This window comes from Helianthus annuus, chromosome 14 (assembly GCF_002127325.2).
Source record: "Helianthus annuus cultivar XRQ/B chromosome 14, HanXRQr2.0-SUNRISE, whole genome shotgun sequence".
NCBI lineage: Eukaryota > Viridiplantae > Streptophyta > Magnoliopsida > Asterales > Asteraceae > Helianthus > Helianthus annuus.
The window spans coordinates 72,667,823-72,739,911 of NC_035446.2; the positions used below are offsets into that span (position 1 = coordinate 72,667,823).

The following is a 72,089-nucleotide window of genomic DNA, read 5'->3' on the forward strand; positions in this document are numbered from 1 at the left end:
AGACAACTTGTTGAAAGCTCGGAGTAGACAGAAAAGTTATGCCGATAGACAACGCAAGCCCCTTAAATTTGACGTTGGCGACTACATACTCCTAAAGGTATCACCTTGGAAGGGTGCGGTCAGATTCGGCAAGAAAGAGAAACTAGCGCCTCGATATGTTGGACCTTTTAAGATCCTGGAAATGATCGGAAAAGTCGCCTACAGACTCGAACTACCGGAGGAACTTAGTAACGTCCACCCAACTTTCCATGTGTCAAACCTCCGAAAGTGCCTGGCTGAGCATAATTTAATTGTACCGCTCGATGATCTCCAAATAAACGAAACACTGCACTTCGTGGAAAAGCCTGTTGAAATCATGGATCGCCAAACCAAGCAACTCAGACGCTCGCGCATTCCTATTGTGAAAGTCCGATGGGAAGGCAAACGAGGCGCGGAGTTCACTTGGGAACTCGAAAGCGACATGAAGGCGAAGTACCCGCAGTTGTTTAAGTGAAAGTCTAGAGAGAGAAAGTTCTCCAAAGTGATTCACGGTATTGTGCAGCTTTCAGCCTAATTTTGGGACAAAATTCCCTAAACAGGGGGAGGCTGTAACACCCCGAGTTTTCGAAAGTCAAAGTCAAAGTCAAGATTGAAGTCAAAGGAGGAAAAGATCGCTAATAGCAATCTGTCTCTCCTTGCTCAATCCTTGTTTGACTTCTTTGACTGTAGTTAGTCTATTTTATGTTTACGTTAGTTGTATTATGTGGAGTAATACGAACCGCTTTACGACTGTGAATAATAGGAAGTAACAATGCGATAACGTTAATCAAACAATAATCGAACTAATCTAATCATTATCGAACTCGAAACTCGAATATCGCAATGTTGATTATTGTTATACGTGTGTGTGTGCCTTATGTGTTACTTGTGCATGTTTACTTTATGTTATGTGTGGTAATCAATCGAATCGCAACCGAAGCTCAATCGAAATCGAATTATGATAATTGGTGGCGAAAAGACAGCGCGAAGTATAGATGCTTGTATGTTAGATATAGTAGTTGGGATTAAAAGTAATTTGAATAGGAAACTCTATCGTATTCTCATCAATCGCAATCGAGATCGAAATATCAAAAATCGTCACACCAAACAATCGAACCAGGCGACTGATCGATCAGGCTACCAGCCGATCGAACAGCTAGCCGATCGGACTGCTGTCCGATCGGACAGGCTGTCCGATCGAGCTGCCTGGCCGATCGGCCGACCTTTACCTCTTTTAGCATCCTATAAATACCCCTGTCATTGTCAAACTTTCTACTTTTGGAAACCTCTATCCAACCAGCACGCTCAGCTCACTTTTCTCAGATTTCTCTCGATTCCGGTAAGATTTCGTCCTAAACCTTGTACTTTCTTGATCTATACGCACTCCTTCATCTTTCTATCTTTCAAATCTTAACTTTTAACCATGAAATCATCAAGGTTCAAGTGTTCTAGAATGATGTCATCATGGGTTCTTGAAGAACTTCATGTTTTGGCCTCAATCCACCAAGAATAGGTTAGATCTAACCGATTTCCACATAAACAAGCAAAGATCCTTCACGGATCTAAACATAATCACGGTAAAAGGGATTGAAAGATGGTTTTTCCAACTTTCTTTCAACTCTTTTACACTCAATACCTCCAAAACCAATAGAAACGGAGCTTGTGCCGACTTACTAACCATTTCGGTGGTTGCGTGACTCAAGATCCGGAATCTATCCTCGAGGTTCACCGATTTCGGGTTAAACGTTAAGCACCGCCTCGAACCGTTCACCAACCGGATTTGGGTGATTCCTGTCCGAACAGGAGAACCAAGTAAAGACGAGGTTTCTGTTGTTTGACTCGTTTTCAAAATACCTCGATAAAACGACAAACAATCAGAACAACCAAGTGTTAGACGAACAGGTCGACCAGGTCAGGGTGCTGACCGATCGGACTGATGTCCGAACGGACAGCCAGCCGATCAGACAGTCAGCCGATCGGCTAGCACATGGTCCCACACACTTAATCAATTTATTTGAAGTTGGGTATTGAACGAACTGTTATTCGATCGGACTGCCGTCCGATTGGATTACTCTTCAGATCATGAGATACTTGACTTCAACACTTAATCGAATTTTTCAACATGTTCGATGCACTAGGAGGGCCACCCGATCGAACAGTCGTCCGATCAGGTGACACCCTGCTGAGAACTTGTTTTTCCAAGGTACCTAGCCGAACGGGTCGCCATTCGATCGACTGACCGTTCGATCGACCGACTTGAAAGGTAAAGATACTTCAATGTTTTCAAATGCTACAACGAAAACTTCAAAATTCAAACCATCATACACAAACACATCCTACTAAAAGGAAGAAACAATCCACTCGAACAGCCATCCAATCGGACTCCCGTCCGACCGGACAACTGTCCGAACGGACTGTCAGTCGAATGGTCAGCAGTCCGATCGACCAGCTGTCCGATCCATCAACACTTATTTCCGTTTTACGCGTTGCTTATCATTATGCTCTCGAACTATTCAGGCTAACCCTACTCTCAAGCGCTCCCTTCAATCCATCAACTGCTGTGAGTATACTCGATCCCTTTTTGCTTTCGCACTTTTGGGTGTTACATACGTTACCTATTCTAAATCACAATCGAACACACTACGCAATACTTTAAACGCTAACCGTTATCGCATGTATTACATGACTAAATGAATACTTGTTGTTATGTTTACACGTGGAATGTTCTCTACCTGCCTTAACGACGATAATACCATAGTTTGGACTCAGCACCCGTTCACACGGGGGTTGTTAAGGACAATTACTTGCATGGATTACGGTGGTAATCATGTATTGCGAACTGCCTCGGGCAGTCAACCCACAGTCATTGGTATCGATAGATCCATGTCGATAATTAACATGCATCGTTTTCCTCTGTGTACGTGCTGGTTATGCGTAAACTATTTCGAACTCTATATGCTATTATCAAACTTGTATGCTCACCTTTACATTTTATGTATTGACTTTAATTTTAACGTATGTGACAGGTGTTTAAGATGCTTATCTGCTAGGAAAGCGAGGCTAGAATAAAGCTCTAGAGCCCAACAAATAGTTGTCTGTAGTAGTCAAGTTATGGGTCTCTAGAAGCAGATAAACAATTGCTGTATTAAAATCTGAGTTGTCAGAACAGAAACATTTGCCTGGATTTTGTCTGTAATAATTTGTTTACTGTTTGAGATACGGTATGGGATCTATTATTTAAATTGAATAGTAATGATAATTGTTATGGAAACTTCTGGACAATCTGTTTCGCTTAGTGTCGCGCCCCGATGATTCTGCCATTGGTTGGGGTGTGACAATGATGCTGATGATGAAGACGGAGAAAGAGCCACGTTTTGATGAAACGGGTGTCTGCAGATGTTGATTGTTGACCAGGTTAGGGTTTGGGTTTGTTTGAAGAAGATGATGGTCTGCAGATGTTGTTTGTTGTCCAGGTCCAATACTCGTGCAGCATTTGCGATTGCGAAATTGATTAGGTTCAATAAGGATGTGTTCGTAGGTCAGGTTTTGATGAAACGGGGGTCTGCAGATTGAAATTGGGTTCTGGTTAGGGTTTGGGTTTTGATGAAACGGGGGTATGGAGATTGAAATTGGGTTTGTTTGATGAAACGGGGGTCTGCAGATGAAACGTTGGGGAAGATGAAACGGGGGTCTGTAGATGTTGATTGTTGTCCAGGTTAGGGTTTGGGTTTGTTTGAAGAAGATGATGGTTTGTCTGTAGATGTTGATTGTTGTCCTCTGGTATCTAACAAATTCGGATAGTTTTAAGACTAAAGGGTCCGAATTTGTTAATATTAGCTTGTCCGAATTTGTATTTGATGCATAGTATGTAGTCCGGATTTGTTTAGATGGTTTGTCAGTACTTATGTTTGATAAATTTGGACTAGATGTCAAGTGGTATGTCTGAATTTATTTATCAAATTCGGACTAGGTTTTTGTAGTCAGGACTTATGTGTCCGAATATGTCCATTGTATAAATACTCAGTGAATGAATGCAATAGTAAGGCTTTTTGGTGAACATCTTTCTGTGCAAGTTTTCTCTCTGAAGCAAAACCCTAACTGTGTGTTCTTGTGTGCATTGTGAATCTGAGAATACTTTGTGGATTCATAGATTGTCAATCATCATCTGCTCTTCTACACCTTCTACATCGAGTTCTTCGCAACGGTTTGCATCACGTGGTGGATTTCGCACATCGCATGAGTGGGTGTTTCGTGTTCGTGATCTGTTCGGGTGTTCGAGGTTCGGTAGGCGGCCTAACAAGTGGTATCAGAGCAGGCTCTGTATAGGGAGTGCTCTTACCGCTGTAGGCTTCGTGTTGGAGGTTAGATTTTGTTTGTTCTAGACGGTTTTCTATTTTCTAGGGTTTCTCATTCTTTTCTTATGTTTTTCATGGATTCTTCATCTATTTCATGATTTTTCATGATGGATGGTGATTAGGTTTTAGTTTTGAATGGTTGTCCTTGATTGGATTGTTGAGATTGTGTTCAGAGAGTGTCAGATCTAAAAGTTTCTGCAAATTCTCTGGGTTTTTGGTGAAAAGGTAAAGAAGATTGTTGAGGTAAGCAATCATCATTCATTAGATCTATTTTGAGATTATTACACGGTCCGATTTAACATATTTGTTCGTATTTGTTACTTCTAAACTTATTGATGACCTAGTGTGAAGTCACGCTTGGGAAATAAATTCAGAAGCTGGTTATTTGGATTTTGATCCGAATTCGGATATAATTCTGTTAGTATTTGTGGGTTTTTGTCCGAATTTGTTCAACATTCATTGTCAGGGTTTGTGACTTAGAGTTGTGAGGATTTATTCACATCTTTGTCCGAATTTAGTTGTGAGTGCTTGTCCGAGTTTAGGGAATTATGAGTACTTGTCCGAATTTAGGAATTGTCAGGACTTGTTCATTCCTTTTCCGAATTTAATGGTTTGTAAGGGTTTGTTCACTTTCATCCTTGTCCAAACTTGCTTCTTCTAGTCCGAATTTATTGAATCATTTTGTCAGGGTTTATTATTTTTTTGGAAGTCCTAATTTACTTGTCAGGATTTGTGATTTAGTGGTCTGAATTTGTTGGTTTAGGGTTAACTGGTCCAAATTTGTTTTGTTGTTAGGGTTCATCAGTATTTTTTTCATCAGGTTTTTGATCCGGGTTTCCTGTAAGTGTTTGTTTCTCTCCAGACTTGAGAGATTTTTGAACAGTGTTAACTACTTCTGAAACCAAAACCTGGTGAAGATGGCAAACAACTTAACCACTGTTGTTCAAAGTATAAAACACAACAATGAAGTCGGAAGCAACGATAAACCTCCCGTGCTATTAAATGAATTAGATTATCCAGAATGGAAAGGACGTTTCGAGAGGTACATCAAAGCTGAAGACTTAAAAATGTGGTTCTGTGTGACGTCAGGTCATGGTGGAGCACCTGCTCGAACGTTAACAATTACCAGTTACCTAGCTTTAACTGACGATCAAAGAAAGTATTACGAATGTGAAGAAAAGGCAATGTCTTTGATCCAATGTCATTACCACAATCAATTCTACACACATTTAGTAATAAAAACTCATCAAAGGAGATGTGGGACAGTTTGAGCGATAGATATGAAGGAAATGAGCTATTTAAGAAAAGAAGACTCGATCGACTCAAGACTCAGTTTGTAGTGTTTAAAGCCATGAAAAATGATTCGTTAGATGACTTGATCAATAGATTCCATCATTTGTTAAGTGAGTTGGATCATAGTCAACCAGGGTTGTATACTGAATTTGAAAAAGTGGAAAAGTTTCTAAATTGTTTACCGAAGTGATGGATCATGTTTAGTGCTTTAATCAAAGAAAGTGCACAATACGAAAAACTTACTCTTGATCAAGCAATTCAGAAAATGAAAGGCCATGCATGGACCTTGGAAGATCAAGATTCTTATTTTGAGAAGCTCCAAGATCCCGCTTTGTATCGGGTAAAATAAATTGAAAAGGGAAGTAGTACATGTGTTGCTTTTATTTCAGAAGAAACTTCTCAAGGGAATTTTGCAAACCCAAGTGCCTTTGTTATTGGTAACAATAGCAGAAGTGCTGCTAGTGGAACTCATACATCCCATGGAACGTCGTCGTCAAATGCTAAATTGAGTGAACAAAGCATGAATGTTCCTAAATTTGACTCACATTGTCTAAAAATCATAGAAGAAAACATGGGACTTCTAGCATCGTTCATGACGGCATTTGAGAACTCTGCGCTTGGAAAATTAGTTGATCCATCGAGGCTTGATGAAGATCTTGATCAAATTAATCAAGATGAAATGGAAGAACTCAATTTGCAATTAAATATGGCGTTATTGGATTGAAGAGCGAAGAAATATCTCCAGCGAGAGGGAAAGAGTTTCATTGGTGGTAACACAAAGACACGTATGGGGATTGATATGACCAAAGTTAAATGCTATGTAACACCCTTTAAATTAAATCAAGGTTTAACGTATAGTTTGCGAAAAGGATCATGTATTAAGTTTACATATACATCGGAAATACGGGTTTATTAAAACCTTTTACAATTTAAAAGTTTACAACATAATGTAAATAAGTTCGTCATTTAAAAGTAACAACGAGACGTCATGCGGAAGCTTGTTTCTTGATCGTGTTCGGTTCTTCATTGAGCTTGATCGTCCTCCGGTACTAGAAATTTACCTACAACTCATAAAACATGAGTTAGATTAGTCATACGTAGCTTAAAACATATTTAAACGGGTTCGCAATGCATATAATAATAAAATAAAAATTTTTCGAATTTTCGGAACCCGTCGCGTCGCGCGACGGCTCCCTGCTTTTGCCGTCGCGTGGCGCGACGCCCTGCTTTATCCAGAATTGTTCGTTGCTGAACTGCAGATTCCCAGCTTAAAACTCAAACTTATAATTCACAAAAAACGTGCATAACTTTTGTTCTACTTATCCGATTCGCGTGATTCTTTTTCTCACGCAATCGTAATTTAATTCTCCATCTTATGGAGTTAAAACCTGATATTCAACTACTTCAAAATTCAGATTTCAAGCTCTCGGCTTGAAATTCCTTTTGAACACTTTTGACCCGTTTCATGATTCATTAAACCACTTTTGTTTAAATCATTGCAAATTTTTGAGATATTCATTATCTCAAAACCATTAACTCGTGAGTTCAAAACTTTCATACATTATGCAACTAAAGGTTGAGTTATGCGCAAAACTTCATTTTGACCCGTTGGAGGGATTTACCATTAACTTTAAATTTCACTCATCATTTTACCACATTAAGGTATCTACCTATTCTTCGTAATCTTAGTGTGAATTCCTAAACGACCCATATGGGTCGTTTGCCCAATTCACCCATTAAGGGCTTTTTGGTTAATTTTAGTCCTTCATTTTACGACGAAGGACTTTCGCTAATATTTGGCCAAAAATATCGCTTTTAACAATAATTCTAAATATGCGTACCTGGCTCGAGTCATAGGATTGACCCATTTAAATATCTTTCACTATTAATTTCACAATAATTCTAAATATGCGTACAAGCGATCATCAATTAATATTGTCAAATGATCTTGCCAATGTCATTTGACTCGTTTAGTCCGAACGACCATTTTCCATTATGAGATGATATCTAGTTACCATCTCGCCCTTTTACCCATTTCGGTTTACACTATAACGTAATGTTTCAAAATTTCTTATTAGTTCATCGTCACATGACTAATTTACCAATTTACCCTTTTTGCCATTGTTTATGATTTCTCACCATTGCACTTGTTCTGACTCATATTATTCGCGTCGGAACATTATAATTCTATTACTAACTTTTCCTTATTCATTTTCAATACACACAACTGATGTATACTAAAAAGGGGTGTAAGCTTTTACTTACCTTGCATCCATACCACACTTTTCTTTCCATACTCGCTCCGTTTGACCCACTTTATCCACAAGCTTCCACCTAGCTTGTTAAGCGCCAAACTATTATCCAATGTTCACAAGGTGGTTAGATTAACCATAATTTAATATGATCTTCCACCTTACACATTTCTATGCATTCATCCGAACACTTAATATAATCACGTTTTACACACAACCAAATAGACCGCGATTTCATTTAGGCATTTCATATCACTGAAAATGGGTTGTTTTTGGTGACTTGTTTAACCTGTTTACAAGTCTTCAAAAATTATGATTTTTCTATGTGGCATACCTCTCGTAGGGTTAGGCCTTGTGTCAAAATTCTGAGATATAACTCTTTACCAAAAATTCGTAAAAATTCATTTACTAAGCTGCAATCAGATTCGTCACTTCTGACTGCAGCTTACGGATAAATTCATTTAAAATTCCTCGTTTGTCCGATTAACGAAATTCCAATTGGCGATTTTTGAAATCACTTAAAACTATCTACAGTAAAAATTTGAGATCATAACTAAATTGCTAAATTGAGTTATGACATTCGTAATGGGCTGAAAATTCTGCCAGAAAACGCAGCTTGAACCTTCGATACGGAAAAATTCATAAACCACTCAATTTTCGTCGAAAAAATGCGATTCCAGTGGGGTTTTAAAGATATTTCCTGGAATTACATTTAGACTCAAGAAACATATGTTTTTGTAAATTTTTGTCCATGTTACAGCCAATACAAGTCGGCTGTAAATTCTGATCAGGAGCTGTTTGAATTCAGCTTTCAATTAAAGCATGTTCTTGACATCATAACACTATTTTTTAGCAATCAAAACCCTAAAAACATCTCATACATGAATTTAGCAACAACAAAATTTGAATTTACTTGAGCTAAGCATGATTTTAATATATACTTGTCTAGGGTTTACTCCTAAACACTACAATGTTCCTATTTCATCTATATAACAAGCATGCATCAACAATTTTTGAATTCTCTAGGTTTACTCAGAAATTCAACCAGAGATTTCTCATGAAATTTACATACCTTGTGACTCCTTTTTCAGTGGAGATCACTAATTCGTGCTCAGATTTTGATTTGGGATTGATTTGGACCTTCAATTTGAGAAATTTTGTAGATTAGGGTTAGCTTGAAGAACCTTGTTCGTCGCCCCATGTTGTCTGCGACCAGAACACACACTAAGTTTGTGTTTTGGGTTTTTAAGTTTTAATTAATAAAAACCATTTTCAATTTTGTCACTTTTGGCCCCTTAACTTTTCCCAAGTTTCATTTAGAGTGTTTTAACCAAGTTTCCTTATTACTACAACACTTGTGATTAACTAGGTTATTTATTCCTAGTTATTTCATCTCATTTATATCCGACATTAAATTTATAATACAAAGATTTATATTTTCGGGTACGACCCAGTTTATTTTTAGTCCTGTTATCTCGGGCTGTTCATAAACTTTTATTTTTTCAAAAGTTTACTTTTATTTAATATTAGGTTTATTTGTTTAAATCCTAATATTTACCGGGTTAATTTCACCACTGACGGTATTTTACCCGTTCATAAATGTTAACGTGGTTTGATTACCAAACCCGTTTTCGGGGTGTTACATGCTACAACTGTGGCATCTATGGTTATTCCGCAAGAGAATGCTGAAAACCAAAGAGAGAAAGATAGAATAGAGAAGGCAGCAATGGTCAAGGAAGCTCAGCAAGATCCAACAACAATCCAACACCATCCAATACAACTTCTACCACTTCTACAACTACCTCATCTGATAACCTCACTCCTACTCCTCATAACGCTTTAGTTGTTCAACCCCTTCAAGCCATTACTGAACCACACGACTGGGGGATTGTAATGGAAGAAATAACTACTACTATTGTTTCACAAGCGTTCATTGCTGAGATCATTGAAGAAGGGTTTGGAGATTTGTTTGAAGAGGTAAATGTGGAAGAGTTGACTGTTGTGGCGGAAGCTCTAAGTGAAAATCTGGAAATGGATAAAATCAATGAAGCTGAGGAAAACAAGAGAAGAGAGAATGAGGAAGAGGAAAGTAGAAAGAAAGAAGAAAAGAAAGATGAAAGTGATCAGTTTGAGTTCAAGATCGCGACCGAAGAAATGCAACGCTTTGCTGATGAAGAAATGTCAAAGATGAGAGCAGGAAAAGCAGAAAGCTCGGATTAAGCTTTCATGGCTAACATCGAGGTACAATCTAAACCTACTGATAAAAGATGTGCTAGATGCGTAGACTTCGTTGCTAAGTGTGACAGATACTCTCTCCATAACAGTAACTTGATTACTGATCTGGAGAAGTCTAGAGAGTTAATTATCACGCTTTCTAGTGCCGACAAGGAACATAGAAGTAAGGTGATTGCCTTGAAAAATGACATCTCTGAGTTTGAGAGACGACTTGCTCAAGGGACTGTAAAGAATCAAGATTTAAAATCTGAACTTGAAACTTGTCAAAACATTATTTTAGAAAAGAACAAAATAGTTTTAGACAACTTGATTCTAGATCTACGACGAAAACTTGAGAAATTCCAAAGTTCGTCAGATGTGATGAATTTTTGCATAAACAGTCTTCATCTCAAAGACTCAGAAGATGAGCTGTTTGGTGTTGGTTACAAAAAGTTTCCCCCACCTATTAACCACAACTATACATCGACACCCTCGATTGATCCTGAAATTGCAAATTTCATTTCGACTGATCCATTGACTGTTGATCCTTTAAGTGAGCAAGAGTCTGGATCCGAATCTGAATCGGATTCAAAACAAAAGAGTTCGAGTGATGCTAGAGCAAATGAAATTGATTTGAAAAAAAATTGAAAATTTAATTAACTCAAAGATTTTAGAAGCTTTAAATCAAGTTCAAAATGTTCAAAAGTCAAAGCCTAACAACAAAGGTAAAAAGAATGTTAAAAACATTACAAGAACCAACTTTGTGAAAGGCGAAACCTTTAACAATGAAATTGAAAATATTGAAAAAGATTCAAATTCTGACTTTGTGAAACAAAGTGCAAAAGGCTCAAACGAAGCATCCTCATACTTGAGTAGTCAATTTGAGGATGATCAACAAGAAAAGAATGAAAAGATTAATAAACGACGATGTTACAAATTTCGTTTGAAAGGACATTTAGCTGCAGATTGTCCAAACGACAATGGAAAGAGTCGTGTTGATCCTGATCTTGATAAACCTTTTGTCACCAAACCACAAAATGAACCTAAAAAGAATGAAAAGAAAAGTGGTAAAACACAAAAGGTAGAAAAGCCTAAGGTTGTAAAACATGAAAATAAACCAGTTTCTAAACCAAAGGTTAAAAATCAACAAAAAAAGGATCAGGAAATCGACCTTTCGGATAATGGTAGCGGTCATGGTTCAGATCGTGGATTGGAAAGTTATTCTGTAAAACGTGAGAGTCGTCAAAAAACCCCTGCTCGATAACCAACTCATGTAACCTTCCGACCACAAGGGCAAGATCATCAATCTGGAGGTTCTTACAACCACAATGTTAGACCTCATGCTCAAAATCGTAACGTTGATAACCGAAACGTGTCACCGACCAGATTTCATGGTCAAAGACAACATTCGGGATACCAACAATGACATGCTTTTCATGATAATGAGCAACCAAGGTTTGATAGAAGTTTTAGACCTCAACATAGTCAAAACTTCGGATGTCAAAACTCTGGAAATCGTTTTGGTGGAAATTCTGGGTATAACAACCGTTCGCAAACACCGTACAATCCTCGATTTGTGGATGTACATTCTAACAATTACCGAGGTAGAAATGTTAGAAACAACCATGAAGATGGTTATTTCAAGGAATTTTCATTTGTTGATGAATTTGGATGACCCAAGACCGTCACGACTTGGGTCCCCCATTCTAACTGATTTCCTATTTGAGAATGCAGGAACAGCTAAGGGGGCTATCTATATTTGGTATATTGATAGTGGCTGTTCCAGGCATATGGCGGGAAATAAAGAATTATTAACAAATGTAAAATCTATTCGAGGTGGTTATGTCAACTTTGCGGGTGAAAAAGGTGGTTACATCACGGGTGAAGTTTCCGTGTCAAACAACAAGATCACCTTGCACAAGGTGAACTATGTTGAAGAATTGAACACAACTTGCCGTCAGTATCTAAGATCTGTGATAACAAGTATACAATGCATTTCACGAATAAGGCTTATTTCGTTCTTAAACCGGGATTTGTAGTTCCTGAAGATTGGATCGTGATGAGAGCTCCAAGAGTGAACAACACCTATGTGATGGACATGCGTCCAGTTGTGAACTCCTCTGGTCCGGTGACTTGTCTGTTTTCAAAGGCAACAAAAGATCAATCTTTCCTATGGCATCGAAGAATAGACCACGTGCGTCTACACAAAATGAATCACTTAATAAAGAACAACTTGGTATTGGGTGTTCCATTACGTAGTTTTAACATGCATAGTAAATGTGAATTATGTGAGACAGGGAAAATCAAATGTAAACCACATAAGCCTAAACGCATAAACTCTATCCAACAACCACTAAAGCTGCTTCACATGGATTTTTTTGGTACGATCCATGTAGCTAGCATTGGTGGTATGTCTTAGTGTTTGGTTGTCACAAATGATTTTTCAAGATATCCGTGGTTATTTTTCTTAAAATTGAAAGATCAAACTTTTGGCACTTTGAAAAAATTATTTAAGCAATTAGAGAAAAATTACTCATTACCCATCAAGAGAATCAGAAGGGATAACGAAACTGAATTTAAAAATCGATATATGGATCAGCTATGTCGGGATATGGGTATTGTTCATCAGTTTAGCGCTCTGTATGTTCCTTAACAGAATGGAGTTGCTGACAGGAAGAATAGGACCTTTATCGAGGCTGCACAAACCCTTCTCTCAGAATCCAAATTGCATGTGTTCTTTTGGGCCGAAGCTATAAACATCGCATGCTATGTGTTGAATCGTGTGCTTACAGTAAAACGGGAAGATAAAACTTGTTATGAACTTCTTGAGAAAAATAAACCAAATTTGAAAGGTTTCCAGCCTTTTGTGATTAAGTGTATTATCCGACGGACATCGGATACTCCTAATCGAAGAAATTGGTTTCTTCCAAGGTTACGATCTAGGCTCTCCGAACAAACGAGTATACAATGTCAAGAAACGGATTATGGAAGTGGTCTTTGACATAACTCCTTTGAGTTACGATCCACCACCATCTGAGTTCGGTCCCAAAACTGGTTATCAATATGACAAGTTGTTTGATTCCTTTGCTTTACCTGATCGAATAGATGATGAGACCAACCTGGTGTACTCACACCTAATCGACAAAGATGAAGTGGATGCAGGTTGGCGTAATAGCATTCTAACAAATGTCTCTTCAAATGGTGATTCATGAGTAAACGTTGCCAGTATGTCTAATGTCAATGATGTCGTTGCCACTCAAACCTCCAATTATGCAGATTCAAGCGATTCCGATGATGACATTGAAGCTGTACAAACTAGAAATGTTGATACGACTTTTGGAAATGTTGAAGCATCTGCTAGTGCATCTGTTGAGGAGATCTAGTCAAATTTGGATACAAACCTGCAAGTTCCAGCTGTTCCTGTCACTCGGACAAATAGGAATCATCCTATCGATAATGTTATCGGAGATCCGTGTGGAGGAATAATGACTCGAAGCAGAAGTCTTAATGTTATGCAGTGTTTGTTCACATAAATCAAAGAGCAAGAGATCTACAGCTTAAGCATGCACGAGTGTTTTATTTCATAGATAGAGCCAAAAAACTACCATATGGCGCTAAAAGACAGCTCGTGGTGTGAGGCGATCCAGGAGGAGTTGGCTCAGTTTGACAAGCTGAAGGTTTGGAACTTGGTAGATCTTCCGAAGGGCCAACATGCAATTAACATGAAATAGGTTTTTAAATGTAAAAAGGATGATAAAGGCGTAGTCGTCAGGAATAAAGCTCGTTTGGTGGTGCAAGGGTTTAATCAGGAAGAAGGGATCAACTACACGGAAGTTTATGCGCCAGTGGCTCGACTTGAAGCAATTCGTTTGTTCCTAGCCTTTGTTGCTCACATGCGTGTTAAAGTTTATCAGTTAGACGTCAAAAGTGCATTCCTTTATGGGAAGTTGCAAGAAACTGTGTATGTAACCCTGCCATCAGGTTTTGAAGCTCCAGATTCGTCGAACAAAGTTTACTTGTTGGACAAAGCTTTATACAGTCTTCATCAGGCTCCACGTGCCTAGTACGAGACACCCTCAAAGCATTTGTTGGTAAACGGATTCACTCATGGTACAATAGATTCCACTCTCTTCATCTTGAAGAAAGGGGGAGATTTCCTGATTGTGAAAATATATGTCGATGACATTATTTTTGGTTCTTCAAATGAAGAGCTTTGTCGGGATTTCGAACAGGTTATGAAATCGAACTTTGAGATGAGTGCAATGGGTGAGCTAAAGTTTTTCCTCGGGTTGCAAGTGGATCAAGCAGTGAATGGCACAAACATTCATCAGACGAAGTACGTCCACGAGATCCTTAAGCGATTCAACATAGAAGACAGACTGCCTTACAAAACTCCGTTGCCTACCAATCATAAGCTGTTAGATGAAAAGGAAAAAGATCCTGAAGTGGATCCTTCGGTTTATCGTGCAATGATTGGTTCTTTAATGTATCTTACAACATCTCGACCCGACATAATGTTTTCCGTATGTTTATGTGCTAGGTACCAAGCCACTCCGAGAGAATCACATTTGAAAGCCGTAAAAAAGATTTTCCTCTATCTTTAAGACAAACCAAGACTTATATTGTGGTATCCAGTCGAGGGAGGCTTAGATTTGATAGCATATGCGGATGCGGATTTTGGTGGGTGCCTGATTAACAGGAAATCAACCTCTAGGGGTGCTCAACTGCTTGGAAGCCATCTGATATATTGGCAATGGAAAAAACAACTTTTAGTGTCGTTGTCCACATGTGAAGCAGAATACATCTCCGCTTCGAGCTGTTGTGCTCAAGTCTTGTGGATACAACAGCAATTGCGGGATTACGGTTTGAATTATACACAAACTCCCATCATGGTAGATAGTATTTCAGCTATTTCAATAACAAATAACCCAGTACACCATTCACGCACAAAACATATAGATGTTAGGCATCATTTTATTCATGATTGAGGTGTGATTGATGTGGTTAGAGTTGATACCTTAGACAACTATGCAGGCCTGTTTACAAAGAGATTCGATCGGACGAGGTTTGAGAACTTAGTCCGAATGATCGGGATGATAAACCCAGATTAGGATAGTTGCATAAGCCCTAATGGAATTATTGGAGCATTGAAGAAAGCCTTGGAAGAAGAGAGCAGAGCAAGTAAGTGGAAGCGATTTAAACCTACGGTGGGACGTCGAGTAAAAACAAAAGATAAGTTCTCAGGTGAAATCAAGTATAAGGTTGTGTACCGACCTGCTTTATGTTTGATGACTATTCCAATGAGACAGTTTGACTTAGACAGTATAATGGGGATCGGATACTGGTACGTTGATGGGAAAACATGAGAAGCCGTAATCACAAAGAAGAAAGTAACTGAAGTGATTGTGAAAGTGCTAGATCCTATGTGGCTTTAGCAAAAACTTATTTTTCTTAAGGTGTTCCTTCTCAAACATAGGTAAATTTCCGTCCAAAGATAAACAAAGTTATAGATTTAGAAGTATGTTAGAGAGACACTGACCTATCCACTTAAAAAAAACTAAAAATACAGATAGTTCATTAGAGAAATTTTAATTAAGTAATGAATGAGGAGAAAACAAATTAGTTTATTTATAATTTATTTGTAATAATTTAATAAATCAAAATCTAAACTTTATTAGTTTTATTTTTCGAGTAATCTTGTACTATAATGAAATTAGTTGATGTGTGTTTGCGACTTAATCAATATAAAGCTTTTTATACATTTTATACTTGTTATTGTTTTAACAATTAGAGTAAAGTGCAATTTGTGCCTCTCTGATTATATGGTGGGGTTACAGTTAACCCTTCTTTTTTTATTTTTCATCACCTGAGTCCCTGTGGTTTATAAAAAAAATTTCTTTGCGTCCCTCCCGCTAACACCCGCCAAATTTCATTTTACATGTTGGTGAAAAGGCTAGACCACCCTTTTACTATTGCGATATGCCTCGTTACTCTTAGGCAAACATTTCCTCATGGTTTTGGATGTTCGTCATCACATACTTCCTCATGACTATGGGATGTGGGTATCGCCTCATTATTCTTAGGTTAACCCTTTCCTCATGACTATATGATGCTATTTATTTAAAAACATAGATTTACTCACTAACTTATGTTGCCTCAAAAACTGTTTTACACATGATACAGGAAATCAGGTTGACGAGACGAGGATGAAGACACGTAGGAAATGCCTTAGTCGAATAAAATAACTTATTTTATAAGTTATGTTTTTGGATTGATGTATTGGATTTTATTTGATATGTGACATTTTTAATTAGGATATCAAGAAATGTTTAAACTTTAATGGTTGTCATGAGCTATGACCAATTATTTCGCTCTGACCGATAATCTGCCATGGATCGGGGTGTGATAATAGCCCATAGTTCAAACCTATCTTCAATATATCAATTCTAGCCTCACTTATTTGCACCAACCATGACCATAACTTAACCTACTAAGACAACAGCACCACCATCACTCATCAACCATAGCGTCGCTGCCCAGCCACCATTCATCCCCTATCACCGCACCGGCCACCATTCCGCATCCCCATTAACGCACTAGCCACCATCCCCCATACCCATTGTCGCACCATCCACCATTATGCTTCGCCACACCTGTTTTGATTTGTGCCTACTTTAAAATCTATACTTGGTGTTAAAGTTTTTATTTTGGTAGTTTTTCACATATTTTAAATGAATTTGGATCAAAACGAATTTATTTGAATTTATCCAAATTCAAATCGAATTCAAATTTTATATCGAATTCAAATATAAGTTTTTAGTCGAATACGAATTCGAATCGAATTGCCCAGTATTTAATCGAATTCAAGTTGAATACGAATTCAAGTAAAAATAAAAAAAAAAGTATTAAAAAATTTGATTCGAAAATTCGTTATTCGATTAGATGAACACCCTAAGGGAGGCTTAGTGGGGAAATGAAAGGGACTCAGAATGTTGAACATTAGATATATTAGTGGGTCAGGATTTTTTACGGGTAGAAAATACCAAATTACCGTTCATGTCGTTAAGTTAGTAATGAAATATGTTGACGACGTTAGAGGAAGGGGTTTGTAAGCTGCAGACGATTACATGTGAAAAATAAAAAGAAAAAATGAACAGTGATCCTACTATATAACCACATGCACCCAAATTTTGGTTTACTCAAAGAATTATTTGAACAGACAAGTACTAAGACTAGAGGGTATGGGGCTCGTCCCCGGGTCGTCCAAGTGCGGCAAAGGGCTAGCACAACCCCCCCCCCCCCCCGGGTCGTCCCCGTCACAAGCGTCAAGCCCAAGCCGGACAACATGAGGTTCTTTCCTTTTATCTCTCTCTCTCTCTCTCTCTCACACACACACACACACACATATATATATATATAGGGTCAGGATTTAGAGAAAACGGTGAAAAGTGTGAGAACGGTGAGAACGCTTATGGGTCGTCCGATCAAAACAATCCATGGACTAGATTACGCGGTGGCGTTTTCGTAAATAACATTAATTTTATTATGTGGGAGGCGCTTCATCAAGGGTAAAGGGTCTTTTACCGCTCATATTCAAAACGCCATCAAATGATAACACGCCATTCTAAAAAAATAAAACGCCATTAAAAAAAAACTCCAAAAATTAGTGATAAAACTCGTTGGATATTACAGGAAGATGAAACAACACAGTAACTGAATTTCAGTTATTAACATTTATTAGAAGAAATTCCCTCCTAAATTATGCGCCAAAAACATCATTATATAAATGAGGTAAAACATAGCTTTCATAATCACTTAAATCTATCCATTTCTGCAAAAAACATCTTTAACCAAAAAACGCCAACTTAACCAAAACGCCAAAAATGGCAACAATCGTTTCGTGGAGATACACTCTGGCAATCAGGCGATTCGTCCTCCATTTTGACAACAGAAGGAGGGTGTATGTTAAGACGGTCAGGGCAATTTTGAAGATGGAAGAAGAGGTACAAAGGGGTATTAAAAAACAGATGTTTTGTGTATTGAATTGTGATTGTGATTGTACTGCTGAATACAATGGAAACTGAGATATATATAGACACGCTAGACCTAATCATAGACAGCTAATATAACATAATCAAGGGAACATAATCAGGCCTAATATATAGTATGATTGTTCTGTAATCAGGCCTAATATATAGTATGATTGTTCTGTCTAATATTCCCCCGCAAGCTAAGGCCGGGGACCGACTCTTAGCTTGGACTTCAAAAAGAGAAAGCGGTCTGATGATAGCGGCTTCGTGAAGACGTCAGCAATTTGATCATTTGTAGAAATATGTTGCACACATAGTTTTCCTTGTGCAACCTTTTCATGGACGAAGTGGAAGTCAACTTCAACATGTTTTGTTCTAGCATGAAAGACAGGATTCGCGGATAGGTATGTTGCCCCCAGATTGTCACACCATAAGGTTGGAGCCGAATGCATCGGAACTCGAAGTTCTGTCAATAATGTTTAAAGCTAGGTTAATTCAGCCACTGTATCAACCAAGGCTTTGTACTCTGATTCTGTGGATGACCTTGAAACAGTCTTTTGTTTTCTTGCAGACCAGGAAATAAGATTCGATCCAAGATAGATAGCATATCCCCCCGTGGAACGACGATCATCAGGACACCCTGCCCAATCGGCATCTGAGTAGGCACTCAATGTGTTGAAATGAGCATCCGTGTAAGCATGCAAAACAAAGGAGGTTGAGCGGGTAATGACAAGGCCTTGATCAGCAGTCCCATGTAAGTACCTCAAGATACGTTCGACCGCAGATCAATGATTTTCAGTGGGAGCATGCATAAACTGGCAGACCTTGTTAACTGCAAATGTGATATTAGGACGTGACAGAGTAACATACTGCAGTGCACCCACCATCTGTCTATATTTGACGGGATCAGCAAAAGGAGAACTATCACCAAGTGAAAGGCGAGCAGTGGTGGTGCATGGTGATGTGACTGGTTTGGCCTTAGAAAGAGCTGCCCGGACTAATAGATCATTGATGTACTTGCGTTGGGACAAAACAATATTAGATCCTCGGTGAGCCACTTCAATACCCAAAAAGTAGGATAAGGACCCCATATCTTGTATTGCAAATGTTTGGCCTAGACGACGTATCACTTGAGTAATGGCGTTATTGTTGTTCCCTGTCAAGATAATGTCATCAACATACACAAGCATATACATTAGAGTCCCATGAGTTGAGTAAGTAAACAAGGAGGGATCCGTTTTAGACCCCTTGAAGCCGAGTGACATCAAGGCAGAAGAGAGCCGTTCAAACCAGGCTCGGGGTGCTTGTTTCAGGCCATACAGAGACTTATGGAGGAGGCACACATGGTTTGGCTTATGAGGGTCAATAAACCCTTGGGGCTGTTTTAAATATACTGTTTCTTTCAAGTCTCCATGTAAAAAGGCGTTTTGCACATCGAGCTGTCGTAGGGGCCATTGTTTGGTAACCGCTAGTGATAGGACAACCCGAATAGTGGTAGATTTAACCACCGGACTAAAGGTTTCCGTGTAGTCGATACCAGGTTGCTGATTAAAGCCCTTTGCAACTAGACGCGCTTTGTAAAGCGTAATTTCCCCATGTTGCTCTCGCTTAACTTTGTATACCCATTTACAGTCAACAACATTAGCATTGGGTGGACGAGGAACAAGCGTCCAAGTGCCATTCCGGAGAAGAGCCGAGTATTCATCTGCCATAGCCCTACGCCAGTGAGAGTCTGTGTTGGCAATGGCGAAGGTTGTAGGTTCAGTGGTAGATGGGGCTGGAGTAGTATGAAAGGAGGAAGGAATGTATGGTTTGGATTGCTTTGGGTTTTGTCTCAAATGGGATGGGCGTGGGCGGTGGGGTGGTTGAGCCATGGTGTGGGCTAGTGGAGGGTGCGGTTGGTTAGGAGTGGTTGTGGGCTCGGGTTGTAAAGGTGTTGTTTGTGTATCGATGTCTGGTTGTAAGGTATGGGTTTGAGAGTACTTCTCATAGGCAGAAGTGGAAGAACGTGTGGTGGGTTGGCGAGAGTAAGTTTGGGATGGAGGTGGAGGATGTTCAGAAATGGGAGATGTAGGGTGGTGTTCGACAGGAGGAGATGGAGGTTGTTGTGTAGTAGAGTCAAGATAGATGGATGGGACGGTAGGGTAGGAAGATATATATGGGCTGGGATCAGGTTGTGATGATGTTGAAGGATCAGAAGGTTGAACTGAGAAGGGGAAAGAAATCTCATTAAAACGAACATGACAGGCAATGTATATGCGTTCGGAGACAGGGTCAAAGCAACGATACTGATGTGTGTAAAATGCAACATATAAATTACATCAAATGAGGCATAAAACTAACCCTTTTTAAGTACTAATGTTGGAAAAAAAGTGTTTTTGTCTTCCTTTTGTATTTTCAGGATTAAATGAGCTTAAATTCACAAAAGAAGCAAAAAGACAGCTAATTCTAACATAAATACAAGAAAAGGAACAAAAGTAGACTGCCCGAACCCTCAACGGCATCCTCCCAAGCAAAAAAGAGAAAACAGAAGCCTGAACACGCCCCGTGCTCAGCCAGCACGGGGTCGTGCCCAAGAAGCAGCAGAAAAGACAAACCTGTAGAAGCTTCTATTGCCTACCACAGGGCCGTGTCCAGTGAGCACGGGGGCGTGGCGAAAGTACAGCAGGCGCATTAATTGTAATTGCGAATTACAATTAATGAAGAGAGAGTATGTCAGACGGGCACGGGGCCGTGCCCAGCCTTCTGTTCAGCCTATAAATAGGAGTGCTTGGTTTCATTCCAACTCATCCCTTGGCACACCACCTCTCTCACACTTCATCCACCACCCACCACCACCATAACACCATCATCCACCACCATCATCCATTGTCCATCGTAGAGTGTGTGAGTCGTCTCGGGATCCAAGATTGATCGTAAGAGTTCTTGACAATCAAGGCTATGTTTGTCTAAGTCTCTTACATCACTTGGTGAAGACAAGTGTTTAGTATAATACTTTTTATTTTTAATCTTTTGCACTTTTTATTTGGTTTTGTATTAATGACTTTAATAACTAGTTGCTTATGTTGAAGGTGATCTTTCCTTATCGTTTGTCCGTGGTGTCTTGGCATTATTTTACTGTCTATATAAAATAAAAGATTTTCACCATTCATATCTCCACGGTCTATATGGAGGTATGTTGGCTACCTGGTCGGGGGTTAAGGGAACGGTTTGGTAAGGGTCTTGCCCTTGTTCAGCGTTTAGAGGTCCTGCAAGGGACCTGGGTCAAATTTAGTAGGATCTCCTTTAATGCCCATAGGTATTGGATGGCGGGGATCCAAACTCTTTGACTCCCTCATAAGTTAACTACTATTAATACTATAACCCGGCTATTTAGGACTGTATCCCTGCTGACTCAGACTACTTAGCCGAGGGTAATGTCACCGCCAAAAGCGGGGCCTACCACAATTTGCATTAATAACTTAATTCATTATCTTCCAATAATCCAACCCTTTAGGATTGTATCCTTGCTGACTCAAACTACTGGGTTGAGGGTAACATCGCTTTCAAAAGAGGGGCCTACTACAATAACTAAGATAATCTCTTAAACAAGTGCAAAAGTGCGAAAATAATCAAAGGTTATACTAATACACGAGTCGGATCCAAGTGATTCATCTTGTCTATCTGTTTTTATTTTATTTTTATTTTTCAGCATTTAGTTAGTTTTTATTTTCTTAGTTTAAAAACCTTTTCTAACTTTTTGATTTGATTAGACGTTGAGGATAAACCGGTACTAAAAGCTCTTGTGTCCTTGGACGACCTCGGTATCTTACCAACACTATACTACGTCCACGATGGGTGCACTTGCCCATATGTGTGTTTAGTGTTAGTAAATATCGTGTTTTATAAATTTAAAACTTGGCTAAAAGTGTAAAAGGGCTTAAAATATATATCAAAAATATAACACACTTCACGCACATCAAGTTTTTGGCGCCGCTGCCGGGGACACAAGGATTTTAAGAAAGTTAGGAATCAACGGCCTAATCATATTTTTATTTTTCTTTTAAATTTTTAGGATTTTTCATAATTTTTCAGCTTCTGTAGAGCTCAGCACGGGCCGTGCCTGGTCGGACACGGGCCGTGCCCAGCATTGTTACTGACAGTTTTTAGTTTTCCAAGTTACAGAGAGCTGACCACGGGGCCGTGTCGGTGCAACACGGGGCCGTGTCCAACTCCCAGTAACTGGGATCTGGAAAACAATCACTGTAACTCCGACCACGGGCCGTGTTCGCTGAACACGGGGCCGTAGTGAACCTTCTGACCAGCCTTCTTTTCTGTTTTTATTGCAAGACTTGGAACCCGACGCCAATCCTACATAGTGTATGAGCTCCAGTTCTAATAAGGACATAAAAGAACCTCTAGAAGAACCCGAACGCTTTCTCAGAAAAAGATTAAAAGCTAAAAACCAAGAGAAAGTTTTGGGTGATCCACCTCCAATGGCGGACCAACGTACCCTCATGGATTATCTACGACCCACCGTAGGTAACCTAGGCGCCGCTATCAATGCTCCGAATATTGAAGCCAATAACTTCGAACTTCGGCCGCATTTGATACAAATGCTCCAAAACTCCGCAACCTTCCATGGGCTTGCGGACGAGGATCCCCATCTACATATTACTAATTTCTTAGAAATATGTGATACCTTTCGGATCAATGGAGCATCAAATGACGCCATCCGCCTCCGAATGTTTCCTTTCTCACTAAAAGACCGAGCGAAAGCTTGGCTCAACGCCCTCCCAGCTGGATCGGTAAACACCTGGGATGAACTAGCCCAAAAATTTCTATATAAGTATTTCCCTCCCGCTAAAACGGCTAAATTAATGACTGAAATTAATACATATTCACAAGAGGACGGGGAATCCTTATATGAAACTTGGGAAAGGTTCAAGGAACTATTACGCAAGTGTCCACATCATGGCCTTGCGATATGGCAACAAGTATCCACTTTCTATAATGGACTGTTGCCACACACAAGGCAGACACTTGATTCTAGCTCCGGGGGACTTTTAGGTAATCGACGCCCGCATGAAATATATAACCAAATTGAGGAAATTGCTCAAACCAATTTTCAATGGCACACCCCCCGAGGCAATAAATCTATTGCCCCGGGCGCCCATAAGGTCGATGAAAGCGCTTCTTTACAAGCCCAAATCGAGGCCCTTTCTTCAAAAATAAAAAAGTTAGAAATGACAAAAACAGTCTCGGTTATGGCTTGTGAAGGGTATGGTGGGCCACATGAAAATTGGAGTTGTATGAAAGAAACGGACGATCAACAGGAATCGGTAAGCTACATTGATAATAGACCTAGGCCGTCGGGTCCTCCAACGGGCACTTACAACCAAGGATGGCGAAACCACCCAAACCTTGGTTGGAGAGAACCCGGCAATAGTAGTAACCAACAAACCCAACGAACAAACTTTCAACAACCAAGAAATGAGTCACAAAATTTCACTCAACAACAAAGTGGACGAGAAAGGCTTGAAGATACTGTATCTCGCCTCATCTCCGACACTGAAAAGAAAAACTCGGAAAGATTTCTACAATTAGAATCAAATTTTAGAAATCAACAAGCTAGTATTCAAAACATAGAAAAACAATTAAATCAAATAGCTCAAAATTTTGCCGAGAGACCACAAGGCGCATTAACTAGCAATACCGAAACAAACCCAAAAGCGCAAGTTCATCTCATCACGCTACGAAACCGCACCGTGGGGCCTGCAGAAGCGCCGCCGCCGACAGAAGAAATGGTACCCCCACCTCTGCAGGAGAAGAACTCCCCTCCGTCACCAGAGCCTACCAAGGTTCCTCGAGTTCCGTACCCCGGTAGGTTAATTCGTCAAAAGACCAATGAGCAATTCGCGAAGTTCGAAAGTCTACTAAAACAATTGCATGTCAATATTCCTTTTATTGATGTCCTAACCCAAACGCCCAAATACTCTAAGTTCATGAGGGACTTCCTCACTCATAAAAAGAAAATTGAAACTTTGCAATTGGTTAAATTAGGCGAAGAATGCTCTGCCCTCGTACTCAATAAACCTCCCCAAAAGAAAATCGATCCCGGAAGCTTCACGATTCCCTGCTCAATCGGGGAGTCCCCCATTCGTAATGCACTAGCCGACCTAGGGGCTAGCATTAACCTCATGCCCTCATCAATGTTTAAAAGACTCGGCCTAGGAACAACGAGTCCTACAAAAATGAGCATACAACTTGCTGATCGATCCATCAAATTCCCGCAAGGTGTCATTGAAAATGTCTTGGTAAAGGTAAGCAAATTCGTCTACCCAGCCGACTTTGTCATACTCGATATGGAGGAAGACACCGAGGTCCCCCTCATACTAGGGAGACCATTTCTTGCCACCGCACAAGCGGTGGTAGATATGAATGACGGAACAATCACCTTGAGGTATGGGGATGATGAAGTAAAATTCGGAGTTGGGAAGAGAATAGAGGACGACGACCCGGTCAACTACATGAAGGTTATTGATTCGAGTTTGGATGCTGCTCTCCGACGGTGTAACATGGGACGCCAAGCATCCCACTCAGAAAATATATAACCTCACATTGAGTCTAGCCAAGGACCCTTATAAACGTGGCGCGCCACGGAGGCATTCCGCGGAACTATCCTTAGTTTAGTTTAATCTTTTAGTTTTAATTTGCAGGAATAAAACACACTCACGGTGCTAAAGGATGAAAAAGGGAACGAGAAAAATGGCCTCATGCACAAAGAACGAAGCAACCCGACACAAATCTCCATTACAGAAGGCTCAACACGGGCCGTGCTCAACCAACACGGCCCCGTGCTGAGCCACCTGCAGAAAAACGCCCAGTTCAGGTAACTGGACACGGGTCGTATTCACCAGACACGCCCCCGTGTCCAGGCTTCTGTCTCATTTCTTTAATTTTTGTTACTGGCACCTGAACACGGGGCCGTGTCCGGTCCCCACGGGGCCGTGTCTAGACTGCCAGTAACATAAATCTTTGCTTTTTAACACCACATTACACATCCAATCAACCTAAAAATTTATTTTTGGGACACATTAAGGACAATGTGTAATTTAAGTGTGGGGGGGGGGGGGAAGCTAACACCTTGAAATTTTGCAAGTCCTAACAACAAGCCTTACACAAAACTCTATTGGAACCGCTAAACACCCCAAATTTTTTTCAAAAATTTTCATTTTTTTACTTGTCTAAAGTTTAAGTTAGAAATCCTAAGATTAATAAGGTTATATTTTTACAAATTTTACAACCGAGAGCATCATGATAACAAGAACCAACATAAGAAAATTATGAAACGGCATAACAAGTCTAGTTAAAATTTGATTATATATACTTGATCACATTAAAAACCCATTCCCACAAAAGTGAGTTTTGAGCCTTTATTGAGCATACAAATTTACATCCTTAGACTAAATGCTCATTTTTCGTTTCTTGTGTGAATAGCCGCTTGGTTCTTACAACTCTAGAACTTGCCACGACGATTCATTCCCGGTCCTTACCAACTTAAGCCCAAGTAAGTAAATGATAAAGGCATTAGGACTAACCATTTTTCTTTCTACACCATTATTTTTCATTTTTTTTACCATCTACCCAAAATCCCCCTAGTTAACCCCTTTGAGCCTAAACCTTTCGTTTCTTTACCCTAAACCCTTTTTACCCACCAAAAACCCTTTTTATTTTTCACCCTTTATTTTAGTAACAAGCTCGGTTTTTCGCAAGCTCGTTCTTTTATGTGATGAAAAAAAAATGATGAAGTTAAAAACAAACAAAGCTATGCAAACAAAAGCTTGTTTGTAGAAATACTTCAAAATAAAAAGTCACTAAAAACAAAGTGTTTTACGAAAACCGACGCTTTTTACGTTTTTCGCCCTTTTACTAACCACTAACCCAACCATCCACCTTTAGCCCAAGCCTAATCCTTCACCCAAAAAGTCCTCTTGATATTTACAAAGGTATAAAGTTAAAAAGGAGGAGGATTGATTGCTTGGGAAGCCTATGGTAGGCGTAAGTTCCATGCCGCTCTCGAGTGATTCACTAAAAAAATACACCTTCGGCCGAGTGTTGAGTGATTTCTCCCGTGAGTTATGTGAACTTGTATATAAATTAAATTTTAAAAGGCATGTTATGCCCAAATAAGTAATTTATCTTATGAAACGTTCTAAATAAATCATAACGAATAGGATTGTAAATAAATAAAAATAAAACCCAAAAAAAATCTTGGATTCCCGACACTCTATGACAAGCCAAAAACCTTCTCTTCTACCCATTCCATTTGGGAGTGTAAGCCACATTTAAAGAGTTTTGCTTGAGGACAAGCAAAAGTTCAAGTGTGGGGGTATTTGATGTGTGTAAAATACAACATATAAATTACATCAAATGAGGCATAAAACTAACCCTTTTTAAGTACTAATGTTGGAAAAAGAGTGTTTTTGTCTTCCTTTTGTATTTTCAGGATTAAATGAGCTCAAATTCACAAAAGAAGCAAAAAGACGGCTAATTCTAACATAAATACAAGAAAAGGAACAAAAGTAGACTGCCCGAACCCTCAACGGCATCCTCCCAAGCAAAGATGAGAAAACAGAAGCCTGAACATGCCCCGTGCTCAGCCAGCACGGGGTCGTGCCCAAGAAGCAGCAGAAAAGACAAACCTGTAGAAGCTTCTATTGCCCACCACGTGGCCGTGTCCAGTGAGCACGGGGGCGTGGCGAAAGTACAGCAGGCGCATTAATTGTAATTGCGAATTACAATTAATGAAGAGAGAGAGTGTCAGACGGGCACGGGGCCGTGTCCAGCCTTCTGTTCAGCCTATAAATAGGAGTGCTTGGTTTCATTCCAACTCATCCCTTGGCACACCACCTCTCTCACACTTCATCCACCACCCACCACCACCATAACACCATCATCCACCACCATCATCCATTGTCCATCGTAGAGTGTGTGAGTCGTCTCGGGATCCAAGATTGATCGTAAGAGTTCTTGACAATCAAGGCCATGTTTGCCTAAGTCTCTTACATCACTTGGTGAAGACAAGTGTTTAGTATAATACTTTTTATTTTTAATCTTTTGCACTTTTTATTTGGTTATGTATTAATGAATTTAATAACTAGTTGCTTATGTTGAAGGTGATCTTTCCTTATCGTTTGTCCGTGGTGTCTTGGCATTATTTTACTGTCTATATAAAATAAAAGATTTTCACCATTCATATCTCCACGGTCTATATGGAGGTATGTTGGCTACCTGGTCGGGGGTTAAGGGAACGGTTTGGTAAGGGTCTTGCCCTTGTTCAGCTTTTAGAGGTCCTGCAAGGGACCTGGGTCAAATTTAGTAGGATCTCCTTCAATGCCCATAGGTATTGGATGGCGGGGATCCAAACTCTTTGACCCCCTCGTAAGTTAACTACTATTAATACTATAACCCGGCTATTTAGGACTGTATCCCTGCTGACTCAGACTACTTAGCCGAGGGTAACGTCACCGCCAAAAGCGGGGCCTACCACAATTTGCATTAATAACTTAATTCATTATCTTCCAATAATCCAACCCTTTAGGATTGTATCCTTGCTGACTCAAACTACTGGGTTGAGGGTAACGTCGCCTTCAAAAGAGGGGCCTACTACAATAACTAAGATAATCTCTTAAACAAGTGCAAAAGTGCGAAAATAATCAAAGGTTATACTAATACACGAGTCGGATCCAAGTGATTCATCTTGTCTATCTATTTTTATTTTATTTTTATTTTTCAGCATTTAGTTAGTTTTTATTTTCTTAGTTTAAAAACCTTTTCTAACTTTTTGATTTGATTAGACGTTGAGGATAAACCGGTACTAAAAGCTCTTGTGTCCTTGGACGACCTCGGTATCTTACCAACACTATACTACGTCCACGATGGGTGTACTTGCCCATATGTGTGTTTAGTGTTAGTAAATATCGTGTTTTATAAATTTAAAACTTGGCTAAAAGTGTAAAAGGGCTTAAAATATATCTAAAAAATATAACACACTTCACGCACATCAATACCCATGATGAGATGTGCTGTATCCAAGAAAGATACATGGAATGGAACGAAAATCCATCTTGTGTGGATTGTAGGGACGTAGATAGGGGTAACATTGGCAACCGAAAACACGAAGGAAGGAGAAGATTGGTTTCCGGTTGAAAAGATGTTCAAAAGGTGAGACTGTGTAATTGGATCGTGAAGGCATACGGTTTATGAGGTACACAGCAGTCTCGAATGCAAAATGCCAAAAACGTTGAGGTACATTTGATTGTGCCATGAGAGTGAGTCCTGTTTCAACAACATGACGGTGTCGTCGTTCGACAACACCATTTTGCTCACTTGTATGGGGGCATGATAGGCGATGGATGATGCCAATGGAGGAGAAAAAGGTAGAGAGGTTCCTAAACTCCCCACCCCTATCTGTTTGGACGGTTTTTAGTTTGGTTGAAAACTGTCTTTCGGCCATTGTGATGAATTGTTTAAAGGTTTCAAAGACATCAGATTTAAGTTTTAATGGAAACAACCACATAAATTTTGAGAAATGATCAACACATAATAAGAAGTAGTTGTGACCATCAAAAGAGGTGACAGGTGCAGGTCCCCAAACATCACAAAACACTAAATCAAGAACATGTGAACTTTTGTATTCCGAAGATAATAAATGTAATTTCGTAGATTTCCCAATAGAACAAGAGTCACAACGCAAAACAGAAGTTTTATTAGAAACAGGTAAACAATATTTAGAAATCATAGAGTGAAAAAGTTGGGAATGTGGATGCCCCAATCTTTGATGCCATGTAGCAGCCGTTGCACGAGTCGTTGAAAAAGCAACTTTAGGAATTTGTTGATTTGCGGGAAGATGGATTGTGTAGAGCCCACCGTCACTTGGACCCATGAGGAGGGTAGTGCGTGTAGACTTGTCCTTCACAGCAAAAAAGGTAGAGTGAAATTCAAAATAGACATGATTGTCGTGACAAAATTTTTGAACCGAAAGAAGGTTTTTCTTGATTTTGGGGACATGTAAGATGTTGGTTAATTGGAAAGTTTTGTTAGGTGAGTAAAATCGTTTGGAGCCAATATGTAAGATGGGAAGAGGAGTACCATTACCAACATGCGGATTATCATCACCGTAGTAGGGTTCGGCAGAGTCAAAACTTGTCATATCCGGTGCAACATGGTCGCTTGAGCCAGTGTCAGGAAGCCATTGTGAAGAAGCTTGTGATCGAGTGTCAGCATAATTGGCTGAGCGCTGCCTAGACTGGAAGGTAGATGGGTCACGGTTCGGGCATTGAGAAGGAACATGACCAATGCCGCATCTGTTGCAAGTGCCAAAAACAGTATTTTGGTTAGAAGCCCAACTAAACTGACCTGGGTTATTCCGGTTATGATTGTAGTTAGGTCCACGACCTCCACGGCCCGTGTTGTAATTGTTTCCACGTCCGCGTCCTCGATTTGTGTAAAAAGCCGAGGAACTCGTAGTGGATGAAGGCGAGGAGGTTCTGGCCGGCTGGAGTTGCAGCCCTAATTTGGAGACAAGCTGTTGTAAGGCCTGCATTGTGTCAAGTGGAAGGGATGCACCTTGGTTAGTGGAGGCTGTAAAGGCTTGAGCTGGTCCAACATCAGGAGCGGTTTTTCTGATCAGAAACTCATGGTCGGCCAGAAGGCCGGAGAGTTCATAAAAAACAGTTGTAAATTCTCTTTCAAGCAAACTTTGTTTAAGTCCGTTGTATTCATCACGAAGGCCTGCAACCACAAGCATGACAATATCTTTGTCCAACATTGGTGCTCCAATATTTGCTAGAGCAGTGGCATATTCTTGTGCCCTAGCAAGATATGCAGCAGATGTTTCATCTCCCTTCATTTGTATTTTCAACAGTTGAGTTTTAAGAGTAAATTCTCGTGAAGAAGTGTGCGGTGCATATGCACGTTCAAGGGCTAGCCAAAGATCACGAGATGTAGTACCTTGTACGTGCTGAAACGATGCTTCAGAAATAGTTGACATTAGTAGCATACGTACGTGGGCATCATTGGACACCCAAGCCATGTAACTAGGGTTAACAACAGAAGCAACTGTTGTTGTTTCTTTCCCAGTGATAACAGGCGGTTGGATCTGTGAATCTGGACATGATATAGTTCCATCAACATAGCCGAACAGGCTGTTTGTAGTTAGAAACGGTTGGATCATGGCCTTCCAATAGCCATAGTTGGTCGAGGTGAGGGTGAAGCCAAACTTGTGAGAGTTGTGTGTGGTTTTATCAGTGGAGGAGAAAGGCTCTATCGTTGCCATTTGTGTTTAGGGTTTTATCAAAGCAGAATTATATTGAACAGAATAGGACTGATCAAACAGAATTATGATCGAACAGAAGGATGAGAGGCTAGGGTTTGTCGGCAGTTGTTTTCTGCTGGTGAGGTCGGACTTGTTTTCCGATGATGAGTGAGGCAACAATAGAATTGGCGGCAGTAGAGCTAGGAGAAACCCTAGGCTCTGATACCATAAAAAACAGATGTTTTGTGTATTGAATTGTGATTGTGATTGTACTGCTGAATACAATGGAAACTGAGATATATATAGACACGCTAGACCTAATCATAGACAGCTAATATAACATAATCAAGGGAACATAATCAGGCCTAATATATAGTATGATTGTTCTGTAATCAGGCCTAATATATAGTATGATTGTTCTGTCTAATAGGTATCTTATCCCTTGGCATCGCTCTAGACAATGAATGCCATGAAACACATATGCTTATGAAAGCATTAACCAGGAAATTTGGACCAATCAAAGCAGATGTGAAGCCGGACCCTGTCATGACATCATGGCGTTTTGATGATGAAACAGACATGGTGACCGTTACATACGACAACAGAGAGCAGGAAGTCTACTGGCTTGAAAACATCATGACAAAGCAGGGTCTTGATTTTATGGAAGAATTGCATAACGCCACTTGTACGAACACAGAAATGGACTCAAAATTGGAGTTAATGCAAGACATGTTCAAGTGGAGGCTTCAGAATCTTCAGGAACAAGAAGCTGATGAAGGTGAAGGTGATGACATGGATGAAGATCCAGATGAAGACTCCGAGGAAGAAGATGACGCAAGTGATGGATACTTTTCGGATAAAGTACCTTCTGACGAAGGCTTTTAATTTTTTTCCTATTTTTTTTCTTCTGCGTAATCTTCTTCTTTTTTAAGATAATTAAATGATATATTTCTCTCTTTATTAGCAAAACGCCAAAAAAATACTAAAAAGGTTATTCCTCAAAAAACGCCAATAATAACAAAAGATATTTTTCCTGCTTAATATTTTATTTTCTCCGTTATTGTATTTTGTCATCTTGGTTTGCATAACGCCATTTAAAAAAAAACGCCAATCTTAGAAGATGGGACGTCTATCACCTATAAAACTGATAAAAGCTGATCAAAACAGTAAATACAAAAACAGTAACTGAAAAGACGGTTACTTTATTACTATCATTTATTACAATAAAAAATTCTCGCCTAAACTTCACGCCAAAAAACTCCTATAAGAGAGGGGTCTATACACAATGAAATTGATCACACCCAGAAAAACAAACGTCATATCCTTTAGAAACCACTCACTTTAAAACGCCAAATAATGTTAGTTAAAATAACCACAGATGGCAAAGCTTTCACTGAATGGATTCTTCTTCTGAGGGGGTTATCTCAATAATATTTTGCTAATTGAGATGGACAAATATTCAAGAAAAAGAGACTGATGACAGTGATATGCCATCATGTGAGCTTTGTTCTTGATGAATATAGGCATGGAATAAAGGGATCGATACAAGTGTAAAATGTTATTTTGGACTCCATTATTACAAATAGCATCAAGCAAGAGTTGATCTTTAATGACATGCCACCAGACAAGAATATCACACAAAAAAACAGGATGCCACTAAGCAGCTTCGTCTGAAAAAGACGGGGTTTATGTAGGAAAGTTGGCATCTAGCTAAGGTATTCAAAAGGTTCAAAACGCCAAACAAATTCAAGAAGAAGGAGCTGATGACAGTGAAGATTCGGAAGTGAAATTAGATTACCATTTTTTAATTTTTTTTCTTTTTCATTTTATATTGTTTTGTTATCAAGTTATCTGTTGTTTTGTTATCTAATTCTCTAAAAATAAAATACATTATTATATAAAATAACAAAAACTACAAACACCAAAACGCTAGTAGTGTGAAAACTGTGAGAACGGGTGCTGGCAAAGCAACTTGTCAAATGTATTAAACGCCAAAAAATTCACTAAACGCCAAAAAAACATTTGGTCTTATTGTTAACTTATGAAAATATTAATTACTCGTAGTGAATTATTATACAAAACGCCACAAAAATGCCAAAAAATTGACCAGAAAACGCTATAACGCCAAAAAATTATCTATGTGACACAAAAACAATTAATTCAACGCCAAAAAGTTTAATAAATACAATTAACGCCAAAAAAATCTTAGACGCCAGAAAATATTATACCGCGTTGGGAAAATAAAAGAAGACTGAAAAGATAAAAATACCCCTCAGACCCTGATCATGTCCCGCGCCACGTGTTGGGCCAGGATGCGTTCTCGCGGTTCTCACAATAAGAGGTGGTTCTCGCATGATCTTCTCCCTATATATATATATATATATATATAGAGAGAGAGAGTAAGGTTAACATACAAAAAGCCTTATCATACATCACGTAGGAGACAATGGTAACCGTTGGATCAGGGGTATAATCACGCATGGGACCACATAATCACGCATGGGACTACATAATCACGCATGGGACTATAATCACGCACGTTCTATGATAATAACGCACGTTATATTTTTTGTCATGTATGTTAATGTAGGTTAAGCCTTGAAGTACATTATACTTTCTCTCTCTCTCTCTCTCTCTCTATATATATATATATATATATATATATATAGGGAGAAGATCATGCGAGAACCACCTCTTATTGTGAGAACCGCGAGAACCAATGTGAACACACCAAAAATGCCTAAAAATAGCTAAAAATCACACAAAAAAAAAAAAAATTTTAATATTTTTTATATAAAAATCGCTACTTTTCGAAGCCAAAAAAAAATTTATTTTTTAAAAAAAAAAATTTTGGCCACTAAAAGTAGCGATTTGAGCATAAAAAATATTAAAAAAAAAATTTAGATTTTCTTTAGGTTTTTTGGGGGTTTAGTTTTTAGTATTTTAGCTTGGGGGGGGGGGGGAGGGGGGTTTAGGTTTTGGGGGGGGGGGGGTGTTTAGGTTTTTTTGGGGTTTTAGTTTTTAGCATTTAGCTTTGGGGGGGGGTGGGGGTTAGGTTTTTTTTAAGTTTTTTTAGCTATTTTAGGTTGTGTTCACATTGGTTCTCAATGTTCTCACAATAAGGGTGGTTCTCGCATAAGCCCCTCCCTATATATATATATATATATATATATATATATATATATATATATATATATATATATATATATATATATATATATATATATATATATATATATATATATATATATATATATAGTCACAACCCCAACCCCACGCTGGGCGGGAGCCGTGAGCAGATACAGCAGTGGTACCGGTGTTTATTAAATTCGCAGCGAAAAATTTCATCAGGATCGTAGTTAGGAAAATTTCAGAGTTGTAAAACACCAAATTTTTAATATTAAACAACTAGGTAAAACCCATATTACAAACAAAGGTTTTTATAGGGATAAACCCTATTTTGACAAAACAAATTTCCTTTTCTTTATTCTGATAACATAGCCACTTTATTTAAGCCTTCAGTGCTTCATAGCATGTTCCATTACTTTCACAATAAGTCACCTGAAACGCGTTTAAAAACATTTTATCAGTGAAAAATACTGCTGAGTTCATTCATTTGTATAAAAAGACATGATGTTATAATTACATCATTAAGGGCTTTTACATTTGTTTATATCTTTCAATTACTCAAATTAGTATTTGTCACGGTGGCAGTTCCTATGACTGTGGTCATATTACTATTGGCTAACTCTTTGTCCAATAGCAATGCTGGACTAGTACTGTATACAAAACCCCACATACCAGCAGTAATTTCAGAATACAAAAGTTTAATCGCTGTAAATACAACTTGGAAAACATTTGGGGTTTTGAAAGCATTTAATAAAATAGAATGACTCATTTTGTAGATTTAGGGTTTTGATTATTACAGCCTCCTAGTATTAAGCTTGGGTTCCTAATAAACACATAATGCAAAACGTATTAGTGTATTAACCCAATTCAAACTTTAACGATAATCACGAGATCAAAACCCCAACTTAGTTAACAAAGGATAGCATTGTCCTGGCAGCACTTTGACATCCATTGATGGGTTTCAGATCAATCGGACAGTGTATCGTACCAGTGATCCGGGTTAACAAGCTGATTATGGAGCAGAGTTTTAGGGCTTCGGCTAGTTGGTATTAAGAAGGTAGTAGAACGAGATAGCGAAAGAAAGAAATTTGAACGAGTCTAAATGCTTCAATTCACGTCCAATTTATAGCTATGGATCAACCACGTTGCGTCATGCGACCATTCTCGTCCATCACCGTCGCGCCGCGCGACCTGGTGAGCTAGGGCTTAGGTGTCAAGAGTCACCATGTAGGCATGCCACGTGGTTGCCACGTGTCTTCTGGCGATCAACTAGGTGTCGCGTCACGCGACCGTACACTTCTATCTTCGTCGCGTAGCGCGACGAGACCAAGGTCCTGGTTTCTTTGTTTCTCATGCTGGTTCCCGTTGTACGTGTTCGGAGTCTCGATTATGATTCGTTTATGTCCTTTTTGAGGGTTGTTACATATATTGAGGTCCATCACCACACCCTAGGTCCATCTCTTTTGGCTAATCCCCCACACCTGCTGACGTGGTCGCCTACGTGGCGGATTATCCTTTGAGAACTACCCTCCTCCACACCCAATAGCCTAATTTGCAAGTTAAATAAATTAGGTTCTTTACTCTTCAAATTAAATTTCGTTTCTTTTTTATCTCCTTGTATGTTGTATGCATGGTCTTTTTTTTTCTGTAACGTATACATTTATCTTTGCATTAATCTAAAATAGAAGGTTCATTCATACAAGCCTGTTTAGCTAAATACTAGGGCTAACAATAGATATCTGTATAAGATACGATTAGACTTGTTTACTAAAAAAGTACATATCATGATTTTTTACTTTTTTAAAAACAAATAAAATTATGAGGTTAGGATCCATCATTTCTTTTTCTTGGTACATAAAATGTAAAACTGTGTTATAGACATGAGATATCAAGTAGTTAAACGAGTTGTATTCATATTTAATACTTGTGTTATACACGTCGTCAGAGACCTGTTGAACCCGATAAGACACGATTTGCCAACCCTATTAAATACCATATACCAGTGATTCATATGGCTTATATTTTTTTTTACTTTACATGTTTTTTATAACTTTTTTATCAAGTCCATGTAACGGATATGATTACAAGAATCCAATTACATAAATAACAACTCTTTCAGAATAAGATACAAAACTTAAACCTACGTATTTAACTATTTTATTTTATAATTTAAAGACTCATTAACTCCTCATCAATTCATATTATATTTCCGTTACACACAAAATCTTCATGAATATTACCCAAACCCGGTTCTATACGGTGTCGTATTGGGCCCAAACCACCTATATATATTCACACACTGAACACACAAAGCTTCATCTACTTCATCTCTCTTGCATGAACAAAAAACCAGAGAGAGAAAAAGCAGTTATGGCGAATGTTCATAACATCCTCTTGTTGTGTGTTTTTGTAATTGTATCATCGTCTGTATCAATCGCCGAGGAGGAGAAAGAATATGTTTTGACTCTTGATCACTCGAATTTTACAGAGATTGTTTCGAAACACAAGTTCATCGCCGTCGAGTTTTACGCTCCTTGGTATGTCTTTCTCTTTGTTGATTTTATATGGTTAATGTGTTTTGTTCATGTTTGATGGTTTTGATAAGCAGATGATGTTTTTTTTTTTTTTTTTGTTTAGAAATTTTAGTGGTTAAAACTAAGGGTGTAAACGAGCAGATCTGAGTCTGAGTTACTTACGATAATTTGAGCCCGGTTCAGTTCAAACCTTGTGCTTGGCTATACTTGTTTATTATACATTAGTAATTATTTTTTATATATATTTTACTTTAACTTTTATATGTAACATAAGATATTATTTAGTTAATCTTTATCATAATTTAATATACATTAATATTTTCTTTATAAATATATAGTAATTATATTAATTAAAAAGTATATAAATAAAATGTTGGTTTAAGGTTCGGCACCTGGCTATAGGTAGGGGTGTAAATAAATCATGCGGAGTTAAAACTCAATCAAGAGCTTGGCATATGAGTGGTTTTCAAGCTATGGTTCGGCTCATTTAATTATTATTTATTAAATAACTATATTAAAAATTCGTATATTATACAGATTGAATAAATAAAATATTAAATAATTAACAGCGAAGATTTAGAAATTAAAACAAAACTTTCAAAACAAATAAAGAAATTATAAAACAAGATTTTGAAGTCAGATATGATTGAATTAACTTTTTTCATATTAACAAATTGAATAAGAAATTGAATTAGAATTATTACATGTGTCACAACCACTTATTTATCATGTATAGATTTGTATACATTAATAATTGTTATATATGTGTGTATATACGTATTAATTATAACTTTTATATATACACACACACCATAATATATGTTATTTAGTTTTTTTTATGATATCTTAACCTTCATATATAATAAAAATTATTATATAAATTTATATTTAGTATATTAAACACAAAATGTATATTGAGGTCATGTATTGGATTGTTAGGAGCCATTTGGGTCGTCCTCTAGTTAAAAGCAACCGGATCGAATGATCCATGTAGTATTTGATTTGGAAAAATGGATGTGAGATCATCGATGGAAAAATGAAGCATTCAAATCTGTTTTGATTTGGCGACTTTTTGTAACGTATTATTTTTTATTTTGAACTAAACCTGATTTGGAAATGAAATTGACAGGCTGTTGATTTAAATTTGTTGCGTGTAAACATCTAAATGTTTAAAAAGAAAGATTCATTTATGGATTTACGTACCTAACTCATTTATTTTATTTTTACTTATATAGTTATATTCCTATTACTGAAAATGCATACATCATAGTATCATTTGAAAGCTTCACTTATTTTTGGCTAATTAACCAACTGTATGAAATGTGGTTTGTTTTTGACATCTATTAATGGCATGCTGTTTCTATTGATATTGACAGGTGTGGTCACTGTAAGCATCTAGCTCCAGAGGTACATGTCTTAAGTCTCTTGTAAAAGAGCCGAGCCGAGGCTAAGTCAGGGTGGGCTTGGGCTCTCGTTTATAAACCGAGCCGAACTAGTTTGCCTCATTTATCTTAACAAGTTGTAATGTTGGCTTGAGATCGGCTCGCCAAAAGTTCTTGCCAACTTGTTTATTTTTTTTAAATTACTTTTTTATTTTGTAATTTGTTGACAAATATTGATATTTAAAAAAAAAATTCATGTATGAATTTGTGTTATATGTATATATAAATAAGTTTGTTACACATTTGTAATTCATACAAATTAAAGATATTGTTACCATTATTCTTACATATATGCTTCACATGTGTTGGCACTGCAATTGTTTTCTTACATATATCTACTTCATTTGTGCAGTATGAAAAGGCTGCATCTGTTTTGGCAAGTCATGATCCAGCAATTGTTTTGGCCAAAGTTGATGCTGATAACGCAGATAACAAACCACTTGCAGAGAAATATGAGGTGCAAGGGTTCCCCACAATAAAGATCTTGAGAAACGGTGGTGAAAAGATTCAGGATTATAACGGCCCTCGCGAGGCTGATGGTATTGTGACTTACTTGAAGAAACAAGTCGGTCCGGCATCACCTGAAATCAAAACTAAAGAAGATGTAGAAAGCCTTATAGATGACAAAAAGATTTTTATTGTAAGCATTTAGATTTCACTTGAATTTCCTCATGGTTCTTTAAGCTTTTAGTTTTAAACAAAAAATATATATATATATAAAATTTATAATTCATCATTGCAGGTTGGGATTTTCCCCAAATTTTCAGGGAAGGAATATGATAATTATATGATTTTAGCTGATAAGTTGCGGTCTACCCATGATTTCGGTCATACTTCTAACGCTAAGCTCATCCCTCGTGGGGACTCATCGGTTAACAAGCCAACTCTTAGGTTACTAAAGCCTTTTGATGAGCTTGTTGTTGATTCTAAGGTATTGATGATTTTATTAAGGTATGAGGTTCTTTCTAGTAGTTAAATAACATCTCCTTGTGATCTCTTTTAGGACTTTGAAGTTGATGCTATGGAGAAGTTCATTGAAGAAGCTAGCACTCCTCTTGTGACACTTTTTGACCAAAGTGAGACCAACCAACCATTTTTGTCCAAATACTTTCAGAGTTCAGAATCCAAGGTACAAATTTTATAGAAAAAATATAATATGTTTTTTGTGGCAAAATAAAATGGTTCATAACAAGATTTGTTGTTTCCTATTCATAGGCTATGCTCTTCTTTAACTATGACCATGAGAAAAAAGATTATTTTAAGTCAACATATCATGAGATTGCTGCATTGTACAAAGGAAAAGGATTGATTTTCCTCATGGGAGATGTTAAAGATAGTGCAAATGTGTTGGAGGTAATCATTGTTTTCATCTTCAAATACTTACCTTTGATTTTAATCACATACTTATGTACCTTTTCATTATGCAGTATTTTGGCCTTACCGTAGATCAAACACCCGCCCTCTTGGTACAAGACACGAAAGGTGTCAAGTATGTTAGCCAAAATGTGCAAGCCGATCATATCGCTCCTTGGTTGAAGGACTTTACCGTATGTTCACGCTTCCCACTCTCTTCTTTACGATTTTTATTAAGATTAACATAATTAACATAACGTGATAATATGATTAATCCATTTTCTTATAATCTAACCTTTTTATTCTATATGTACGATCCGTTAAAGATAAAACATTAATGAAATTGACCCATTTACGAGTAAATGTGTCTAAATTGCCACAATTACATGAACTATAGTAATTGAAACTGATATTTGTGGCATTACTCTAGGACGGAAAGCTAAAACCATATATAAAGTCAGAGCCGATTCCAGAAACCAATGACGAGCCGGTGAAGGTGGTGGTTTCAAAGAGCTTTAAAGACATGGTTTTGGACTCCAAAAAGAATGGTTGAACGTACATTTTCATTTAAACAAATAATCCAAGTACTTGGCCTATTTTTTTTACGGATCTTAGCGTTTTTAATCTTGGTTTTACAGTTCTACTAGAGATCTATGCACCATGGTGTGGACACTGCAAAAAGCTAGCCCCAATCTTTGAAGAAGTGGCTGTCTCGTTTGAGCAGGATCCTGGAGTAGTCATTGCAAAACTTGTAAGTGCTAACTTGTTTGGCCCCAAATTATTTTTCTTTGTTTTATAGAAAAATTTGGGTAAAGGAGCTAATAGACTTTTTAAGTAAAAAAGCCTCATATTTAATTTTTTCTTTAGGCCCTAAAATAGGTTGGGTGAGTCCGTTTTGGGTTGGGTAACGTGTCAGAACCGGTAGATGTAGACCATCTTGACAGTTATTTGTTCCTAACACATTTGTGGCATATATCGTAGGATGGAACTAAAAACGACATCCCAAGCGAGGAATTTGATGTTAAAGGTTTCCCGACATTGTTCTTCAAATCTTCAAGTGGTAAAATAGTGCAATACGAGGGAGACAGGACTAAGGAGGACATGATTGAGTTCATTCAAAAGAATCGCGAAGTCACTTCCGAGTTGACTTCGGAGGAGTCTGTCAAAGATGAGCTTTGAAGAAATCTTGTTTTTTTTCTTTAGTCTTATGTAGTTGGTTATGCACTCTTAAAGTGTTGAAACTTGGTTTTTACAATTAGTTTTAATGAGTTTATAAGAAACTAAGAGAGGCCGGTCTGTTAGTTCACCTTTTAAAATCTGACTTTATATTTCAATTGATATTATGCTAGTAACAATTGTTAAAAGTCGGTAAAATAGTTCACCTTTTACCATAAATTTTTACAATCAGTTTTAATGATATCGACTAAATGATCACTAAATGTGTTGGGAAACAAGCGGTCTCAAGAATCCCCAACAACCCTCCCAAAGCAAACAATAGAGAAATATAACTGAACGCAAGAATATACGTGGAAACTTCAAAACCGGAGAAAAACCACGGGCCTCCAGAAAGAAACTGGAGAAACTCCCAAAGCAAACAATAGATCCACTATGCGACAAATTGTTACAATCACATAGACTACTCTCTCAAGCCACCCCCACCCAATTACACCCACACTTCTCCGAAGAAAAAAGAACCAAACACTTCAAGTGTATTTTTGGTTGGGACACTTTGAAACCAAAGCCTTGGACTCCTTTTATAAGCTTGGAGTCCTCCCAAGCTTTCATCCTTGCACCGATGTGGGATGGGCATATTTTTCATATAGCCAAAAACCTTGGATATAAGAAAAAAAAAACAACCACATCAAAGGAACACCGTCTTCAACCGACGATCATACTCCACCATAAAAGAGTATCTCCACTTAGAATAGACCATCCTAAGAATTTCTTCTCGGCACATGTTGAAAAACCTACTGAAAACTTATGGTGCAACTTCCCCGCTTGGCATACCCGGAAGTTCATCAGCCATCAATGTGACAACCCTTGTAATTCCATGTAATCCGTACAACTTATTAATGAAAATTAAAGTGCTTGATGATTGTGCTTTCTGATATCTGTGTTATACTAGTATGTGCTTGTTAACACAGAAAAGTCACTAAATAGTCCTGTGTGTTTTCCTAAGTGTTAGAAATCAAAAGTGTTACAAAAATATATATAAAGGACACTTTACGGATTAATTAAGCACTTTAACGGAACAGTGTCAGACCGAACAACCGGACTTTACCCAGAACATAAAAATATTGCCAAACACATAGTTTTTACTTTTCTGAGCTAGTTAGGGTCCCCGAACACCCTAACACCCTTTATATTATTAGTTAACACACTAATAACCTAACTAAACACCTTTAGATTTCAACTAAATGGAAACTAGATCATTACACCCCAACCATACCCTCCCCCCCCCCCTCATTTTGATGGTCACAAGGGGTGACCCACCCCTTGCCTTCCTTTGATTATTTTATTCCAAAATGTTGGTGGATTAAGGACACTTTGTATGTTGGTTAATAAGGGATTTGGATTATAAATAAGTCTAAGGGTTTTAGACTTTCATTTCATCACAACACACAAATCAAGTTACTCTCTCCTTCCCTCCTACACCACCTCACGGCCGCCACCATCAACCACTGATGTGAGTAAAATGCAACATATAAATTACATCAAATGAGCCATAAAACTAACCCTTTTTAAGTACTAATGTTGGAAAAAGTGTGCTTTTGTTTTCCTTTTGTATTTTCAGGGTTAAAAGAATTTAAATGAACAAAAGAAGCAAAAATGCAGCCAAATCCAACATAAATACAAAGAAAAGGAAGAAACGTGGCATGCCTGACTCCTCGACAGCATCTCCCAAAGCAAAAACAAGAAGAAAGCTGAGCATGGGGCTGTGCCCAGCTGAGCATGGGGCTGTGCCCAGCTGAACACGGGGCTGTGTCCAGCGGACACGGGGCGTGTCCAGCTCAACACGGGGCCGTGCTCAGCGAGCACGGGGCAGTGTCCAGGATGGTCAGCCCTGGCAGAAAAGACAAAGTGATAGAAGCTTCTACTGCCCACCACGGGGCCGTGCCCAGCGGACACGGGGGCGTGGTCAGAGTGCTGCAGGTGCATTTATTGTAATTGCGAATTACAATTAATGAAGAGAGAGTGTCAGACGGGCACGAGGCCGTGTCCAGCGGGCACGGGGCCGTGTCCAGCGGACACGGGGCCGTGCCCAGGCTTCTGTTCAGCCTATAAATAGGAGTGCTTTGAGCCATTTCAACTCATCCCTTGGCACACCACCTCTCTCACACTTCATCCACCACCCACCACCACTATAACACCATCATCCACCACCATCATCCATTGTCCATCGTAGAGTGTGTGAGTCGTCTCGGGATCCAAGATTGATAGTAAGAGTTCTTGACAATCAAGGCCATGTTTGCCTAAGTCTCTTACATCACTTGGTGAAGACAAGTGTTTAGTATAATACTTTTTATTTTTAATCTTTTGCACTTTTTATTTGGTTTTGTATTAATGACTTTAATAACTAGTTGCTTATGTTGAAGGTGATCTTTCCTTATCGTTTGTCCGTGGTGTCTTGGCATTATTTTACTGTCTATATAAAATAAAAGATTTTCACCATTCATATCTCCACGGTCTATATGGAGGTATGTTGGCTACCTGGTCGGGGGTTAAGGGAACGGTTTGGTAAGGGTCTTGCCCTTGTTCAGCGTTTAGAGGTCCTGCAAGGGACCTGGGTCAAATTTAGTAGGATCTCCTTCAATGCCCATAGGTATTGGATGGCGGGGATCCAAACTCTTTGACCCCCTCGTAAGTTAACTACTGTTAATACTATAACCCGGCTATTTAGGACTGTATCCCTGCTGACTCAGACTACTTAGCCGAGGGTAACGTCACCGCCAAAAGCGGGGCCTACCACAATTTGCATTAATAACTTAATTCATTATCTTCCAATAATCCAACCCTTTAGGATTGTATCCTTGCTGACTCAAACTAGTGGGTTGAGGGTAACGTCGCCTTCAAAAGAGGGGCCTACTACAATAACTAAGATAATCTCTTAAACAAGTGCAAAAGTGCGAAAATAATCAAAGGTTATACTAATACACGAGTCGGATCCAAGTGATTCATCTTGTCTATCTGTTTTATTTTATTTTTATTTTTCAGCATTTAGTTAGTTTTTATTTTCTCAGTTTAAAAACATTTTTCTAACTTTTTGATTTGATTAGACGTTGAGGATAAACCGGTATTAAAAGCTCTTGTGTCCTTGGACGACCTCGGTATCTTACCAACACTATACTACGTCCACGATGGGTGCACTTGCCCATATGTGTGTTTAGTGTTAGTAAATATCGTGTTTTATAATTTAAAACTTGGCTAAAGGTGTAAAAAGGGCTTAATTATATATCTAAATTATATACACACCGACACACATCAAGTTTTTGGCGCCGTTGCCGGGGACACAAGGATTTTAAGAAAGCTTAAAATCGACGGCCTAATCAGTTTTTCAAAACCTTTTCAAAACGCGCGCACATTTTTCTGCATTTTAGTTTAGTTTGCATTTACAGTAGCCTGAACACGGGGCCGTGCTCGCTGAACACGCCCCTGTGCTGCATATTTTTAGTTAGATACCCAGATACAGAGTCTGAACACGGGGCCGTGCTCACTTAACACGCCCCCGTGTCCAACGTGACCAGTAACTTTAATTAAAACGCCCAGATACAGATCCTGACCACGGGGCCGTGCTCACCAGACACGGGGCCATGTCCAGCTTCTGTTTCCGTCTTTATTTTTGTTTTCTGGTCCCGAGACTCAGTTGTGGTCTGTTGAGTGATTCTTATGGATCAATACTCAAGAGGCTACAACTACACCTATGATGAGGATGATTATAGGGGTAATTATTGCACTAATTGTCGTAACACACGCTCGGTTCAATATAATAACTCATATCAACCATCCAATTCATACAACCATTATGAGGAGCCTAGGTACGAGCCATCAACTTCATACACATCCTATGAAGACCAAAGGTATGAACCTCCTCCCTCATACTCATATTTTGATGAACCAAGGTATGAACCTTCATACTCATACTTTGAGGATTCAAGATATGAGCCACCACCTTCATATTCTTATTATGAGGAACCATGGCGTGAACAACCCACCTCATATGAGTACTATGAAGAACCAAGTTTCGACCCTTATCCATCATATGCTTACAATGAAGAACAATGGTGTGAACCATCTACTTCATATGAGTACTATGAGGAGCCAAGGATCGAACAACCGGATTCAAGCTTTGAGGATCCCAATTCTTTTTCTCTCACCGAAGTGACCAATAGGATATTAGAACACATTAAAACTATTGAACGTTACATGAAAGAATCTCGCGCAAGGGAAGAGGAGTCCCGCGCAAGAGAAGAATTAAATTGTAATAATAACGTAGAGATAGTTGAAAGTGTAAAAATGGAAGAACAAGAAAGTGAAAAACCAACACATGAGTTAAACAACGAAAAAGGTGAGTCCGATAATGTCAAAATACAAGAAGAGTCTAATTTTGAAGAAATTAACCTCTTGTCACCTACTTTCGGAAATCATTGTTTAGTAACCCCTCATGCAAAGTTTTTAAAAGAGTTAAACACTAGTGCTAAAATCAAAGAAATAGTGAGTGTTAAGTTAACTAATGATCAAACTTCACTAATAAAAGAAGACCCTTTTGAAATTAACATTACATCGGTTCCATGTTTCTTTCAAAATTCATTTATTAGTAATATCACCATTGATAAAGATCTTTGTGTTAACATAATGCCTAACTACATTTTTTAAAAATTAAGTATTAGTGATTTCGCTCCACTTCAAATACCAATTTTTCTATCCAACCGGAAAGTAATAAAATCAATCGGTGTAGTTGAGGGTGTCTTGGTTCAAACAAATCAAATGGTTATTCCAACCGACTGTGTCATCCTCGATGACGCTCCTCTAGTCTTGGGAAAACCTTTTGTAAAAACTCATGAAGCTTTGAAAAACCGGAAATTTAACAATCTACCTCTTCAGTTAGGGGCATTCAAAAGGAGCATAGATCTTGAGCGTTCAATGAAATATCCTTTTGGCAATAATGACCCCCTAATTGAAGATGAGCCAGAACCACCCGATAAGGAGGGTCTAGCCAAGGACCCTTATAAACGTGGCGCACCACGGAGGCATTCCGCGGAACTATCCGTAGTTTAGTTTAGATTAACCTTTATGTTTTCTAGTTTAGTTTTTAATTTTCAGGAATAAAACACACTCGGGATGGTGAAGGAAGCTAAGGGAAGCTTGAACCCACACCCCAAGCACAAGATCAGAGCCTCTCGACAATTTTTCTTCATTACAGCAAGTTCAGCACGGGGTTGTGCTCAACCCAACACGCCCCCGTGCCCAAAAATCTGCAGAAATGCCCAGTTTAGGTACCTGGACACGGGGCCGTGCTCACTGAACACGCCCCCGTGCCCAGCCTTCTGTTTACTTTTGGTACTGGCAGTCTGGACACGGGGCCGTGCTCAGCCAACACCACCCCGTGTTCAGCTACCCAGTACCATAAAATCTTGCTTTTAACCCACTTTTACACATTTTAATCAACCGAAAAAAATTTATTTTTGGGACACATTGAGAACAATGTGTAATTTAAGTGTGGGGGGATACTAAAACCTTGAATTTTGCAAGTCCTATTAACAAGCCTTACACAAAACTCTATTGGAACCGCTAAACACCCCAATTTTTTTCAAAAAAACTTTTCATTTTTTTTACTTGTCTTGGTTTAATTTGGGAATAAGAAGTTCTAAAAAGGTTATATTTTTACAAATTTACAACCGATAACGTCGTGATAAAAAGAACCAACATAAGAAAATTATGAAACGGCATGACAAGCTTAGTTAAAATTTGATTATATATACTTGATCACATAAAAACCCATTCCCACAAAAGTGAGTTTTGAGCCTTTATTGAGCATACAAATATACATCTTTAAACTAAATGCTCATTTTTCGTTTCTTGTGTGAATAGCCGCTTGGTTTCTTACGACTCTAGAACTTGCCACGACGATACATTCCCGGTCCTTACCAACTTAAACCCGAGTAAGTAAATGATGGAGGCATTAGGACTAACCCCTTTTTATTTCTACACCATTATTTTTCTTTTTTTTTACCACCTACCCAAAGTCCCCCTAGTTAACCCCTTTGAGCCTAAACCTTTCTTAACCCAAAACAAACACCCTTTTTCCCACCAAAACCCCTTTTTCATTTTAAACCCTTATTTTAGTAACAAAGCGCGGTTTTTCTTATAACTTCCTTATCAAAAAAAAAAAAAAAGAGAGAGAGAGAAATGATGATAATAATAAAGCCAAAAGAAATAAACAAACAAGGTTATCAAAAAGAACTTTGTTTGAAAAAAATTGCTTCATTAAAATAAAAAGTCAAAAAAAAGGGTCTTACGAAAACCGACGCTTTTTACGCTTTTCGCCCTTTTACTAACCACTAACCCAACCACCCACCTTTAGCCCAAGCCTAACCCTTCACCCAAAAAGTCCTCTTGATATTTACAAAGGTATAAAGTTAAAAAGGAGGAGGATTGATTGCTTGGCAAGCTTATGGTAGGAATAAGTTCCATGCCGCTCTCGAGTGATTCACTAAAAATACACCTTCGGCCGAGTGTTGAGTGATCCCCTGTGAGGTATGTGAACTTGTATATAAATGAAATTTTAAAAAGGCATGCTATGCCCTAATAAGTAATTTATCCTATGAAACGTTCTAAATAAATCATAACGAATAGGATTGTAAATAGTATAAAAATAAAACCCAATAAAGATCTTGGATTCCCGACACTCAAGACAAGCCCAAAACCTTCTCTTCTACCCGTTCCATTTGGGAGTGTAAGCCACATATTAAAGAGTTTTGCTTGAGGACAAGCAAAGATTCAAGTGTGGGGGTATTTGATGTGAGTAAAATGCAACATATAAATTACATCAAATGAGCCATAAAACTAACCCTTTTTAAGTACTAATGTTGGAAAAAAGTGTGCTTTTGTCTTCCTTTTGTATTTTCAGGGTAAAAAGAGCTTAAATGAACAAAAGAAGCAAAAATGCAGCAAAATCCAACATAAATACAAAGAAAAGGAAGAAACGTGGCATGCCCGACTCCTCGACAGCATCTCCCAAAGCAAAAACAAGAAGAAAGCTGAGCATGGGGCTTTGCCCAGCTGAGCATGGGGCTGTGCCCAGCTGAACACGGGGCTGTGTCCAGCAGACACGGGCGTGTCCAGCTCAACACGGGGCCGTGCTCAGCGAGCACGGGGCAGTGTCCAGGATGGTCAGCCCTGGCAGAAAAGACAAAGTGATAGAAGCTTCTACTGCCCACCACAGGGCCGTGCCCAGCGGACACGGGGGCGTGGTCAGAGTGCTGCAGGTGCATTTATTGTAATTGCGAATTACAATTAATGAAGAGAGAGAGTGTCAGACGGGCACGGGGCCGTGTCCAGCGGACACGGGGCCGTGCCCAGGCTTCTGTTCAGCCTATAAATAGGAGTGCTTGGAGCCATTTCAACTCATCCCTTGGCACACCACCTCTCTCACACTTCATCCACCACCCACCACCACCATAACACCATCATCCACCACCATCATCCATTGTCCATCGTAGAGTGTGTGAGTCGTCTCGGGATCCAAGATTGATAGTAAGAGTTCTTGACAATCAAGGCCATGTTTGCCTAAGTCTCTTACATCACTTGGTGAAGACAAGTGTTTAGTATAATACTTTTTATTTTTAATCTTTTGCACTTTTTATTTGGTTTTGTATTAATGACTTTAATAACTAGTTGCTTATGTTGAAGGTGATCTTTCCTTATCGTTTGTCCGTGGTGTCTTGGCATTATTTTACTGTCTATATAAAATAAAAGATTTTCACCATTCATATCTCCACGGTCTATATGGAGGTATGTTGGCTACCTGGTCGGGGGTTAAGGGAACGGTTTGGTAAGGGTCTTGCCCTTGTTCAGCGTTTAGAGGTCCTGCAAGGGACCTGGGTCAAATTTAGTAGGATCTCCTTCAATGCCCATAGGTATTGGATGGCGGGGATCCAAACTCTTTGACCCCCTCGTAAGTTAACTACTATTAATACTATAACCCGGCTATTTAGGACTGTATCCCTGCTGACTCAGACTACTTAGCCGAGGGTAACGTCACCGCCAAAAGCGGGGCCTACCACAATTTGCATTAATAACTTAATTCATTATCTTCCAATAATCCAACCCTTTAGGATTGTATCCTTGCTGACTCAAACTACTGGGTTGAGGGTAACGTCGCCTTCAAAAGAGGGGCCTACTACAATAACTAAGATAATCTCTTAAACAAGTGCAAAAGTGCGAAAATAATCAAAGGTTATACTAATACACGAGTCGGATCCAAGTGATTCATCTTGTCTATCTGTTTTATTTTATTTTTATTTTTCAGCATTTAGTTAGTTTTTATTTTCTTAGTTTAAAAACATTTTTCTAACTTTTTGATTGGATTAGACGTTGTGGATAAACCGGTATTAAAAGCTCTTGTGTCCTTGGACGACCTCGGTATCTTACCAACACTATACTACGTCCACCGTATCACCACCATCCAACCTCCATACAAGTGTTTCTCATACACTCAAAGGTGCAAGGAGTCCTACAAACAAGCTCAGTGCACTCGGAAGTTCAAGAACCACTCTAGTTTTCTTTTATCCACCACTTTTACGCCTTGTTTCTTCCCTAGCCTTGTGCTAGTAGTAAGTGCTTCTAATCTTCATCTTGATCTTGTTTTGGTGGTTAAAGTTGATTGAATGGTTAAAACTTAAGAAACTCTAAAGAACTTACATTAATCTTGAACATAAAGAAATAAAGGGTGGATAAAGAGAAGATATGTGTGTAAATCATGTAAATCTTGTGTAGTTGTGATTATTTGATGTTGTTTGTTAGTAGAAACAAGATGGATCATCATCTAGACATACTAGTTCATGTTTAAGAACATAAACTAGTAGGATGTAAAAGTTAGAAAATTGAAAGATGATGGATCCATCCATTCATAAGCCTTGAACTTGAATAAACGTAAGTTTTCTTGCAAAATGAAGTTGTAAACTTGTAGATCTAAAGATCTACAAGTGGTTTTTCGAAAGAACCAAGTGAAAAATACTAGTCTTAATAAAACCTGGATCTTGTGTGAACTAAATACATTTTTAGTAAGTAAACAAGTGTATAAACACTTGTGTAGAAAGAAAATTCCACAAAGAAATATTTTCGGAAATCATGACTATAAGTTGTGAAAATGCATATTCTTTAAAAATAAAGTTTTTAAGAAACTAATCTTATTTTTAAAGATAACAAGACCTACTAAGCATGTTAGTAACTTACTACATATTTTTACAAACTTTCAAGTTCATAAGTTTGTGGTTTAGGCTTATTTTTGTCAAGATTAGTGAATAAAGATGATATATTGTTGGTTGGTAAATTGTTTGAATGATTTTTACAAAAGAAAATGATATGCTAAAAAGCATGGACACCTCCATTTATAGAGGAAACTCTGGCGAAATTTTTCTAGAAATACGACACTTAGAAATATCTTTCTAACAAATGATTACAAATATATTTTAAACATTATTTTTCTAAATAAACTTCGCCATGATTTTTATTACAAAATACCAAGTGCCGGAGGTTGATTTTCGTAAATAAAATTGGATAAATATATATTTAGAATATATAACTTATATTAGAACACTTGTGTGGATACTTGTTTATTTGTGAAATAGTTATATTATATTAGGGTAAAATAATATAACTTGATAATATGTCTTGACATTTAAATAATGTGGTTTGTGGTAGAAAGTAATGAGTAAATAAGCAGTACGTAGGATACGTGTTATGCATGAGAAACTGATTGTTATGTGTACCTTATTAGGACGTGCTTGATTTCCTGATTTACTTGAGTAATTAATCTAACCGAGCAAACCAAGGTTAGTTCACACACTTTCTAAGGCATGGGATTCCCGGTGGTTGGGAATGGGTAAAGGAATTTAAAACGGAATCTACATATCCTCTTTGAGAAGGATATGTACGGCCATCCTCCATGGGTAGGATGCCAATATTAATCCTGCGTATTCTCCTTGGGTAGAACTACGTACGTTCGTCCTCCTTAGGTAGGACAACAACCTTAAAACTTACTAGACAAAACTCTATCATGAAGTCCCTCAATTTATATCGACTTAATCGCCGAGGCCAATGGCGAGCGGGTCATTAGTTAATAGCACTATTAGGTTTAACAAACCTCACACCGTGCCAGTCGGACGGGCGTGTACTAATGGACTATGGCAAATTGTCAGTGATGATAGACACTGGCGTAGGGCACAACTTATTTGCGTTAGTAGTCGATATGGTAAGGTTTAGTGGTTCACATGGGGAAGCCCCCACTGATCATGGATATGGTTTGGGTAATAAAGAATGAACTGGTTAATCATGCTTTCAACTACGGGGTAACCCCCACGGCAATTACACCAACGAAAGACAAACCACGTTTTCAGAAACAACTTAAAACTAAACAACCAAATCGTGAACTCACTTAACTTTGTTGTTGACTCGTTGTTAACATGCCTTACAGGTCGTTAAATGCTGGAGCTTGCACGAAGAAGGAGTCGTTGTGGGATACGGACTGTTATGTTCCGTGTTTAATATTAACTCCTTATGAACTTATTGAACTTACGTTTTGGACTTTAAACTTATGAACTATGGACTTATGTTCTTGGATTTACGTTTATGCTTTCGCTGTTTAATTTAAAACTTGGTTAACTAGCTTTTGGTCACCAATTGTATTGTGGTTGGTTTTATTTACTTAATTACGTTGTTCAATATGATTGGTGGCTCGATCTTGGTCATGTCACGCCTCCAAACGGTGATACTCTGCATGGTGGATTTTGGGGGTGTGACAGATTCGTATCAAAGCCATTGGTTATAGTGAACTTGGTTTTTAAAAGGGGAAAAGTTTTTTGATAAAACCAGACTATAACCTGTACAGTGCTCAACGATCCACAACGATGCTTCGCTCCACGTGCAAGACTCGACGCAATAGGTGGTATAATTTATGTTATATTGTCGGTTAGATAGTTCACACTGTGCATTAGTTAACGTGATAATTGCTATTTGAACCTTGTATGCTTACTCTCTACTGTCATCCCACACTTACGCACTTCCGCGACACTTTTCTCACTTACGTTGCTTCGTTGTGAAGATCATGAACGGACGCGGAGGACGTATCAACCTAACTCAAGCCCAGCTGACGGCTTTGATCAAAGAACGAGTTGTTGAGGCACTCGCAGTTGTTCCTGCAGGAGGTATAACCTGCCGTATCAACCCATCTTAGGACGTTTAGATCTTATCTTCGCAAACCAACCCTCGTGCTTAACCTTGTCTTTTATTCTCGCGCAATAGGTCAGCATGCTCAGCCTCCTGTGTGCACGTTCAAAACCTTCATGGATTACCGACCTAGTACTTTCAGCGGCTCAGAAGGAGCTGTAGGTCTTCTTCACTGGTTCGAGAAGCTCAAGTCTGTTTTCGAGATGTGTGAATGCCCTGAAGATCGTAGGGTGAAATATGCTACTGGAACACTCGAAGGTGCTGCGTTAACCTGGTGGAAGGCACAGGTTCAACTGCTTGGGTTGGCGGTTGCTAATGCCACCCCATGGAACGGTTTCAAAGAACTGATTAAAGAAGAGTACTGCAGTCGTGACGTCATCCACAAACTGGAGGTGGAATTTTTCAATTTGAAGATGACGGGATCTGAGATCGAGGCATACACGAAGAGGTCAAATGAGCTAGCCATCTTGTGCCCTACTATGGTGGATCCCTCCCATCAAACGCATTGAGCTGTACCTCAAGGGTCTTGTACCAGAGATTCAAAGCCATGTAACCTCAGCTAACATTGGCATCATACAGCAAATCATCAACTTGGCTCATCGTCTCACTGATCAGGCAGTTGAGCAGAACAGGCTGCCCAAGCGTATTAGCGCTACTACTTCTGATGCTCCCAATGATAATAAGCGCAAGTGGGATGGAAATTTGGGTAAGGGTTCTGCTTCAGCTCAATCCCAGCAGAGAAAGACAGACGAGTACAGGAGCCCCGGTCAGCAGTCTTCTGGGAATCAAGGTCAAGGTGGGTACAAGGGAAATCACCCTAAGTGCAATCGATGTAATTTGCACCATAGCGGGCCGTGCAACAAGGGTCGTTCTCAGAGATGTCACAAGCTGGGTCATGAAGCCAAAGATTGCAGGAGACCACGTCCTGCGAATTAGAATCGCCAACAACAACAACAAGCTCTACAAAACCACGAGCAGCAGCATCAGCAGGGCAATAAATGATGCTTTCAGTGTGGCGCTGAAGGCCACTTTAAGAGGAACTGCACTCAGCTGAACCATAATCAAAACAACCAAGGAAACGGGAACCACAATGGAAACAACAATGGAGGCAACAACGGAGGCAACAACGGAGGTAACAATAATGGCAATGACGCCCGAGGTCGTGCCTTCGTGATTGGTCAGGGTGATGCAAGGAACGATCCCAATGTTGTGATGGGTAAGTTTCTTCTAGACGACTTATTTGTTACTGTTTTATTTGATTCGGGTGCTGATACTAGTTATGTGTCCTTAAAAGTTAGCCAAATGCTTAAGCGCACTCCAACGCTTCTGAACACCAAACACACGGTAAAAGTCTTGAAGCCACACACATAGTTAAGGACTGTAACCTCGTCCTAGCTGGTCAGACCTTCTCTATCGATCTTATTCCTATCGTTCTGGGTAGTTTTGACGTCATTATTGGGATGGATTGGTTATCTCGTCAGCAAGCGGAAATTCTTTGCAACGAGAAGATTGTCCGCATCCCTCGTTCTGGTAAAGAACCCCTCATAATTCGTGGCGACAAGAGTGGTGCTGTTGTGGGCATCATCTCCTTCCTTAAGGCCCAGAAGTGTTTGCGAAAGGGCCACACTGCTATTCTAGCCCTCGTTTCTGATACATCCTCGGCAAAAAGGAAGATAGAAGCCATTCCTATTGTGCGCGAGTTTCCTTAGGTATTTCCTGTGGAATTACCTGGTCTTCCGCCTCATCGACAAGTTGAATTTCAAATCGAGCTAGCTCCTGGAGCAGCGCCCATAGCTCGAGCACCTTATCGTCTAGCTCCATCAGAACTTGAAGAACTGTCCATGCAACTACAAGAACTCTTGGAAAAGGGTTTCATACGTCCTAGCTCTTCGCCTTGGGGAGCTCCAGTGTTTTTCGTGAAAAAGAAAGACGGTACCTTCAGAATGTGTATTGACTACCGCGAACTCAACAAGGTGTCCGTGAAGAATCGTTATCCTCTTCCACGCATTGATGATTTGTTCGACCAGTTGCAAGGGTTGAGTTATTACTCTAAGATTGATTTGAGATCGGGCTACCATTAGTTGAGAGTCCGAGAGGAAGACGTCTCCAAAACAGCATTCAGAACTCGTTACAGCCATTATGAGTTTCTGGTTATGCCTTTTGGATTAACGAATGCACCTGCGGTCTTCATGGACCTGATAAACCGTGTGTGCAAACCTTACCTGGATAAATTTGTCATAGTCTTCATCGACGACATCCTGATCTATTCTAAGAGTCAGTAGGAACACGAGCAACACCTGAGGCTTATTCTGGAACTTCTTCGAAAAGAGCAGTTGTATGCCAAGTTTTCGAAATGTGACTTCTGGCTTCGCGAAGTCCACTTTCTAGGCCATGTGGTAAACAAGGATGGGATTCATGTAGATCCATCCAACGTTGACTCGATCAAGAACTGGCCTGCACCCCGTACACCAACAGAAATCCGCCAATTCTTGGGTTTGGCAGGATATTAGTGAAGGTTCATCAAGGATTTCTCAAAGATTGCGCAACCTCTCACTTCACTGACTCAGAAGGGTGTCACCTATCGTTGGGGTGATGCACAAGAGTCCGCATTTCAGCACTTGAAAGATAGACTTTGTAGCGCGCCTATCCTCTCGTTGCCCGGAGGCACAGATGATTTTGTGGTTTATTGCGACGCTTCCATCCAAGGGCTTGGTTGTGTGTTGATGCAACGTGACAAGGTCATTGCCTACGCATCACGCCAACTTAAAGTTCATGAAAGGAACTACACTACGCATGACTTGGAATTGGGAGCAGTTGTTTTCGCGCTTAAGATATGGAGACATTACCTGTACGGTACCAAGTGCACCATTTACACCGATCACAGGAGTCTTGAGCATATCTTTAAGCAAAAGGAATTGAATATGCGACAACGCCGATGGGTCGAACTCTTGAATGATTACGAATGCGCGATCAAGTATCATCCGGGCAAAGCCAATGTTGTGGCCGACGCCCTCAGCCGAAAAGATACTATACCTAAGCATGTACGTGCGTTACAGCTTACCATTCAATCTAACCTTCCCACTCAGATTCGCGATGCTCAGGTTGAAGCATTGAAAGCAGAAATCATCAGGGCTGAGTCCCTACGAGGATCGAGGCAACGGCTAGAACAAAAGGAAAACGGCGCCTACTATGTTAACGGACGCATATGGGTTCCACTTTATGGAGACTTACGCGAGCTTGTGATGGATGAAGCACATAAGTCTCGTTATTCTGTGCATCCTAGTTCGGATAAGATGTACCACGACCTAAAGATTACATACTGGTGGCCTGGTATGAAAGCCAACATAGCAACCTACGTCAGTAAATGCTTGACTTGTGCTAGAGTCAAGGTCGAATACCAGAAACCGTCAGGCCCACTTCAACAACCAGAGATACCTAAATGGAAATGGGAGCAAATTTCCATGGATTTCGTTACTGGCCTGCCTAGATCTCAACACGGAAATGATACCATTTGGGTGATCGTGGATCGACTGACCAAGTCTGCACACTTTCTAGCCATCAAGGAAATGGATAAGTTTTCTACTCTAGCAGACATTTACTTAAAGGAAATAGTATCAAGGCATGCAGTGCCCACCTCCATCATTTCTGATCGTGACGTGCATTTTACTTCTGAACTGTGGCAAGCCATGCACAAGTCTTTTGGCTCACGTTTAGATATGAGCACTGCTTATCACCCACAGACGGATGGGCAATCTGAACGCACCATCCAAACTCTTGAAGACATGCTGAGGGCATGCGTAATCGACTTTGGTAATGGCTGGGAAAAGCATCTCCCGTTAGTGGAGTTTTCATATAACAACAGTTACCACACCAGCATCCAGGTCGCTCCATTCGATGCATTGTATAGACGGAAGTGTCGATCACCTCTTTGCTGGGCAGAAGTTGGTGACAGTCAAATCACTGGTCCAGAACTTGTAGTGGATACAACCGAGAAGATTGCTCATATACGACAACAAATGGCGGCAGCCCGTGACCGTCAGAAAAGCTATGCTGATAAGCGAAGAAAGCCACTCGAGTTCCAGGTTGGGGATCAGGTGCTACTCAAAGTCTCACCTTGGAAAGGTGTAGTTTGTTTTGGCAAACGAGGCAAGCTCAATTCACGTTACGTCGGACCATTCGAAATCATTGAGAAAATTGGCAAAGTGGCCTACAGGTTGAATCTACCTGAAGAACTCAGCGGAGTTCACAACGTATTCCACGTGTCAAACCTGAAGAAGTGTCTGTCAGATGAGACCCTCATAGTTCCTCTCAAGGAGCTCACTATCGACAACCAGCTGCGATTCGTCGAGGAACCGGTAGAGATTACTGATCGAGATGTTAAAATTCTCAAGCGTACCATAATACCTCTTGTCCGAGTTCGTTGGGATTCCCGCCGTGGCCTAGAGTATACCTGGGAACGAGAAGACCAAATGAAACTCAAGTATCCCCAGTTGTTTAAGAAAAGTGCAACCACTACTGAGGCTGAAGCTACTACAGAATTTCGGGACAAAATTCCAAACCAACGGGGGGATGATGTGACACCCTAGGAAAACCAGGAAACCAACGCAACTTAACTAGCTTCCTTAGTAACCACGTGCTAAATTTCGGGATGAACTTTTCTTAACAGGGGGAGAATGTGACAACCCTCGTAATTCCATGTAATCCGTACAACTTATTAATGAAAATTAAAGTGCTTGATGACTGTGCTGAATCATTTAACTGCTTTCTGATATCTGTGTTATACTACATGTGCTTGTTAACATACTAGTAGTGTACAGAAAAGTCACTAAATAGTCCTGTGTGTTTTCCTAAGTGTTAGAAATCAAAAGTGTTACAAAAATATATATATAAAAGACACTTTACGGATTAATTAAGCACTTTAACGGAACAGTGTCAGACCGAACAATCGGATTTTACCCGGAACATAAAAATATTGCCAAACACATAGTTTTTACTTTTCTGAGCTAGTTAGGGTCCCCGAACACCCTAACACCCTTTATATTAGTTAACACACTAATAACCTAACTAAACACCTTTAGATTTCAACTAAATGGAAACTAGATCATTACACCCCAACCATACCCCCCCCCCTCATTTTGATGGTCACAAGGGGTGACCCACCCCTTGCCTTCCTTTGATTATTTTATTCCTAAATGTTGGTGGATTAAGGACACTTTGTATGTTGGTTAATAAGGGATTTGGAATATAAATAAGTCTAAGGGTTTTAGACTTTCATTTCATCACAACACACAAATCAAGTTACTCTCTCCTTCCCTCCTACACCACCTCACGGCCGCCACCATCAACCACCCTATCACCACCATCCAACCTCCATACAAGTGTTTCTCATACACTCAAAGGTGCAAGGAGTCCTACAAACAAGCTCGGTGCACTCGGAACTTCAAGAACCACTCTAGTTTTCTTTTATCCACCATTTTTTACGCCTTGTTTCTTCCCTAGCCTTGTGCTAGTAGTAAGTGCTTCTAATCTTCATCTTGATCTTGTTTTTGGTGGTTAATAGTTGATTGAATGGTTAAAACTTAAGAAACTCTAAAGAACTTACATTAATCTTGAACATAAAGAAATAAAGGGTGGATAAAGAGAAGATATGTGTGTAAATCATGTAAATCTTGTGTAGTTGTGATTATTTGATGTTGTTTGTTAGTAGAAACAAGATGGATCATCATCTAGACATACTAGTTCATGTTTAAGAACATAAACTAGTAGGATGTAAAAGTTAGAAAATTGAAAGATGATGGATCCATCCATTCATAAGACTTGAACTTGAATAAACGTAAGTTTTCTTGCAAAATGAAGTTGTAAACTTGTAGATCTAAAGATCTACAAGTGGTTTTTCGAAAGAACCAAGTGAAAAATACTAGTCTTAATAATATCCGGATCTTGTGTGAACTAAATACTTTTTTAGTAAGTAAACAAGTGTATAAACACTTGTGTAGAAAGAAAATTCCACAAAGAAATATTTTCGGAAATCATGACTAGAAGTTGTGAAAATGCATACTCTTTAAAAATAAAGTTTTTAAGAAACTAATCTTATTTTTAAAGATAACAAGACCTACTAAGCATGTTAGTAACTTACTACATATTTTTACAAACTTTCAAGTTCATAAGTTTGTGGTTTAGGCTTATTTTTGTCAAGATTAGTGAATAAAGATGATATATTGTTGGTTGGTAAATTGTTTGAATGATTTTTACAAAAGAAAATGATATGCTAAAAAGCATGGACACCTCCATTTATAGAGGAAACTCTGGCGAAATTTTTCTAGAAATACGACACTTAGAAATATCTTTCTAACAAATGATTACAAATATATTTTAAACATTATTTTTCTAAATAAACTTCGCCATGATTTTTATTACAAAATACCAAGTGCCGGAGGTTGATTTTCGTAAATAAAATTGGATAAATATATATTTAGAATATATAACTTATATTAGAACACTTGTGTGGATACTTGTTTATTTGTGAAATAGTTATATTATATTAGGGTAAAATAATATAACTTGATAATATGTCTTGACATTTAAATAATGTGGTTTGTGGTAGAAAGTAATGTGTAAATAAGCAGTACGCAGGATACGTGTTATGCATGAGAAACTGATTGTTATGTGTACCTTATTAGGACGTGCTTGATTTCCTGATTTACTTGAGTAATTAATCTAACCGAGCAAACCAAGGTTAGTTCACACACTTTCTAAGGCATGGGATTCCCGGTGGTTGGGAATGGGTAAAGGAATTTAAAACGGAATCTACATATCCTCTTTGAGTAGGATATGTACGGCCATCCTCCATGGGTAGGATGCCAATATTAATCCTGCGTATTCTCCTTGGGTAGAACTACATACGTCCGTCCTCCTTGGGTAGGACAACAACCTTAAAACTTACTAGAGAAAACTCTATCATGAAGTCCATCAATTTATATCGACTTAATCGCCGAGGCCAATGGCGAGCGGGTCATTAGTTAATAGCGCTATTAGGTTTAACAAACCTCACACCGTGCCAGTCGGACGGGCGTGTACTAATGGACTTTGGCAAATTGTCAGTGATGATAGACACTGGCGTAGGGCACAACTTATTTGCGTTAGTAGCCGATATGGTAAGGTCTAGTGGTTCACATGGGGAAGCCCCCACTGATCATGGATATGGTTTGGGTAATAAAGAATGAACTGGTTAATCATGCTTTCAACTATGGGGTAACCCCCACGGCAATTACACCAACGAAAGACAAACCACGTTTTCAGAAACAACTTAAAACTAAACAACCAAATCATGAACTCACTCAACTTTGTTGTTGACTCGTTATTAACATGCCTTACAGGTCGTTAAATGCTGGAGCTTGCACAAAGAAGGAGTCGTTGTGGCATACGGACTGTTATGTTCCGTGTTTAATATTTAACTCCTTATGAACTTATTGAACTTACATTTTGGAATTTAAACTTATGAACTATGGACTTATGTTCTTGGATTTACGTTTATGCTTCCGCTGTTTAATTTAAAACTTGGTTAACTAGCTTTTGGTCACCAATTGTATTGTGGTTGGTTTTATTTACTTAATTACGTTGTTCAATATGATTGGTGGCTCGATCCTTGTCATGTCACGCCTCCAAGCGGTGATACTCCGCATGGTGGATTTTGGGGGTGTGACAATCAACATCAATTTTTCACCACACATCTTGCATCTATGCCAACCCAATGCCCATGTGTAAATCCGTAAACCCGCTAACAAATTGCATCCCCTATCATAGTAGCACGGGCATGCCATAGGGATGACATAACTTCAAAAGAAATCATCACCGTCAACGACGGCGACATTGTTAGCTGTCTTGGAGCTGCTTGCCGAATCTGCTCCACCTGGACAATTTCTCTTGACATGCCCAGACTGTCCACACTTCCATCATACAGGAATCTTCTGTGAGTGCTTCTTCTTCCCGTTCCCGCATACTAAAACCGTTCCTTCTGACGAAGTATGACCGCTACTACCCTGTCTTTTCTCTTCAGACAATAGCTTCTCAGTAACATCCGCATACTTCAGGGTTTCTTTCCCAAACATCAGAATGGGCTTCATATGCTCATAGGAAGATGTCAAAGATAATATGAGCCTCAGTGCTTTATCCTCATCTTCAACCTTCACTCCAATAGCCTCCAGTTCTGACACGATATTATTAAGAACACTTAGATGATCTGAAATTTTTGTATCTCCATCCATGTGAAGGGTATGAAACTGTTCCTTGAGATACAACCGATTTGAGATGCCTTTGCCTTGATACAACTGCTCAAGCTTCTCCCACAAATCCTTAGCAGTTGATATCCCATGCACATTTGCAAGAACATTCTTTGCTAGACACAAACGAATCGCACTTGCCGCTCTCAAATCTAAATCTTCCCATTCTTCATCATCGTCTTTACTGGTTCCATTTGAATCCTTGCTTGAAACAGGGGTCGGTTTCCCCCTCAACGCCTTGTGTAACCCAGATTGAATCAACACATCCTTGACTTGAACTTGCCACAAACCAAAGTTGATTCTTCCATCATATTTCTCTACGTCGAACCTCCTGAGACTGTATTTCGACATCGTATCCGTATCTTCAAAAACAGTATTGTATACTAGAAAATATGCACCCAAGCCTATAAGCAGTACACCCAACAAAGGATTCCCAGGAAAGAGAGGTGGGTCACTATGGACACACTTAAGTACCAAGTCTTTCCTAGCCAGAACCTTCCCAGGACAAAATGCGTATATCCGGCTCGCGTATAATTCTATTGTATACAAACAGTCAACCGAGACAACTGAATCCTCGTTTCTGATGTGGAAGATCAGACTAAGCTGCAACCACAGAGCATACTACGAACCTTCAAAATACCAGGACACCCTCCAAGAAAATCCGTTTCTGATGTGGAAGATCAGACTAAGCCGTAACCACAGAGCATACTACGAACCTTCTAAACCGAGACCTCCCCCAAAAACCTGGAGCTCTGATACCACTTGTTGGGAAACAAGCGGTCTCAAGAATCCCCAACAACCCTCCCAAAGCAAACAATAGAGAAATACAACTGAACACAAGAATATACGTGGAAACTCCAAAACTGGAGAAAAACCACGGGCCTCCAGAGAGAAAGATCCACTATGCGACAAATTGTTACAATCACATAGACTAATCTCTCAAGCCACCCCCCACCCAATTACACCCACACTTCTCCGAAGCATTTAACTAAACAATTTTCTACACTCTAAGACAAGAGAACTAGAAAAGAAAGAAAGAACCAAACACTTCAAGTGTATTTTTGGTTGGGGCACTTTGAAACCAAAGCCTTGGACTCCTTTTATAAGCTTGGAGTCCTCCCAAGCTTTCATCCTTGCACCGATGTGGGATGGGCACATTTTTCATATAGCCAAAAACCTAACAAAAAGGAGTGCCGCATTTTCTAACCTTGTTGATTTATTATTTAACTAAACCACGTAGGATTAATCTAAACGATGTTAAAAATAAACAATGAAAATGGTTAAGTAAATATGTCTAGAGTTAAGGTAACTAAAAATTAATAATTAAATTTATTACATCGTATACTTAAGGGTTAATATAGATCATGTAGACTTTAATCTAAACGACAGTACAAAATAAGTACGCAACACGATTAAGTAAATATGTAAAGATTTAAAAGATATAAAAAGGGATAAAAGAATAAATATTTGTCAAAAAAAATCATTTATTCCGTAAAGTTCAAGCTTATAAGCATAAATCGTTATAAAGAAAAAATTATTAGTGTTTAGGGGTTGTGTGAGAACTCTATTAAAGTTGAGGGTTAGAAACATAAACAAAGCTATATCCTAATGGCATCCTGGAGTTCAGTGGTCCGTCACGTTTAGAAATAACAGGTCTCCTGTTGGTAGAGACACTTGCCTCTTTAGATTATTCGGAGTGGAAGAGGTTTGAGGGGGCGTGGAGCGACATGTGGTTGCCACGTTAGCAGAGTTTACATATAATGAAGTGGAACATGAAGCTTTTCTTGCTGGTCTCCTCCTGGTGAACAAGATGGGAGTCCACAACCTTGAGACACAAAGATTAAACCATGGCCCTATATCTCGAATAAGCAAAAAAGCTTATGAAGCATTTCACTCATGCAAAGTGATTCACATCAACAAAAGTAAGAACAAACCCGCGGATGCTCTAAGCAAGCTGGCCTCCACAAGCTTCCAAAATTTTGCTAAAGATATTCGAGTTGAGGTGTTAAAAAACCCATATGTTCCCTTGCGCCAAGTCAATGTCACCCAGATGGGCTCACCATCTTGGATGACACCTTTCGTTTCTTTTCTCTCGACTAGCAAGTTACCAGACAACATAACAGAAGCCAAGAAAATACAACACAATGCTTTACATTATCAAATGTCTGATGAGATAATGCATAGAAAGTCATTTCTTGGCCCACTTTTGTACTGTGTGGACTCAGATGATGTAAACTACCTCAATCGCGAGATTCATGAAGGCATCTATGGCCTTCATGCGGGTCCGCGCATGGTGGTAGCAAAAATCATGAATGTCAGCTACTATTGGCTAGAGATAAATCTGGATGCAGTCAAGGAGCCTTGCGCCCCAAGAATAACCTCATCCCAGTCACGTCCACATGGCAATTCCAACTGATGCGTGTGTAGTGTGTTATATTTTTATTAATATTTTAAGCCCATTTTACACATTAGTCAAGTTTTAAATTTATAAAACATGATATTCTACTAACACTAAACACACATATGGGCAAGTGCACCCATCGTGAGCGTAGTATAGCGTTGATAAGATATCGAGGTCGTCCAAGGACACAAGAGCTTTTATTACTGGTTTATCCTCAACGTCTAATCAAATCAAAATTTTTAGAAAAAGTTTTAAATATGAAAATAAAAACTAAAAATGCTGAAAATAAAAATAAAATAAAAACATATAGACAAGATGAATCACTTGGATCTGACTCGCCTTTAATGTAACCTTTGATGATTTCCGCACTTTTGCACTTTTTAAGAGATTGTCTTAGTTATAGTAGTAGGCCCCTCTTTTGAAGGTGACGTTAGGGCTGTGCAACGGTTCAGAACCGGACCGACCCGAACCGGGACCGAACCAAAACCGTTTAATTCTAAAAATAAGAACCGGAACCGAACCGTATTCTAACAGTTCCGGTTCGGGAACCGGGTTAAACGGTTCTATCGTAAACGGTTCTTGCCGGAACCGGTTGTCAATTAAATTCTAAAACTAAGAACAAAATAAAAACAATTAAAACAATAAACCGTTTAAAACACAGAACAAAGAGTTGCAACATCCACAATTCAAATTAATCATAGTAAAGTAGCAACAATAAAATGTTTTAAACCGAAAGTATACTATTTAGAAAACCAAAAGTTAACTAAAAAACTCTTAATTAACCATCACAAAAACTTCATTCAAACATTAGGTCAAAACTATTTTAATATTCTTTAATACTAGGTACATTTTTTTAAATATAATATTTTAAGTTTAAATGAATGAATAGGGTTGTTAAATATATTATTTAAAGTTTAAACCCAAACGGGTTCTAGCGGTTCTTTAAACAGAACCGTCGGTTATAACCGGAACCGAACCGGGAACCATTTTCTCTCAAACTTAAGAACCGGAAGTGGACCTGAAATACAACAATACGGTTCGGTTATGGCGGTTCTGGTTCGGTTCCCCGGTTCTGGCGGTTCAGAACTGTAAACTGCTCAGCCCCAGGTGACGTTACCCTCAACCCAGTGGTTTCAGTCAGCAAGGATACAATCCCAAAGGGTCGGAATATTGAAAGATAATAAATTATATTATTAATGCGTAATGTGGTAGGCCCCTCTTTTGAAGGCGACGTTACCCTCGGCTAAGTGGTTTGAGTCAGCAGGGATACAATCCCAAGTAGTCGGGTTAATGTATTAATAGTAGTTTACATATGAGGGGATCAAGCCATTTGTACCCCCGCCATCCAATACCAGTGGGTATCGAAGGAGGTCCTAGTAAGCTTGACCCAGGTTCTTGCAGGATCTATACACTGAACAAGGCAAGAACCTTACCAAACCATTCCCTTAACCCCCGACCAGGTAGCCAACATATACCTATACAGACCGTAGAGATATGAATGGTGAAAATCTTTTATTTTATATAGACAGTAAAATAATGCCAAGACACCACGGACAAACGATAAGGAAGTTAAGAAACTAATTATTAAAGTCATTAATACAAAACCAAATAAAAAGTGCGAAAAGATTAAAAATCAAAAGTATTACATAAAATGCTTGTCTTCACCAAGTGATGTAAGAGACTTAGCCAAACATGGCCTTTGATTAACAAGAACTCTTACTATCAATCTTGGATCCCGAGATTACTACACACACTCTAAGGTGGATGATAGTGGTGGATGTGGGTGTTGTAGTGGTGGTGGAGTGGTGGTGAAGTGGGAGAGAGGTGGTTTGCCAACGGATACCTTTGAAGTGAACCAAGAACCCTTATTTATAGCCTGCACAGAAGCCCAGACACGGCCCCGTGGCCATCCTCTTTCTCTTTCTTCATTAATTTCAATTGTCTGTATTAGGCTCCACACGCCCCCATGTTCGCTGGGCACGGCCCCGTGTGCAGAAGCGTATTTGTACTATCAAGATTTGCAAGATTCTACGAATCTTAGCGTTGACCACAACCCGTGTTGAGTTGGGCACGCCCCCATGCTGGGAATAGAAGCTTCTATAGCTTTGTCTTTTCTGCAGACATTTGACCACGCCCCCGTGTCCGCTGGGCACGGGGCCGTGGCCAGCCCTCTGTTTCTTGTTTTTGCTTGGGAAGATGCTGTCGAGGGGTCGGGCATGCCACGTTTATTCATTTTCTTGTATTTATGTTAGTTTTTGCTGCATATTTGTTCCTTTTGTTCATTTAAGGTCATTTGGTCTTGAAAATACAAAAGGAAGACAAAAGCACACTTTTTACAACATTAGTACTAAAAAAGGGTTAGTTTTATGCCTCATTTGATGTAATTTATATGTTGCATTTTACACACATCAAATACCCCCACACTTGAATCTTTGCTTGTCCTCAAGCAAAACTCTTTATTATGTGGCTTACACACACAAATGGAATGGTTAGAAGAGAAGTTTGGGGCTTGTCTTGAGTGTCGGAAATCCAAGATCTTTATTGGGTTTTATTTTTATGTTATTTACAATCCTATTCGTTATGATTTATTTAGAACGTCTCATAAGATAAATTACTTATTTGGGCATAACATGCCTTTTTAAAATTCCATTTATATACAAGTTCACATACCTCACGGGAGATCACTCAACACTCGGCCGAAGATGTATTTTTGTGAAACACTCGAGACCGGCATGGAAGTTACTTCTACCATATGCTTACCAAGCAATCAATCCTCCTCCTTTTTAACTATAACCCTTTGTAAATATCAAGAGGACTTGGGGAAGGGTTAGGCTTGGGTTAAAGGTAGGTGGTTTTGGGTTAGTGGTTAGTAAAAAGGGCTAAAAGCGTAAAAAGCGCCGGTTGTCATAAAACTTTTTGTTTTTGTGACTTTTATTCAAACTAAGCATTTTCAAACAAAGTTTCTTTGAGGAACTTGTATATTTATTGCTAGACTTCATTTTTTATAAGGATCGTCACATGAAAACCGAGCTTTTTACTAAAATAAGGGGTTTAAAAGAAAAAGTTTTTGGTGGGTAAAGGGTGTTTGTTTTGTGGGTTTAGAAACGAAAAGGTTTAGGCTCAAAGGGGTTAACTAGGGGGATTTTGGGAATGTGATAAAAAAATGAAAAATAATGGTGTTGAAAGGAAAATGGGTTAGTCCTAATGCCTCCATCATTTACTTACTTGGGTTTAAGTTGGTAAGGACCAGGAATGTATCGTCATGGCAAGTTCTTGAGTCATAAGAACCAAGCGGCTATTCACACAAGAAACGAAAAATGAGCATTTAGTTTAAAGATGTATGCTTGTATGCTTAATAAAGGCTCAAAACTCACTTTTTGTGGGAATGGGTTTATAATGTGATCAAGTATATATAATTAAATTTTATCTAGATTTGTCATGTCGTTTCATAATTTTCTTATGTTGGTTCTTTTTATCACGACGCTATCGGTTGTAAATTTGTTGAAATATAACCTTTTGAGAACTTGTTATTCCCAAATTAAACCAAGACAAGTAAAAAACAAAAATATTTTGAAAAAATTTGGGGTGATTAGCGGATCCAATAGAGTTTTGTGTAAGGCTTGTTATTAGGACTTGCAAAATTCAAGGTTTAGAATCCCCCCACACTTAAATTACACATTGTCCTCAATGCGTCCCAAAAATAAGTTTTTAGGGTGATTGCATGTGTAAAAAGGTGTTTAAAAACAAAACTTTATGTTACTGGGCGTCTGGGCACGGGCTCGTGTTGATCCGGGCACGGCCCCGTGTTCAGATCGCTAGTATCATATTTAACAGAAGGCTGGGCACGGGGGCGTGTTTAGTGAACACGGCCCCATGTCCAATTACCTGAACTGGGCGTTTTCTGCAGAACCTCGGGCACGGGGGCGTGGTGGACTGAGCACGACCCCGTGCTGAACTTGCTGTAATGGAGAAAAATTGTCGGGAGGATCTGTTTTTGTGCATGGGGTGTGGGTTCAAGTTTCCCTTAGTAACCTCCACCATTTCGAGTGTGTTTTGACCATTACAACATCATCCAAACACCATTTAATACTTAGAAACCATCATTCGTTCAAGAGCGAATTACATTATTTCCTAGAAAATAAAAAGCATAAACTAAATTTGGATAAGTAAGTCATGAAATACAAGAAATCTCAAACCTCAAAGAAGTCCTAGCCTATATAATTTTATTTTAAGAGCAAAATTTCCGAAAAGATAATGTTTTCGGTTGAATAAGGCTTGTAGAACTTCTTCTCCAGAAAGGGCCTCTCACACATCGTTAAGCCATTCTTCTATCTCCCGAGGGAGAAGGAAGGCGGGCTCATTGTCTTCCTCGTTTTGAGGGGGTGCCACTTCCACCGGAACCTCTTGTAAGGCGTCAAGAGGAGGTTCCGCGGGGATGTCATCCCATCCGGTGGGGTTAATAACTTCTTGTGCTAAGTTCCAATCTTCTTGGGGAAAGATTGGTTCCATAGGAGGCATTGGAAGAATATTCAACCTTTGGTGCAAAACGTTGATTTCTTGGAAGTTATTTTCTAGCCCCACCGTTAGATAGTTGATACGGTCGATTAGGACTTCTACGGATGTCATTTCGTCAAGAGCTTCTATTAGTGCCATTACATAGCGCACAAGGGTTGCTTCGATTGAAGGCCTTCGTTCCCTACGACTGTTCCTTGAATGTGTTGAACAGGTTCCGCTATTCTGGCTTGACGTTCTAAGAAAAACAAGTTGAAAAGTTCAATTTAATGAAACAGTACTCCGACCACAGCCCCGTGCTCGTTGAGCACGCCCTCGTGGCCACCTCTCTGCAGGTTTTTGAAACAAGGAATCTTGGAGCTTTAAATTATTTTTCTGACTTTTGAAGCATTTCTAAGCAGAAATAACTTAAAACAGTGTTGTAAAACTTATTTTTGATAAGATTCCTTGAATAAAAACCTAACAAATATCACAATAAAGCTTGAAAACATGGAGATTTCAAGCTTTAATGGAGGTTGTGAGGAGAAAATGAAGAAGAAGGCAATAGATAAAAGTAGAAAAGACAAGATGGTAGTTGAGAACCTTCTTTAGAATATACCTTATAGGGTATATGTGAAGATCCTACCAGATCTTTGTCATTGGAATGGGTCCAAGAGTGCAGGAATCTTACTGCATTTATAGAAAACGACAGCACGCTGGACACGCCCTGTGTCGGCTGGACACGGCCCCGTGTGCAGACAAGATTCTGACACTTTTTGTCCGTATTCTGACCTAAAGTCAGACAAGAATCTTCAGGTGAGCACGGGTGCGTGTTGACCTGGACACGGCCCCGTGGCTAGAGGTTTTTATGAAGTTTTGTCTTATTTTAAGGAGTTTATCCGGATCGGGGGGTTCCTTACTGGACGGAACAACACCGAAGTGCCTGAGATACCTAAGTTGACCTAGTTTTAGACAAGAACGCAAGAGGTTATCGGAAAGGGTGATTCCTAAGCTAAATACCGGTGGGCAAGACCAACCTTTATTTCCCTTGTTGGACCCAGTATGGCCTTAACAACTTCTTTTTACGTAATATGGCAAGTGATTTCAGTATATGTGAAAAAGATGTGCGGAAATGGAAATCAGACTTTCAAGAAACAAGACCTACAGAATTATCAAATTTATATCACTTTGAAACAAATTAGTTTAACAAGGTGATTGTAAGATTATTATATAATACAAATGAATCTTGAATTCTGTGGGTGAGAAGAGCAGTGGAGTTCGGGTGTTTGTATGTGAATGATAAGCTTCAAACTCAATTTCCGCCTCTCGAGCTTTCTATTTATAGATGGCTTTGTACATGAATAAACATTTGTTTATTCATGCAATAAGTCCAGCTTAAAGTAGCAATTTGACATATTCATTGAATCCAGCGTTCAAGTTGCATTTGTAATCATGATAACCAATAATGTCATGCTTCGGTCATTGGTGGCAGGATAGAGTTGTGATTTTTAGACAAGTGGGGTTTTCATCAGAATTTCTGATAAACCACTTCATCAGAAATTCTGGTGAACAAATCATCAGAAGGTTTGATGATCAAAATCGTCAGAAACTGATGATATTTCATCAGAAATATCATCAGATCCATCAGAAATGACTTTCTCTGATAATCTAAATCAACTCTTAATCAACTTGTGATTCTTTGAAGTAGATGCTTTGCGTTTCAGTTGTCCTATCTGATCTTCTTCTTCTTGTTGTGATCTTCAGGATTGTTACCTTCTTCAGAGATCCAGTTAATTGAGATTTTCTTCAATACTTACAAATAAAGTTTCCTAACAGTTTCCCCTAAGTATTGTAAGAAAATGAACTATCTCTATATCCAAATGTAAACAACTTTTAACTAATTCTTGAAAAGAAAAATCAAGCAACTAAGTTTCAAAGACATAAAACATAAACCAACCATTGTTCAAAAACAGAAAAAAAAAACTTTAAATATTGTTCAAAAACAGCAATACCTCATCAATTCATTAGTTGATCTTCACTCCACCTCTATATTTGTCTCCTGGTTTCAGCTTTTTCTTGTGATCAATCGCTTTTTGAGTTGCCCTGTACATTGTCTTGTACCACCCTCTTGATTCCATCCAGTTTTCAATACAATCTTCAATTTTTTTCTCAGCTTTTCATTATTCTTTCCCTTCCTCTTGAGCTGCTCTTGTTTCTCATTTATGCAGTTTCTTATATATTTTAAAGTTTGGTTCGAATACCTGCAAATTTCACTGAGTTTGAATAGAGCTTTCTCTTCATTAGCATCTTTGAAGACTGCACATATTTCTGGTGTGTCAAAGATTGCTCCATTTCTTGCTAATTTCGAAGGAATTTCAGCTGGAATTGATGTGTTGGGAGGAGGTATTAACACTTTGGTGCTATACTCAAAATTGATACATAGATCAAAGTCTGCCAGTGCTGCTCTTTTGTATAATTTTGCTCCTGCACTCTTAAGACTATCAAGGGCTCTTCTGATCATTACTGAACTACCTTTCCATTCATCAATGATGTTCTTCATCTTGACTATATCCATTGGGTGAACATCATCAGCCAGATCTGCATCATTAACCTTTTGAACTTCTTTATCTTTTCTAATCAGGGTATACTTATTTTAACTTTCATTTCCTAATATGCCTCCTCCAGTGGTCTAAGTATCAATTCTTTCAATAGATACTATTGGATTGGTCAAGTGTTTGTGCAACATTACCCGGCTGCCATTGTTTCTTTCTTCAATAACACTTTTACTTATTGGTGAGGGTGGCCTTGTTGGTTGTCTTCTGAACTTTTCCAATAGTAGTGCTTTAGATGTTCTTCCGGATACATGATTGTGTGTAAATCACCTTCCAGCACCATTGATTCTTTGATGTTGCCTTCTGAATCTTCTCTCATTATTTTTCTTGGCCTTTTTGAGGAAGTCACTTCATGTTCCATTCTTCTCTTCTCTTTTGCATCCATTCTTATGCTTAATTCTGTTTCTCCAGTGATGGTTGTAGAAGATGGTTGGACTGGAATTTGTTCTTTATGTTGAACCTTTGAAGTGTCTGACTTTGGGACATTTGGTGGAGGACCCATGGGTAACTTTTGCTTATCCTGAGGTGGACCCATGGTCTGCTTCTGTTTTTGAGCTGTTGAAGTTTCTGTTTGCTTGGTTTGTTCTTGTTGAATGGTTTCTGGTTGATGTTGAGAGGGTTTCTGATCCTGTTGCTTGTCTTTCTTGTGGAATTGGAGTTTTTAGTTTATGTTGAGGAGTTTATAAAGATCAACATCTTTTTACTAACAAGTGGATGTTAGTAAGAGCTTGAGTATTTGTTTCTTCTTGCTTCTTTATCTTCTAAAACTCCTGACTTTCCTTATTTCTTTGTGCGGTCAATTCCATTAACAGTTTCTCAAAAGCCTCAGTCATGCTGATGTTGTTGGCTCTGAGAAACTGTATTTCTTCAAGAATCTTTCCTGAACTTAAACTTTCTCCTGCAGTTGCAACCTCAGTCATCTTTTTCTTGATATCACTTAGTTCTTTAAGAGCTTTCTCAATTTCTGATGAGCTTTCTTTGTTTTTTGATGACTTTTGTATTTCTTTGAGAGCTGCATTATTTTCTTTTGTTTGTTTCTGCACAGTTTTGACAGTTTCTGATAAAACCTTGATTTCTGATTTTTTATTTCTGATTTCTTCCAGTATCAGATCAAGTTTTTCCTCCGTGACTGCTTTCATAGTAGCAGTTATGTCTTTAGGTTTCTTGTGAAGTTTCTTAGGGGACATAGATTGATGTCCTTGGGAAATAGGAGAAACAACATATGTTTCTCTTCTAACACCACCAGAAAACACATTTTCTGATGTTCTGAGGTTAAGAGGATTGGAAGAATCCAAATTCTCTGTTTCCTCACCAGAAAATTGAAACAAATTCAAGTCCTGGTTTTCCTCATATCCTTGAACCCTTTCAGGTTCTCCATGAGTTGTTGAGAAACTCTTATTTTTCTCATCCAGGTTTCCTTGATCAATAGACTGATCTCTACCTGTTGCTGCCACATTTTCCTCCTCATAATCTGATTCAGAAAATGGGTCTTTTGTTTCACTCACATTTTGTCTTGTAAAAACAGTGCTTCTTTGTAAAATTTCATATTTTCTTTGAATTGATTCATCAGAATCACTCTCAGAATTATAAAATATATTGAGTTTAGATTGTGCTGCACATGTTTCTCCCATATGTGAGCCTTCAGCATGATGCTCTTCTGCTACAGGATTCATATGCACATCTTACTCAGCTGGATGAGGATCAGATTCATCCTGCTGCTCTATTCTTGGTGTGCTTGATTCTTCTATATCATGCTCCATGGGTGACACATTTTCAAACCCTTCTTTGGTTTCTGCCTATTTGCTTAACATCCTCAGATATTCTGCTCTGTATGGTGAATCTTTTGATATCTGACACATCATTCTTTCTGATAGAACAGGTACATCAAAATCTGACTTCCATGACCCTGCAGCACTCCAGGGTCTCATAATTTCTGTTTTCCACATATTTTTTAATTTTGGAATTTGTAGGTTCCTTTCAGAAAAAGCATCAGAAATTATGATTGACAGGAATCTGGGGAATGGTAGATGTGAATTTATCTTTCCAGTTTTAGTCAGAATTGATCTTTTGATCAGATTAAATATTTCTGTTCCAAAATCAATATTCAACCCAGTTATGAGGCTGAACATGATAGTTAGAATATTCATATTTATCTAATCTGTACCTCCAATCTTTGATGATAAACACTTGTTCAGTATCTCCATTAACACTTGCCAGAAGGCAGGTAGCTTGTTTCTCTTGAATTCATTGATTTTTGAATTTTTTGCCTTGCATCCCATTACAGCATCCAGTTGTTCGAACATCTCTTCTTTCTTTGGTGCTTCTACATAGCCTTGGTTTAAGGGTAATTCTAAACATTCCCTTATTTTCTCCGGTGTAATTATAATGAAGATATTTTTCCATAAGTGTGTTGTTAGCTCCATTTCATTTGAGACCTCTAAAGTGTTTACAGCTTGTTGTAGCAGTTTTTCTGGTATATCTCTGGTTTTTTGTAAGAGCTTGAGCTATCGGACATCTGATCAGAAAATCAATGAGAATTTGACACTTTATGTCGTATTCTTCAATGTTAACATTCATTGCTTCATTGTTGCTTTTCAGTGGAAGAAATTCAGCTTCAGTGATCAACGGAACAGAGTGTTCAATTGATGGTGAATTGATGTTGGTAGCAGCCATTTAGGTTTTGGGTTTTTGCTTTGAAAAGGTTTTTAGGGTTTGAGAGTGAAGGTTGAAGATGAAAGTCTCTGTTTTTTAATGGGATATTTATAGTGAATAGAGACAGAGATTTTTGAGTGTTTTTCGTGGGTTGTTTGTATTCAAGGTGGTTTAATCTATTAAAGAAGCAACCGTTTTTGAAAAACCTTTGGTTTATCTCTAATTTAATGTATATCTCTTTTAAGGATAATTAGAGATTCCAACGATTTTAAATGGATAAACACTAGTA

At 38.8% G+C, this 72,089-nt stretch overlaps 2 protein-coding genes and 1 non-coding gene across 3 annotated transcripts; 2 read left to right on the forward strand and 1 right to left on the reverse strand.

Annotated features, from left to right (window-relative positions):
• Positions 1-10,144: 10,144 nt before the first annotated feature.
• Positions 10,145-11,396, forward strand: LOC110906775. Its single transcript, XM_022151853.1, has 2 exons — positions 10,145-10,750; positions 10,800-11,396. Exons 1-2 carry the CDS (start codon positions 10,145-10,147, stop codon positions 11,394-11,396), a joined length of 1,203 nt encoding a protein of 400 aa, XP_022007545.1.
• Positions 11,397-23,015: 11,619 nt separating this feature from the next.
• Positions 23,016-23,122, reverse strand: LOC118486885. Its single transcript, XR_004880051.1, has one exon. It is a non-coding gene; the product is annotated as a small nucleolar RNA R71 (small nucleolar RNA).
• A 12,779-nt stretch (positions 23,123-35,901) lies between these two features.
• LOC110908465 (protein disulfide-isomerase) lies at positions 35,902-40,234 on the forward strand. Its single transcript, XM_022153413.2, has 10 exons — positions 35,902-36,126; positions 37,500-37,530; positions 37,918-38,205; positions 38,308-38,496; positions 38,569-38,694; positions 38,781-38,918; positions 38,993-39,112; positions 39,349-39,466; positions 39,557-39,669; positions 39,900-40,234. Exons 1-10 carry the CDS (start codon positions 35,927-35,929, stop codon positions 40,095-40,097), a joined length of 1,521 nt encoding a protein of 506 aa, XP_022009105.1. The 5' UTR covers positions 35,902-35,926; the 3' UTR covers positions 40,098-40,234.
• The last annotated feature ends 31,855 nt before the right edge of the window (positions 40,235-72,089 follow it).

What these genes read in the sequence shown, in the direction of transcription:
- LOC110906775 (XM_022151853.1), top strand. Translation starts at nt 10,145, where the DNA reads ATGGCTAACATCGAGGTACAATCTAAACCTACTGATAAAAGATGTGCT. An exon ending in AGAGTTCGAGTGATGCTAGA is followed by an intron (nt 10,751 to 10,799) that starts GCAAATGAAATT and finishes ATTAACTCAAAG; the next exon opens with ATTTTAGAAGCTTTAAATCA.
- LOC110908465 (XM_022153413.2), top strand. Translation starts at nt 35,927, where the DNA reads ATGAACAAAAAACCAGAGAGAGAAAAAGCAGTTATGGCGAATGTTCAT. An exon ending in ATGACAAAAAGATTTTTATT is followed by an intron (nt 38,206 to 38,307) that starts GTAAGCATTTAG and finishes TCATCATTGCAG; the next exon opens with GTTGGGATTTTCCCCAAATT. An exon ending in TTCAGAGTTCAGAATCCAAG is followed by an intron (nt 38,695 to 38,780) that starts GTACAAATTTTA and finishes TCCTATTCATAG; the next exon opens with GCTATGCTCTTCTTTAACTA.